Source organism: Anabrus simplex, chromosome 1 (assembly GCF_040414725.1).
Source record: "Anabrus simplex isolate iqAnaSimp1 chromosome 1, ASM4041472v1, whole genome shotgun sequence".
In the NCBI taxonomy this organism is placed as follows: domain Eukaryota; kingdom Metazoa; phylum Arthropoda; class Insecta; order Orthoptera; family Tettigoniidae; genus Anabrus; species Anabrus simplex.
In genome coordinates, this window is record NC_090265.1 from 1,624,494,575 (window position 1) to 1,624,566,663 (window position 72,089).

Sequence of the window (72,089 nt, forward strand, 5' to 3'; positions counted from 1 at the left end):
TTGACCAAGGGAGGTCAGATAAGATAGATCGAAGTGAGAAACCTGGCACAAGTAAGTGGAAGCAATTTCAGGACTCAGGACTCGCCAAATCACGCTTCCAAGTTGAGAGCATCTGGGGCCCCTTTTAGTCGCTTCTTACGACTGGCAGGGGACAATGCGGGTGTATTCTTCATCTGCGTCCCCCATCCACAGGGTTCGTCCATGGTGGACTGAAGACTGTGCCAACACATTAGCTCAAAGACAGGCATCCTGGATGAAATGGAACTCTAAAATGTCCAAGGGCAATTGGGAGAACTTTCTAGAACAAAGGAAACTTACAACCAAGATAATCCGAGGAACCAAACGGACCTTCACACACAACCAACTAATCCAAATCGAAGAGAGGTTCGTTAAGAATAAATCCAGGGACTTCTACAAAACTTTCAAGCAGACTCTTGGAAAATACACTCTGCCAAGTCTTCTCTTCAGAGACTCACGGAGCAACCTGGCTTTTAAAGACAAGGACTACTACCGTCTCTTAGCCCAGTATTTTAAGAACTTACTTAATTGTAATCCACCCAGCGAAGATTTTGATTACAAACAAACCACACCACACTCGGACTCGATACCTCCTTCACAGAAAGAAGTTTGTGAAATCATTCAACTTCTTAAGAATAATAAAGCAGCTGGAGAGGACTCCATTGATTCTGAACTCTGGAAATGTGCTGGAAACAAGGCCGTGGGCAAGCTCACCGGGATCATAGAGAACATCTGGAAAACAGAGAAATTACCACCTGATTGGACTTCAGCTTTGTTGCATCCCCTTCATAAGGAGACTTTACTGAACTCAACAACTACCGTGGGATTTCTATCGTCCCGGTAACAGACAAGATATTTTCCAAGGCGTTTCTAACACGGGCAGAAAGTCAACTGGACAGTAAACTCGGAGAATATCGAGGAGGCTCCAGGAAGAGTCGATCCTCTGCTGAACAGATCCTCAACCTTAAAACTATGCTTCCATACTCCAAAACGAGAAACCGCAAGGTCGTCGTCACTTTTGTTGATTTTCGGAAGGCGTATGACTCCGCTGATAGACAAACATTTAATAAATTCTCCAGGAACTGCCATTAGACGAAGAAACCCGCAGACTCATTCTAGAAACCTTGACTAACACCCATTCTAGGGTTACTTTTAGAGGCGTAGTTTCGGAAAGCTTCGAGATTAAAACAGTGTGATGGACTTCCCCCACTTCTCTTCAACTGCATCGTTGGAAAGGTTGTGGGAGAATGGTGCAAATAAATGACCAACTTGGGTAGCCAGAGAAGGATATACCTGGGCCATAAGAAAGAAGGGCTGGTTGTAGATTGCCTGGCTTTTGCTGACGACATGGCGCTGATCGTCGATTCGCTGGATACAGCAACAACACAGATCAATTGCCTTAGAAGACAGGCAGCCAAAGTGGGTCTTCAAGTGTCTTTGGAGAAAACAGAGCTCGTTATACCAACATCAAAGAAGCTAGCAGAGAGATACAACTAGAACGGGAAAAAATAAAGAGGATTGATAAATTTAAGTATCTCGGCGAATGGATTGAATCCAGCTTATCAAAAAGAGCATCGTTATCCATGAGAGTCAACAAATTGGAACTGGCCTATCGACTGACAAAAAAACACTTATTAAAAAGTACCTATCACGCAATCTGAAACTGAAGCACTACACGTCGGTCATACGACCAGAACTCTGTATGCCTTGGACTGTCTTTCATTGATTCGAAGAGGTCTGATGGAGAAACTGGAAGTCAGAGAGAGGAGAATTCTCAGGAAGATCTCAGGTCCGGTAAAGGAAGATGAAGAATTCCGTAGACGACACAATTCCGAGCTATACGAACACACACAGATAGGCTCTCTGCCTGTGCTAGGAAAATGAAAGTAGTCTTCTATGGCAATATGGCGATATCTTATCTCTCCCTTGATGAGTGGAAAACTAATTCATCTTCCCACAATGCCTCTTTGGTGACATCTCGGCTATCAATGAGAGCTGGTTGTGAATTTATTGGGATACAAACAACCTATGGCCTGAGGACTCACCATACATATTAAGTAGTTAATCAGAACCAAATAAATGCAGTAGCCGACTCCAATATGGTTAGGAGTTGACCTTCTGTTTGCAAGGCATTATTAACACAACCATCATTATCATCATTATGGAGAAAAGCACATCAATTTAGGTTTAAAATTTTATATATTCCTCCGCTACAGGGAAAAGCACACAAACATGGATATGTTTGCGGATAGAAATTAATCATTCAGTAAAGCTTTTGATCACACAGGGAAATTAATTTACACTTTTTGATGATATTAAATCTATAGGATTGGTGAAGGCATCACCATCTTTAATGTAGAACGAAAAACGCTGAATTTGCAGACAAAATGGTTTTCACTTATCGTTATTTTTCAGCAACCAAATATAAGACCTATAATAAAGGTGATTCATTAGCTCGTTCGGTCAGAGCAGCGTTTAGGGCAGACTGTTTTTAAGAACTGCTTTTAAATTACTCAAATCATTCTGGATTACGACCAGATTCATTATACAGCATATGGCGCTTAACATTTATTTTAGAGATGGACGGGAAACGTTTGTAAAAATAATAGCGCCATAATTTTATGAGGTGGGCTGTTAAAAAATAAGCTTTACTCTCTGCAAGGGAACGTGTTGTACGTATAATAAACGACATCGATCATTATTGTAGTCGTAATAATGGCTATAAAGCACAGTACATGTACCTTCGTAATAAACGATAGATTTTACTACCTGTAATTGAAGTCATACCGGAAGTTAATTTATATTTTATGAAGATCATTCGTAAGGTAAGCATAATTGTCCGCCCCTTTGTCCACATGATATCGAAATGTCGCTGACAGCAGTTGTTACCATTCACGTTTAGTCGCCTATATCTTGGACCATCACTCTCATGTACGTACTTTTGTAGCACCTATCAGCCTATTGTCACTGTGTTGTATGTATTTAACTGTTATCGATCCTAGGATTGGATGTGTTCCCCAGAAATGAATGTGTATTAACCAGTGGAAAGTGACACTGAAAAAAGTTGCAAGGTGATGTGATAAAACTAATCAAATGCAACTTCCCAGTTCAAACAACAGATGTGCTTTACTATGGACATCAGTATAAACACGTTTCGAATAAATCTTTCCCTTTCTGGAAGACAAGACATTGCAGAATTTTGATTGCATGCTAGACAAAGCTTGGATCAATCAGCCTCCGGACTGAGGACTGACCACGTACGGAGACGAGTCAAATGAAAACTTTAAATTTGTTATTAAAAATTGAAATATAGCACCACGGTCCTGTCCGTTGGCAGTACTATTATGAAGGCTTCAAGGAGCACTGTATAGGTTGCAGTACCGCCTGCTAAAGCAAGAACCATCAAATTACCAATTTAGATACGGTCCGTTTTCCAGTTTTTGCGTAGTGAAACTGTAAAACGTATTGCTATTTTTTCACGAATGATGATTCAGTAGATAGACGAATGTGTGTTGCAGCAGGATAATCATAGCTCGACCCCATACCGTCCGTTCAACAGTTCTTTCAATACATATCGTGCATTTTGAGTGATACACATCGTGCATTTTGAGTGATATATATCGTGCATTTTGTGTTTCTTCCACATCCACCATATTTACCAGACCTCACCCCGAATACTTACCACCTGTTAGGGGTACTCAAGGAGGCACTGGGAGAAAAATATTCCATTCGGTTGAAGATGAAGGATGAAGACGGTGCAAGAGTGGCTGCACAGAGAATAAAAAATATTTCGTTTAAAGGCCATGCACTATATAAGCGCAGGAGGACTTCCATTGAACATGAAATAAGTCACGTTGAAAATGGACACAGTTGTGGCCCACATTCACTCGATACAATAAGTCGTAAAGAAATATACAATGTTCTCATTCGACTCGTCCTCGAACAGGGATATTATTCTTCTTTTCCTACCGCTTTTCCCACACCTGTGGGATCGCGGGTGCAAACTGCGTCGCACATATGGATTTGGCCCTGTTTTATGGCCCTTCCTGACGCCAACCCTGTATGGAGAGATGTAATCACTATTGCGTTTTCCTGTGGTGGTTGGTACTGTAGTGTGTTGTGCGAATATGAAGAGGAGAGTGTTGGGACGGACACAAACGCCCAGTCTCCGAGCCAGAAGGAATAATCAGAAGCGATTAAAATCCCCGACCCGGCCGGGAATCGAACCAGGGACCCTTCGAACGCTGACCATTCAGCCAACGAGTTGGACCGTCCTCGAACAGGGATACAAGATAGAAATCAATATAGTTTGTACCGTTGCATTAGTCACTCATTGTTATATTATTTCATCTCCTGTGACACAATTCAACACAACTTAGTACAGCACGTTTCAAGATATTCTTGTCTGTGTGACATATTTAAACTTATGGTACGTTATTTCAACAGCGGATCGTGGCACATATGATATCATGTTTTTGATCAACAGCTCGGGAATAGGATATGTTATAAATATAAAATCGCGTGTTCAGTTATTATCAAACCTTCTCAGGTTCACCGTTCGAAGACGTAAGCTTCCAAAATATATGAATAGTTTTCTTCACAGAGCCGGAGAAGTTTCTATGGTAAGGATGATTTCATTTTGTGAAGACATCATTATCGGTTAAACAGGCAAGATGATTAGCCTATGTGCAATAGGAGGAGCCAGTCTCTTAGTCTAGGGGTGGCGAACCTCCTTTTGACTCCGAGGCCCCGACCAGTCCGCGGGATTCTAATTCTAGACTCAGAGCTGGACCACAGGGACTCATATACGTTTGCAAGTCTCTGAAATGAGCTAGGCCCATTTGCGATTTTTATTTTTAAGTAAGCATCTTGCATATTTCATTGTATGACATTAATACATCTGGTCACACAGAATAGCTATGAGCCTGCCTTCACTGTTCAACTTTCTGAGATAATGCTACTGCAGCCTGTGATGACCGATGAGATACGACAAGAATGTTAAGGTAGGGTGCCAAGATATACAAGTTAACCGCACGGCGCATGGTCATAGCATTGCGGAGATTACACGCGGTTTCTCATTTCCGAGGTCAACAGTGTCGAAGGTGAATCTTCAATATCGCAGAGAGAATGTTACCACCCGCGTAAGCCGCCGCACGGAAAAAAACACAGGTGTTTAACGAACGGACATCGCATCGCCTCCGCAGAACCATACTAGGCGCTCGACGGGGTGAGTCAGATCACCGCCCAGTTGAACGTTGGGAGTCAGGAACCCATTTCTACCAGGACTGTAAGGAGGCAACTTGCACCACAGAGGCGTCACCAGCCAACGACCAACTCGCATCCCTTTACTAACACTTCAACACAGAGGTCAACGACGTGCATGGGCCTGCGAACATAGGCAATCGACCGTGGAGCGGTGGCGGCGTGTGATATGGTCCGATGAATCACGGTACAACTTGTATCGAACTGATGGGCGCGTGAGAGTGTGGTGTATGCCCCATCAAGCTATGGATCCTGCGTGTCAAGAAGGTTATGTCCAGGCGGGAGGTGGCTCAGTTCTGGTCTGGGCGGCGTTCTTATGGTCGCAATTAGGCCCCATTGTCCGGCTGCAGGGAGCGCTGACAGGTGCACGTTATGCGGAAATTCTTTCAGATCATCTGCATTCTTTCTGGCCCTAGAGTACCCTGATGAAGATGCCATGTTTCAACAGGACAATGCGCCATGTCACCGCTCTGTGGTGGCACGCAGGTGGTTGGAGGAGCACTCATGTGAAGGTATGACCATGGTTTGGCCCTCTAGATCCCCTGATTTTAATTCAATCGTGCATTTATGGGATGCTGCCGATACTAGTGTAGGCTCCATGAAACCCGATCAAACTACACAAGACCAATTGTTGTAGCAGAGCAAGATGCGTGGGTCCAGATGCATACAGAACGATTCCAGCACTTTTAAGATTCATTGCCTTGCCGTATTGCTGCCGTTTTGAGGGCTCGCGGAGGAGAAACTCGTTGTTAACATCACATTCAGTGTCATCAAATGACGTTATTCCACTCAGTGTATTATCCATTGTAAATACTATGCCTTTGTACAGGGAGAATAATTTAAGTGTTCAGACTTCTGTTCGCATGCCGTGGGAAGTCCCGAGCGAGCCCCGTATGGCTTTTGTCAACTCTCGCGATATAACAAGAGTTCACAGCCACCGCGCAGCTGTTTAGCAAGCTGTCCCTCAGTTCTCTAGAAACTATTGGACTTTTAAGGTGTGCTGTGAGGTTATTATCATGATGATTATATACACTATAGAGCAAAGAATATATTGTTGGTCGAGTGTTATTTGCACAAGAAGAAGAAACCAGTTAAAAGGTAAATTAGAAAATTCCGTAGACAATTTCCCGGTGCGACAGTACCATCAAAACATTACGTGCATCAGCTCGTTTACAAGTCGCGTAGTACTGGTTCCGCCGGGCTGAGTGGCTCAGACGGTTAAGGCGCTGGCCTTCTAACCCCAACTTGGCAGGTTCGATCCTGGCTCAGTCCGGTGGTATTTGAAGGTGTTCAAATACGACAGCCTCGTGTCGGTAGATTTACTGGCAGGTAAAAGAACTCCTGCGGGACTAAATTCCGGCACCTCGGCGTCTCCGAAGACCGTAAAAGTAGTTAGTAGGACGTAAAGCAAATAACATTATTATTATTATTATTATTATTATTATTATTATTATTATTATTATTATTATTATTATTATTATTAGTACCGGTTCCGTAAGCAATAAAAAAAAGAAGCGAATGAGAACAGCTCTCACACGGGAGAGGTTTGAAGATATACAGGCATGACTTCAGGTCAGTCCACATACGTCGCTTTGGAGACTAGATCAGGAAGGTGGTATTTCACTTTCTTCAGCACGTAATGCAACAAAATTGTTACATTTACGACCTTATCGGACTCATTCAGTCCATTACATACTGCCTACAGATTTCAATGCAATTGGCTAATGAATAGTATCCACGACGGTATTGTGGATCCGAACTTTCTTTTTATGAGCGACGAAGCCTGGTTTCATTTGAGTGGATATGTCAATTCACAGAACAATAGAATCTAGGACGCAGACAACCCGCACATTTTACAGCCGAGACCTCTGGGTGTGTGGTGCGCTACAGTGCCCGACAAATTATCGGTCCGATATTTTTTCAGGACACGATTACTTCTGACCCTTATATTCACAACATTCTGGAACCATTTTTTGCTGAAATGACTGAAGAAGAGAAAAGGTACGGCTATTTCCAGCACGATAGTGCAACGGCCCATACGGCGCGTAGCTCTATGCGACGGTTACAGGAAATGTTCGATGATGATCAGATCATCAGTAAAGGCTTATGGCCCCCTCGTTCACCTGATTTAAGCACATGTGATTTGTATCTGTGGGGAAATATCAAAGGGAAAGTTTACAGGAATAATCCTCGAACTGCAGAAGAATTAACAATTGAAATCCGTAGTTTATCATCATACCATTGCTTACTGTCCATCTCACAACATTATCGAGGTAATTTTGCAGTTGCTCACAATCTTGTAACTTATTTATTACTCTGTACAGAATAACATCATCTGCGAAAAGCCTTATCTCTGATTCCACTTCTTTACACATATCATTGGTATATATATATAAGAAAACATAAAGGTCCAATAATACTGCCTTGAGGAATTCCCCTCTTAATTTTTACAGGGACAGATAAAGCTTCACCTACTCTAATTCTCTGAGTTCTATTTTCTAGAAACAGAGCCTGAAAACATGATGGAAACTCGTATTTGCTGATGGTGTTCCAGGATGAAAGGTTCATTCCACCTTTCAACGAATCGTCTCCATACTTTAATGATCCTGATGTAGGGGTGCAAGCTTATGGTGCCCTCATCAGAAGAGCGTACGAATCCCCTGCTCCTAATTACATACGCTATGAGTTGTTGATCACCTTATACGAGCTGCCCTATGGTGTGGTTTAAGAGAAGCTTTTGGCTCAAGCCTCCTTGATATCCATCGTTCACTTTACAACCGCTGTCACACTGTTTGATCCGGTACATTTACTCTGGTGGCCCTCCAAATATCTTGGCGATGTTGTTAAACTGACCAATAAAACAAATGCCTCATATCGAAGAAATATCGCACCTAATCTAGATCTAGCATTATAATGTGTCTCAAACATTGAGCTACAGAGCGCACTGTAGACATGTATGAGTGATCCTTTTTTTGAGCACTGAATTACACCCAGGCTGGGTTAAGTTAGCTATTTATGTTTGATTAACTGGACCTTAACCCTGTTGTTCTTTCTTGGCGGGTGCAGTATTTTTGACATAAATATGTTTTACGGCTGGGGATGATCTGAAAATATGCATAACGGAAGTTACGTGACGGAAGTGTAAACCTAACAACCGTGCAGACTGTGATGTAAGGTATGGATGGTTGGCCAGACACCGTTATCTAGCAACCGTGCAGGCTAAGTCTTATGGCTGGCGGTCATAATGAATTAGCAGCCGTTGATGGCTGGCCATGACCAAGAGACGTATTTATGACCATTTTATTTTCGCAAGGGGAGAAGTCGTTTCTTTTCGTGTGACTCTTAGCACGGAAAAGAACAAAATATAGCCTCCACCGAAGTCTCACTCTCATTTATGGAAGCTGTTGAGGTATGAATGGTATTGAGCATTATGAACGTGACTAGTGTGTGTGTGGATGGTATGCAAGGTACTATTCATAGGGTCTATCGGGCTGCAATAGCTATTTGTGGCCCAGAGAGGAAACTAATCCTGGTAGTGTCATGTACGCCTCATGTTGGCGTCGCTGTTTGAGGATACGAACAGAACCCAGGCTGAGGACTTAACAAGACAGAAATAGACCTTATATTATACTCATATTTTATGTATTCCGAACTTGTTCCGTACCGAGCTTGATAGCTGCAGTCGCTTAACTGCGGCCAGTATCCAGTATTCGGGAGATAGTAGGTTCGTACCCCACTATCGGCAGCCCTGAAGATGGTTTTCCGTGGTTTCCCATTTTCACACCAGGTGAATGCTGGGGCTGTACCTTAATTAAGGCCACGGCCGCTTCCTTCCCACTCCTAGCCCTTTCCTGTCCCATCGTCGCCATAAGGCCTATCTGTGTCGGTGCGACGTAAAGCAACTAGAACTTGTTCCGTATTAACTAAACAGTTTTGGCCTCATATTACCTTTAAACATTCTACCCGAAAAAAATATTTACTAAGCGTATCATACATTATTTCTTTGTTGAGTAAACATTATTCTAGAAATGTTAGCCTTTCTTTCATGAAACTATTATAGACATCTATACAAGAGACATCTTTAAAATTACGTTTTTTAATTAACATGGACTTCAAAGCCTGAAGTAAAAGTTACTTCCTTTCATCAGACCAAGTTCAATTCACAAATTAAAAACACTCTTTCTCATGATGCATTATCCCCAGGTGGTAGAATGATGAACATGTTTATTCATCATTTTCAGCTCTGATGTATCGAATCATGAATATGGTTACGGTGTTACTTGTTGATAATAGTACAAAATTCATCAGTATTTTATGTGATTATTAAAATATTGCTAAAAGGAGAATAACAGAAGATAATTTGAGAAAATGAGAGAAATAATATTTTTAACATAAATTGCATTTTGAAAGAACATTTCAATTTACACTACCCCGTTAATTTCTCTTCTACGCGGAAAGGCAAGACCGGGTGACGCGCCACACCGGCAGACATGCCGCACCCCCTTCAATATGAAAGGTGGGCGCTAGATGTCACTATATGTGCTGAAAGTAGTTGAGTTAGTTCAGTACTAAAGGTTTCTTTTACTTGTGTGAACGCTTTCACGTATATTTTCAATGTGTTACTTGTTTTAAACATATAAGTACAATATTTTCCTCGCAAAAGTTTAAGGGATTCCTTAATTCATTGTTTTGTTATCTTTGCTTTTCCCAATTCTTTTCCATTTAGTAGTTTTAATAGATAGTATTGGTTGTTGTAAAGGGTCTGCATGAGGAGTTCGTCATTACTACATCAATACAGCCTTGAAAGGTGGGTGCGGCATCTGTCCCGTAGGTTTGGGACACGTGACGCAGTGCTCTTAAGGGTGACACGTCACCTCTCGTATTGGGTTTTATAGGGTACGAAATAGTTTTTTCCTTTGCTTTTAATTTATAAATTTGCTAACTGAATGTAAAAAAGGGAAGGAAAAAAAAGCAACGTGGAGATAGAGTACCACTGACCTGCTAAAGGCAGTAAACAAAATTAGGTAAGGGGAAGCCGAGCGTCGTTATGGTATGTCAGAAAGAACTATACGCAGACTTGAATTCCTATTGAAATCTAGCGGATGTAAATATCATTATGCGGCATTTACTGATGTAGATTGATAGTATAAATAACTATATTTTCACTGATATATATATATATATGTTGACATCATCTGGTGAGGATTCCTACAATTCTTTCATAGTATTGAAACCTCTTACGACCCGTAATTACTTCACTTGCTGTCACTTTGAAATACGATACTGCCTGGTGCAGAGGCATCGCACAGGGTGAAGTTTGAATGAAAGATAAGTAATTAAGTAATAATAAATCAGACGATAAAAGCACCAAAACCAGACTGAACTGTGTGAAGTGACAGTGGACGCATAACATTAGGAATGGTGCGCGCGACCAAATAACGGATGACAAAACACACCCTCTTTCTCATGAACTAATCATCTCATTAACCTGGGAGTTGTGCTAAATCAATATTTGAACACTTTTTCCTGGTTCATACGCTCAAAGTTCCAGATTCCAGGATTATTCTACTTTTCGTGGCATTGTGAAAATACCCATGCAATCACAAGAACGTCACTTCCATTCCGTATAAAATATGGAAGAGCTCTTCTCCATTAGTAAGCTTCAAGGTAAATATACATATTAATGAATGCAAAATACTTTATTTTTAGTCTCTACTGTAAAAGTTTGAAAATAATCTGAGACAAATATTGTAACAGTAGATTTTTAAAGAGATCCCTGCGTTTTCCCAGTGCTCACACCTGAATCACCTCCGTCCACTGGGTGATGTTTTTAGCACAATCATTAAGTTTAAAATTAGAATGTAAACTGTTTATTGCATAGTTTTTCCTTTGCTTTTAATTTATAAATTTTCTAACTGAATGTAAAAAAGGGAAGGAAAAAAAGCAACGTGGAGATAGAGTATCACTGACCTGCTAAAGACAGAAAACAAAATTACATCTCATCATTCCCTAATAGTACGTAACATACTTAGGAAATGTTTTGTACATATTCTACACACTAGATGTCATAAAAGTACATATTTCTATAAATAGTCTTTTCATTTCTACCTCAGTGCGTCATCTCTCCCGGGTGTGCGGCATACCACCCGTCCTTGCGGCAACTCTCACGTTACGCACCCTTCTTTTCTTTGGTTCATAATAGGCCTAAATTAGTTTTATACAGCAAACTATGTCTTAAATAATCAAGCACATACATTGTTCTTCCCTTTCTGCAAAAAGTTGTCAATTCAAAACCCTTACTTTAAAAAATACATGCACTTAACAGAAACATGAGGCGCGTCGCCTGGTCTTGTCTTACGTCTTTGAGCTTAGAAGACGAGAGAACGAGTACAGGTCAGTTGGTTCTTACCCTCTTAGTAGCTTCTTACGACATGCAGGGAGTAGAAATAACGCATCCTTTGGCTTCACCCGCAGGCGGGGGATGAAATGTTCCGATAAATCGAAAGACAAATGAGTGTATTCACTAAAGATGGGAAGGCTTATGAATTGTGAGAAAATGAAAGACATTCTAACCCCCGTAAATATATAATAATAATAATAATAATAATAATAATAATAATAATAATAATAATAATAATAATGATAATAATAATAATAATAATAATAATAATAATAATAATAATAATAATAATAATAATAATAATAATAATAATAATAATAATAATATTATAAACATTTTAAATGGATGTTTTTACAATAAATATATCTCTTTTTAATTATAAGTTCAAGCACCGCATGGGGTATATAACCCCCTTATCCCTCTCCACCTCTTACCTACGCCACTGAGAATGAAAGTGTTTGCATTGTTTTCCTCACTGAGCAAGACAGTGCCATTTTAGCGCGACTGTCCCTATCACTAACACTCTTCACAGCATCAAGACTTACTAGTTCAGTTCTATTACCACACCTCATGAGCTTCTGTTCTATCGCAGACATAAATGAGACTGCGAAACTATATTTTGCCCAAACGTATGCTATGAAACCCATTTACTGTAAATTCAGACAATTTCTTTGCTACTGACTGCATGAATTACGACGTCAGGACCACACAAATTCCCGGAGATAACTAACTGTAAGTGAAATCAATGATTCACTTTGATATACCTGGCCTAAGCAATTAAGAAATAAAGTCTTAAAACTACCACAGATTTTTATCTAGTAAAGATTTACTTACAAAATCTTTACATATTACATCATTCTGTAAATTATTATTATTATTATTATTATTATTATTATTATTATTATTATTATTATTATTATTATTATTATTATTATTAATATTATTATTATTATTATTATTAATTTGTGTAACCCAGTCATACTCGTATTATACAGTACGTATACACAGTGAATACAAGAGAAGAATGTTCTATTCATTCATTCTGGTTATTCATTCTATAAACAATTTCAAGATAAAATTTTGACATAGGAAGCTGTTATGTTCGCTTCTGGATAGCGTGTTACAAATACAAATCAACAACATGTGGTGGAATCTGGTCATTCTCCTCTACTGGACAGCTCCCTGCTAGAGAACATCTTGTTACTGGGTGTCAAGATATCCCCCTTTGTTTATTAGACACCCACCTTGTTACCCGAGATGATACAGCTCAAATTCTCAGTAAGCTCAGTCTAATTTGCTCAATATCAGGGGTACGCTGGGCAGATGTTGCGAGAGAAAGCTATAGAAGGGATTAACAGGTTATTGTTACACGCCAAGAGGCAAGGAAAATGTAATAAGAAAGTCTAGAATTTGAATGACTATTAGTGGACTTATTGTAGGATTTCAAAAATGCTTATTTGCAGGGTTCTTCCGGGACAGTGTAATCTGATGAAAGAACGCATGTGGATAGAGAATATTAAGAAAAATTTATGAAGAAGTTAAAAATCATAGGATGTGGAAGAAAAGGTACTTAATTAACCAGACACTACTTCAGCCATTAAAGTCTCAAGAAGCAGTCTGAGTAACGTAGCCGTGAGCCTGCATTCGGGATATAGTAGGTTCGAACCTCTCTGTCGACGGTCCTGAAAATGGTTTACCGTAGTTTCTCATTTTCACACCTGGCAAATTCTGAGACTGTACATTAAGGGCACGATCACTTGTTTTTCATTCCTAATCCTATCTTATAAGTCCAAAACAAAAGTAATGGAGTGCAGTCGCACGAAGGCAGGTGATGCAGGAAATATTAAATTAGGAAATGAAGTCCTAAAGGAAGAAGATGAATATTGTTACTTGGGTAGTAAAGTAACTAACGATGGCAGAAGTAAGGAGGACATAAAATGCAGATTAGCACAAGCAAGGAAGAGCTTTCTTAAGAAAATAAATTTGTTCACTTCAAACATTGATATAGGAATTAGAAAGATGTTTTTGAAGACTTTCGTGTGGAGCGGGCATTGTATGAAAGTGAAACATAGACGATAACTAGCTCAGAGAAGAAAGAGAATAGAAGCTTTTGAAATGCGGTGTTACAGAAGAATGCTGAAGGTGAGATGGATAGATCGAATCACGAATGAGGAGAAACTGAATCGAATTGGCGAGAGGATATCGATTTGGCTAAATTAGACGAGAAGAAGAGATAGAATGATAGGACAAATCTTAAGACACCCAGGACTTATTCATTTGGTTTTTGAAGGAAGTGTAGGTGGTAAGAACGGTAGGGATAGACCAAGGTATGAATAAGACAAGCAGATTAGAGCAGATGTAGGATGCAATAGTTACGTAGAAATGAAAAGGTTAGCACAGGATAGGGTGGCATGGAGGCTGCATCAAACCAGTCTACACACAATCATATCTTATCATATCATATAGTTGCCATAAAATCTGTCTCTGTCGGTGTGACCCACAGTAATACCAATAGTAATGCAATATCAGAAGGCTGGAATGGTTTGGGCATATAAATGACAATAGATTTGCCAAAAATATCTACAATACCATTCTAGAAGGTACTAAGACCAGCTGAAATGGGAGTAGAACAGTCTGTCCAGCCTTTTCCCAGGTTACTGCTTTGTATCGGATCGCGTTTCGTGAAGTCGTACACGCTCAACGATGTGGCTCAACCACGGGATGATTGTAAGCAAAACAGCAACCATGTTCGAGATCTTTTTCGAAATAAATGACAGACTCGGATTGGTTGAAAGTCTGTGCTTCTACTTATTACCACTAGGCAGTGCCGATGTGTCAATGGATAAGTAAAGATGTTCGGAATATTCTTAGTAAAACTGCATACGAACTTCCCAGAAACATTAATATAGGAGTTTGGAAATCTAGTCTCGGGAACTAACGTCGGGACTGTGTGATCTCGTGTGTGTGCGTGCTTGTCGACTGCGGCAAGACAGTAGACCGCACACCACCTCCCCATCCCAAGGGCTGGGCCTTTAATGAATGCCACAACCACAGCAAATAAAAGCAGTTCCCGTGCCGACCCGAGCGGGCTTTGTGTGAGCTTTGCGCTAAACGAGGAACCCTCCTATTCATTTAACTGGCTAGCAATAGATAACTCATCCCAGCACCATTATAAGGCTTAACACAAACTATGCAAAAACTCAAGTAATTACATGTTGACTCCGAAATGTGACAAAGGAAAACAATTGTATTTTGTGCAAGGACATTAATTATAACACATTATATAAGTTCTCTCTATCTATTGTAAAACTTACCCTTCATTAATATCTATGCGATAATGCCGTATTATACACTTGGCATGATATTTTCACCCTCAGTTGCAAGATGATATATGACCTTAACGTTCATAGCATTAACTGTCTTGAAGTCACAAAGCTACGTTTGTACAAGGGGTGTCTAGCACACATATTACAATTTTGTTATACACTGATGTTCCTTTCAACATTCAATATGAAATCCTCTGTGAGTTTTCTATTCATATGATACTCCTTACTCATCGAACTGGAGCGATGATAAATGATTGTATCACAATCGAAACCAACTTTCAACCTATTAGGTCGTGTTACGTATATTTAGTATGTGTTGAAGAGATGTTGAGTACAGAACAAAAATGGACAACCGGACAACATTGGGATCCCAACCCACAACCTGCCCATTTCGCGTCAGTTGCTCTACCAATTGAGCTATGGTGGCCTAGGCCATCTTTTTTCTGTCAGAAAGGATCTAAGCTACAGGTCTGACACTACTGCCATCACACTGTAGAGTGCGTTTAAATGGCCTAGGCCACTATAGCTCAAATGGTAGAGCAACCGACGCGAAATCGAGAGGTTGTGGAGGTTCGGATCCCACTGGTGTCCGGTTGGCCATTTTTGCTCTGTTGTGCATTACTATTGGAATGAAAAAAATGTATCTGATAGCAATAATAAATTGCGCATTTAAGGGTTAAACGAACGCCTATATTTTCTAATTTTCTACTTTTAGGATTCTGACTCTTGTAAGAGATACATTTCATTTTCAATATGCAGTCAGTTTGATTCTACTGTAGCACCTCTTCAGTATACTCAGTGCTAATATTATCGGTAACATTCTTTTCTGCGGAGAATAGGGTAGTATGCCTAGAGGATCCACTATACTTATCACTCCCTAAGGAGTCTCCCTGTTCGCCTGGATTTGAATTTTGAACCTCTTCTTGAGAGAAACCCAATATGCTTTAAATTCAGTCCCAACACACGACGCTCGTCGAAGCGTGAGCTCAATCAGCTGCTAACGTGATCATGCAGCAGTGCCACATGTGCGCGGCGAGTTCCCCAGGGAGCCAGACTGGGACCGGTTCATCTCGGGACTGATTGAAAGCCAGTGTTATTAACCCCTCCATTGTCCTCTTATCAGCTTCGCGTCTATTAGATGTACCATCTGCGGCAATTCATTCCTACACATTACCTGCTAAGTGATAGGGGTGTATTGTATCTTATCATATTAATCGGACGTTAATGATTACGAATGCTCTGAAAAAGAGAAGAAATGTTAGATTAAGTTTGACGTGCAGAGAATTCTAAATTATAATAAGCAATAAACTTTTGAATTAAAATTTAATTTTTGAATTTGGATTCATTATCAATGATTATACTTTCAGCAATTCAACACATCAAAATGAGGACACACCTGCCTACGAAATTAAATCTTTAGAGGGAGAATGGAGTTCTTAAAGCGAATAATATTTTTACTTAATGTCGCTTAACCTAATGTTCACTGGGTAGACAGAGTTCATACGTTCGTTTTTTGGAGCTTCCAAGGGCCCTGAACATCTTCTAAGTGACATGATAATTAGGCCAGACGCTAGTGTTGGCTTTGTGAGGTAAAGTTAGCGGTTCAAACTCGACTCAGTCCAATGGTATTTGAAGGTACTCAAATACGCCAACTCCGTGTCAGTAGATTCCCTGCTTCGAAAAAAAAATATGCGAGGTAAATTTCTTGCTTGTTGTTTAAAGGGGCCTAACATCGAGGTCATCGGCCCGACGCAAATTTCTGGCATTTCCGCGTCTCCAAAAGCTGTAAGAGTGGTCGGTGCTACGTAAAATAATTAGTATTATTATGATATTTATTTATTTATTTATTTATTTATTTATTTATTTATTTATTTATTTATTTATTTATTTATTTATTTATTTATTTATTCATCTTCATGATGTCACTCCTCGGGAACCTCAACTGAAGGGACCATGAATCGAACCCGAGTAATACGCGTAGGGAGTACACTGGTGTGCCCGGCAAAGGATCATGATTCTTGTCGTATATTATTGGATCTTTTATACTGCAAATATGGGTTTGAAGTTTGAAGAATTATTTGAAGAATCATTTCAAAATTGTTAATTACCGAACAATGTGAGAAAATAATTTGATATACAGAAATAAAAATAAAATATTTATTATATAAAAACGGAGGCAATGCAACCCTTATCGTAATCTGCTTTCTATCATCATTTATTTTTCATTAATGTATTTATTTACTTTATTGATTTCCCTTGTTTTGCTTGGCGTAATCAAGGCCACGAACCTACCTTTATACAAAATCAAGGTTTAAAATTGTATGAAACTAATCCAATTTATATTTAATAGGAAATATACACTGACTGACAGAGCAAATGCAACACCAAGAAGGAGTGGTCAGAACTTTATGCCAATTGCAGGGTAGACTGACGTCACTGAGGTATGCTCATGATGTGAAATGCGCCGCTGTGCTGCGCACGTAGCGAACGATAAATGGGACACGGCGTTGGCGAATGGCCCACTTCGTACCGTGATTTCTCAGCCGACAGTCATTGTAGAACGTGTTGTCGTGTGTCACAGGACACGTATATAGCTAAGAATGCCAGGCCGCCGTCAACGGAGGCATTTCCAGCAGACACACGACTTTACGAGGGGTATGGTGATCGGGCTGAGAAGGGCAGGTTGGTCGCTTCGTCAAATCGCAGCCGATACTCAAAGGGATGTGTCCACGGTGCAGCGCCTCTGGCGAAGATGGTTGGCGCAGGGACATGTGGCACGTGCGAGGGGTCAAGGCGCAGCCCGAGTGACGTCAGCACGCGAGGATCGGCGCATCCGCCGCCAAGCGGTGGCAGCCCCGCACGCCACGTCAACCACCATTCTTCAGCATGTGCAAGACACCCTGGCTGTTCCAATATCGACCAGAACAATTTCCCGTCGATTGGTTGAAGGAGGCCTGCACTCCCGGCGTCCGCTCAGAAGACTACCATTGACTCCACAGCATAGACGTGCACGCCTGGCATGGTGCCGGGCTAGAGCGACTTGGATGAGGGAATGGCGGAACGTCGTGTTCTCCGATGAGTCACGCTTCTGTTCTGTCAGTGATAGTCACCGCAGACGAGTGTGGCGTCGGCGTGGAGAAAGGTCAACTCCGGCAGTAACTGTGGAGCGCCCTACCGCTAGACCACGCGGCATCATGGTTTGGGGCGCTATTGCGTATGATTCCACGTCACCTCTAGTGCGTATTCAAGGCACGTTAAATGCCCACCGCTACGTGCAGCATGTGCTGCGGCCGGTGGCACTCCCGTACCTTCAGGGGCTGCCCAATGCTCTGTTTCAGCAGGATAATGCCCGCCCACACACTGCTCGCATCTCCCAACAGGCTCTACGAGGTGCACAGATGCTTCCGTGGCCAGCGTACTCTCCGGATCTCTCACCAATCGAACACGTGTGAGATCTCATTGGACGCCGTTTGCAAACTCTGCCCCAGCCTCGTACGGACGACCAACTGTGGCAAATGGTTGACAGAGAATGGAGAACCATCCCTCAGGACATCATCCGCACTCTTATTGACTCTGTACCTCGACGTGTTTCTGCGTGCATCGCCGCTCGCGGTGGTCCTACATCCTACCGAGTCGATGCCGTGCGCATTGTGTAACCTGCATACCGGTTTGAAATAAACATCAATTATTCGTCCGTGCCGTCTCTGTTTTTTCCCCAACTTTCATCCCTTTCGAACCACTCCTTCTTGGTGTTGCATTTGCTCTGTCAGTCAGTGTATTTTTATAAATAATCCAGAGAACAATACCCGCAACGCTTAATATGTTGTGTGGTATGGCAAGCTGATCACATTTCAAGAAGGGAATTATGTTAGGAAATGCATGTTTTGGGTGATGTGGGACGTAAAAATTTCACAACACATCTGATATGATGGTGGGCGTGCATTCCATATTTTGTGGAAAAACCTCTATCAAACCAATAAGAGCATCACGTCGGGCATAAAATTACAAAAAGTGTAATGATTAATTCATTTCACTGGAAGAAGGTGTTTTCAATAATATGATGGTCATTTTCGTAGTGTTACTGGAACCTCTATCCGGTGCCAATTTAAGCCTTCTGAACGTTGTAGTGGTGAAAGGCGAAAAAATTAACGGTTGGGCGTAGTTCGAATTCATGGACGGAACTGTGAGCGTCAACGTGGCAATTATGGTTCTCTCAGTTCCACGAATGAACCGCATTATTATATTGAAATATAACAGTTATGATCCTCAGAGGTTTGTTGTATTTTTCATGTAAAGAGGAGATTACGGTGTATATCTGGTGCCAAATTTCAGCTGTTGATGCGTTGTCGCTTTCTGATCACGTGAAAGGTGGACAGTCCTGACGTGTGCAATGGTACTACTTCCACCAACAAGCATGAGATGGAAGTCTTACCACTGAGACTGTGAAGTGATATCTGACCAGTTTTCATAGTGAATGCTTCGCTGTAGTTACTGTATTTCTAGTTTAGGGGCATGATTCGGGTGAGGCGAACAGTTTGAATGTTTGGTTCTTTTTCTCTAAAATGACTCTTGTTCAGTGACATGTCCTTGCTCGTGGCAACATTAACATCATCTACAGACATACGGATTGCATTGTGCTTCCACAGTGGAAGCGAATGGACACGCGTGACCGCCATATTGCTTGAAGTAGAACATTCTGTTCAAATGTCTCATTTGTAACATGGAAAGCGTAACAGGTCCATTGAAAATTTCCAGTTACTTCTTAAATAATTACGACTGTCGACTATGTGTTTTATTCATAAGATACATACACTCATATATTTAAAATTTCCAGTTACATTTCGCGCGTTCATTTCGACTGCCGAAGACAGGCTTACGTATTAGTCCTGACACGTTTAACTTCGCACTAACACATCGAAATTATTCGGTGACGTAAGTATGGGACAGGGCTAGGACTGGGAAGTTGGTGGCCGTGGCTTTAATTAAGTACAGATCCAGCAGTTTCCTGGTGTGAAAATAGGGACCAGGGAAAACCAACTTAAGGGATACTGATGGTGAGATTCGAACACACCATATCCCGAATGCAAGCTCACAGCTAAGGGACCCCAACCGCACGGCCAACTCACTCGGTTAACAAACCAATCGGATAGACTAACAGAAGTCGTAATCAAAATGTTAACAGTAATAAATCATCACAACTAAACAGAATGTGAATATTTTTAATACTGGGTTTTGAATCACGCGTCCGATGTCTGGTTCCATAACTCATCTGGTAAGCAGTTCCAGACCTTCACTGCACTTACTGTGAAGGAGTGGGTGTATTAATTTTTGGTAAGTGCACGGGTGGTCAGGGTGCTCCTGTTGTGCAAGTGGGTGCAAATTTTATAAATCTCTTGAACCAGACTATAATTTTACAATCTGTATGGAATAAATATCTAAGGAATAGACAGTGAAGTGTGCTACAGAATATTTGCTATGACTCGGAATCGGACTAACCTTCTGTGACATCTTGTCTCGGGCATGAGTTCAGTCAATAATGTGGAACTTGCGAAGGAAGTAAGCCGGGTCAACAAGTGTCAAGGTTTGTTTCCTTGCAACACAAGACTGGTCACGATGCGACTTGGGCGACAAGGGAAATGCTGGGCCATTTATCCTGCTCTAGCACAGCACAGTGCTCTGTTCCTCGGGGACGAAACTTCCATCACAAACGCCACCGGCTTGTGCCACAGTTTTACCAGATACAGTTGCGGTCAGGAAGTAGAACCATTCGGTTTTCAACGACAAACGCTTTGTTAGATACAAGCACCAGTTGAATACGCATACCAGACGAGGTTAATAATAATAATAATAATAATAATAATAATAATAATAATAATATGTCTCGAAACAGAGAGCGGACGAATCAAAAGGCTCAAAAAGTTCAGGTACCATGGAGAGACAGTACAAAAGAATGGACTAGAAATAGCCGCAGTGGAAAATCGGATCTTGGAATGCCAAAATAAAACACTACAACATCATCGTTAAAACAGAATGCCCGTATGTTGGTGAATGCCTGTCCAAGTTAAAGAAGCTACGGGTCATAGAAGGAAGAATTCTCAGAAAAGTTATGGGCGCTGTACAAACGGAAGACCGATGGAAACTACGGAACAACAAGGAAATTTACCAGAAGGTGGAGAGAATCTCGGAGACCATGAAGAGGTTGTGGCATTTCTAGGACATTTGTACAGAATAAATGGATATAGACCTACCAAGCAGATATTTGATTACTTCTGGAAACAGGAGACCACTACGCCATGAATTAAGAAAAAGCCAAGTGATCTGGAAAGGCTAAACATCTCGGAGTTCCAAATGTTAGAGAGAAATAAATGTAGGAACCCAGTGGAAACATCTGGAAATGTTTCAAGGCGAAGGAAAAACTAAGAAGACCGTAAGAGCCTGGACAAACGGACAACAACGGAAGCAGATTTAGCGAACGCATAAAGACGTATTAGACACAGAGGAAACTCCATACAAAGAGAAATAAATGATATTGTAGCGTGATCCTAAGTGGTCAATTCGCTATTAAAATTAATAATAAAATAACAGGTCACAAAAGTTATGATCGCAGCTAACGTGTTGCACAAAGTTTGCATTGATGCAAGTTGAACTGATTGTGTGTTCTTTTTCGATAATCCGTTTTCTTCTTCTTCTTCTGCTTCTCAGCCGAGCTGAGTGGCTCAGACTGTTGAGGCGCTAGCCTTCTGGCCCCAACTTGGCATGTTCGACCCTGGCTCATTCCGGTGGTATTTGAAGGTGCTCAAATACGTCAGCCTCGTGTCGGTGGATTTACTGGCACGTAAAAGAACTCCTACGGGACTAAATTCCGGCACCGAAAACCGTGAAAGTAGTTAGTGGGACGTAAACCAAATAACATTAATCCGTTTTCACTACTCGATGATAGAGAAGCGATCTATGGCCGAGTATTAGCAAATTATGGTGGTTAATTACCAGCTGTATAATCAGAGATCCTTTACATGCCCACCCCGTAACGACACGGAGTGTAAAATTAATTTTTTTAAACCCGATATTTGGATCCTGAGGACGACACTACGACTGGTCCACAGGAGGATGTAGGTTACAAATCATTCTTGTTCGAATAGTCATTCTGAACCAAAACTCATCATAAACCATTCCTCAGCAGGTGCACGACAGTAGATACAAGGCAAGAAAATGCTATTAAAACGTTTCCCCATTTTATACGTAAATAGTTTTGAGCTGTTCTAAATTGTCATGACTTTTGTTTCAAATATAGCTGTTCACACGATATTTCGATCCTGAGGACGACACTACGACTGATCCACAGAATAATCTAGGTTACAAATCATCCTTATTCGAGAAGTCATTTTGAGCTTAAACTCATGAAAAACCATTCTTCAGCAAGTGCACGATAGTAGACACAAGGCAAGAAAATGGTTTCAAAGCAAATAAGATAAAATGTTTCCTCACATTGCATGTAAATATTTGTGAGTTGTTCTAAATTGCCATGACTTTTGTTTGGAATATAGCCAGCGGAAATTTATGTCCAAACACTAACGGAAGGAAATTAAATTAAGAGCTATTTCCAGGCGCACCACCCTTGTCAAAGACCAGTGTATCAAAGGAACAGCTTTGGGCACTTCAAGCTTTCTCTCAGACTGTTCACCTGTCGTTCGTAATAATTTCAAGTGCTAAAAGATCCGTGATCCTGAATTGTTCTAGCAATGTTATTCTCTCAGGTTCATCTGGATATTTTTAATATACTAATAATAATCCGCAGATTATTTCTATTATAATTAAAGGCCTTGTCAAAGGCAAAGTTGTGTACGTGAAAAGAAATTGAGATATATGGACTTCTGTGAAAATACGTATTCTGATAACTATTGTACATGTCCTTGAAGCATTTTCCTCGAAAGGTTGTTTTCAGGGCAAAGAAAATTTGAAGGAAGAAGGGAGAAAAAGCATACACCATTCTCTCTTAAACAAATCATTGTTTTAAAAAGGACTTGCGCTAAAACCTACGGCGAAACAGTGGTGTAAGACAGAGTTACGTCAAGATTATAAATTAGGTAACTTTCACTTCAAATAGCTTAATATTTTATGTCATCAGGTAATATAGTTTAAAAATGATGTAAATATAAATATGAACAGTTTTACTTAAAGAGTACAAAAGCACATAAGTGACATAAACTATTACTGTTTACTCAGGTAAACATCCGGCTCTACGATATATCTTAGATTATTAGTAATAATATTTTATCTGAGTTTAATGAAGATCTGCAGAAAATGACGAATGGCATGAACTAAATGATGAAGAAGGAGTAAGGAGAAAATAAAACTATTGAAGCGCAGTGGAACGAAGTCAGTTGATGCAGGAAACATTAGGTTAGGAAATGAAGTCATAAAGAAGTAGATGAATATTGTTACTTGGGAAGTAATATCATTAACGATGTCAAAATTAAGGCGGACATAAAATACAGACTAATACAACCAAGAAAATATTTTCGTAAGAAAATAAATACTACTACATTGATATAGGAATTAGAAAAATGCTTTTGCAGACTTTCGTCTGGAGCGTAGCATTGTACGGGATCGAAAAGTGGACGATAACTAACTCAGAAAGAAAGGGAAAATAATCTTTTTAAATGTAGTGTTACAGAAGAATGCTGGAGGTGAGATGGGTAGATCAGTTTACGAATGAAGATATACTGAATTGAATTGGTGAGATGAAATCGATGTGGCTAAATTTGACTAGAAAAAGAGAATGATAGGAAACATCTTAAGTCACCCAGGATTTGTTCAGTTGGTTTTCGAGGGAAGTGTGGGCGGTAAGAACTATAATGGTACACTAAGGTATGAATATGATAAACAAATTAGAGCGGATGTAGGATGTAGTAGTTACGTAGAAATGGAAAGATTAGCAGAGGATAGGCTAACATGGAGGGCTGCATCGAACCAGTCTATGGACTAATGACCCAAACAAGAACATGTGTTACTAGTACTACTATTACTACTACTGGTACTACACTACTTCTACTGGAAAAACATCAAATTTAGGATAAATGTTAGTTATTGCATTAGTAAGGTATCAGAAACATTTTTCTTTACAGCATTTAAGCTTTATTTTAATTCACTTTAGTTCGAAATTTCAGATCAGCGATACACGTTCTTATGAAAATGTTATCTAAAACCCGGTATAGTACACCCAATGGATGAACCTCTTCTGCAGTTATTTCTACGTCCACTCTCTGGTTAACACTCTTGCTCATATAACACAGGCAGAAAACAAACTAGAGACTGATCCCACTTCCTACATGAAAATCTACTAAGAAAAAAAAAGAATACATTTGGGGACAGGTAATATACTGTCCCTCTCTGTGTTTATGACTGTTGCACGACCCACGTCTGACATTAAGAACTAACTTGTTTGAATAGCTGTCTTGTAACGCGGGTGGTTAGTTATGTAGACTGAGCATGCGCAAAGAGTACCACTCCGTATCATTCCGTACTAATCGGTGCGTGTGGTCAGAAACTTATAACTTGCAAAAATTTAAGTCTGCGTAGAGTTATGATGCATAGTTTAGTTCTATTCGAATTCCTCTTTCAAATGATTCCAAATACAGTAATGGTTATAAACATATGGTAACATTCGACATTTCGCACACCATGCTATTTCTGCCCTAATTGTTCCAAGTTTACCAGAATGGTACCGTTATATCAGGATTAAGATCCTCTACTCAATTATGCATACATCATTGGTCAAAATTTACATTATGAAGCCGATACAAAGCAAATTAAGAAATTCTCATATTTTCCATCCCTACATAACCTTGTACAGGTAAGATACTGTAAGATAAGACCTCCGGATCCAATATAGCGGTTTCAAACCCGGCAGAGGTAGTTGGATTTTTGAAGGGCGGAAAAAAGTCAATTCGCCACTCCACGTCATATGATGTCGGCATGTAAGAGATCTCTGGTGTCATATTTTGTGTTAAGTCGATAAAATTAAAACTCAGCCATAGATGCCCCAGAGAGTTTCGGTTTAGTTTTTTATTTAGTAGGCGTGGAGTAAAGCGTAATGTCGAAATTGACGAGAAAACAGCCAGATGGAATGAAATTAAAATGCCTCAGACGGAAGCTGAGACCATACGGTTATTTTATTATTATTATTATTATTATTATTATTATTATTATTATTTTCATCATCGTCATCATCATCATCATCATCATCATCATCACCACCAAAGGTTTTCGGCGACGTAAGGATAGGAAAGGGTTAGGACTGGGTATGAGGTGGCCGTAACCTTAATTAAGCTACATCCCTAGATTTGCCTGGTTTGAAAATGAGGCTGCCGACAGTGGGATTCCAACTCATCATCTACCGAATGCAAGTTCACAGCTACGCTACCCTAGCCGCAAGGCCAACTCTCTCGGTCTTAGAGAAAGAATTCAGATAGTATCCTACATTATGGGTCGGAATTTGACATTAAAAAAAAAAGACAAAGTCACCTCCGTACAGGCCATGAAGGCCCTTGGAGGAGTGGAATGTAAAGGCTTCCACCATTGTTAACCGCAGCACGTGATGGGGTAGAGTGGTTAGCTCTACGCCCGGCCGCCTTTGCTACCAGGAATTAACCTGGTACTCATTTTTGGTGTAGGCTGAGTGAACTTCAGGGCCATATGCACCTCAATTTGACATTTTTTCAAATATATTTCCTACTTTATTTTTTGGTATTTGTTTTACTTCTCACCGACACAGGCAGGTTTCATGGTGACGATGGGATAGGGGGAAAGAAGCGACTGTGGCCTTAATTATGGGCGAAAATGGGAAACCACTGACAATAATCTTCAGGACTGCCGTCAGTGAGTTTCCAACCCCCTATCTCCCGAGTGCAAGCTAGCAGGTTCGTAATCCATACCGCATAGCCAACTCGCCCGGTATATTTCCTGCTTCAAATTTAAGGCCTATCCCTTGCTGTGCTATTCTTTTGGGATTCTGGCCATTTAAAAAAACATGCAAATGTAAGACGACAAATTCTGATATTTGGACATCTTAAACACCTTTTAATTTAGAAGTGATTTATTTCAGATCAAATCGCATACCTCAAAATCGTCTTCCTTTAAATCTCCTTCCTCCAACCATGTATTTATCTAAGGTCCACCAAATGTCATACGCTACTGTATTCCCCCTCATGTTCCACATTTCAAGTCAACAGATACGTCAACCATTTGGGCGGAATTATTAATTTAGGAGCTACCTCCGAATGTTAGCACGTGATTTCCGTACACTACGGTTCGATTGGTCCAGCCCCGCGGTGTAGGGGGCCTCGGGTTCGATTCCCGGTTGGGTCAGGGGTTTTTGATTGTAAATAATTAATATCCCTGGCCTTGGGACTGTGTGTTTGTGTCCTTTCCTCACATTCAACACTCTACACTCCCTCCATTCCAATTACACGCAGGTTCATATCACATGGTGCAAGTACGGGCAAAAGATCTCTATAGGTCGAAGCCCCGAACAAATAGCATAAAAAACCCGGTTCGATTGTATGTAGCCTAGTTTCATACATGCTGTCGTGTCAGTATGCATGTTTAACACTTGAATATTGAATGTATGTTTAACCCTGAAGAGTTTTCTGGAGTTAATACTTCTCGTATGCAGTATGTCTACTATAGAGGTGATTTCTAACAATTTGGACGGAGCCGTTAATGGCCAACACGGCCAAATCACAGTATAGAGAATGCCCACACGTTTGAAAAAACTCAACTAAGAATTTTGATATAGTTCCACTTGTTCCGCTGAAAAGTCTTACGGCCCTTATGGGGAGATGTTGGAGGATTCTTTGAATAGCTGATGGTTGGTTCATAGATGGCTCGCTTCTCCGCGTCTACCTCTGCTGTCTAACTGGAGTTGACCTCACATCTAATGGTGGGGTCCAGAATATACGCGAAGTCCTGTTCTCGATCAATTGCGATTATATCAGTTCTATTCTCCTCTTGCTTCCACCGTCAGCAACATACACCTCTTCATGTACCTCGCAACCTTTCTGGGAGTATGCTGCTGCAATTGTTCTAGATGTTATTCTGTTATGCCTAACATTCTTAAGCAAGGCTCCTCTGTGGACATGAATCAAGAAGATGAGCTAGGGTTTCAGACTCACTGCAGTGTCTTCAGTGGACTCTATCCCGGCTACGTCCAGGGAGGGCCCGTGCAGAAACTGCGTTGTATTGCATTTTCAGCGCGTCTTTCCACTCTGATCCGGACAGTCCATTTAGGGTGTCGATCTATCGGTTAGCCGGTGTGCATTCCTGATGGAGGATGGCTCCTTTAACGTGATTTGTTAATGCACACCATTAGCTATACTCTTCTTCCTTTTGGTATGGTGTTAAGTGTCGGGAGTGTATGAGGACATATTCGGCCCGCCTGGTGCAGCTCATAGGCTCATAGGCGACCCACGCGTCTGGATGTGGGATGTCGATAACAATGAGGCAGGGAGAGGGTTAAACTAGGTGTTGGCACATAGACTACTCCTATGGAGTAACATCGAGTGGTTTGTCAAGGTTTAACGACTTCATACGACAGGCGAATCATCATCGACGGCTTAAATATGCCCTCATTTCACACGAACACTTCGGAGAGGTTTGGAATTTATTGAATCTGGGATTCTGGCACGCAATCTAGTGATTAGAAATTGTATACTAACACATCTCCACCAACAGGACACACACCGGCTAACTACGGTATTAGACCATTAGACTTGATGCCTTAACAATCATGACTACCAGGCGGGCTATGCAGCAATAACTTTCAATAGTAGATCAACTTAATTTTGATCTGTGATGACGTCTATGATTAGGCATAGATAGTAACTACTTTCAACTGTGATATCCCACTCTTGAATCCCATTAATGTCCGACTCGTTGGCTGAACGGTCAGCGTACTGGCCTTCGGTTCATTGGGTCCCGGGTTCGATACCCGGCTGGGTCGGGGATTTTAACCTTAATTGGTTAATTCCAATGACACGGGGCTGGGTGTATGTGTTGTCTTCATCATCATTTCATCCTCATCACGACGCACAGGTCGCCTACAGACGTCAAATAGAAAGACCTGCACCTGGCGAGCCGAACCCGTCCTGGGATATCCCGGCACTAAAAGCCATACAACATTTAATTTCATCCCATTAATAACGGGAGGGAATTTTCATGAAAGTATCACGTGTACGACTGGCAGTCAGGAAAAATCAAGGGAGACATTATTATTAGTTCGATGCGCTTAAATGTTTCGATGAGATATCACATAGTCGTGTGGTGCAGGAGTCGCTGTTCGGCTTTAGTGACGGCTACGCTTTAATTGGCACAGAACGGTCGAGTGCTGTTAGCAGCAACTTTGAGCAACATCTTGAAACTTACTGACTCTACATCTCCTCAATGGTCGAGGTGGTTTACTCTGCACGAGTTGGCTAAGCAAGAGTAGACTAGCAATCAACCTCCCATGTAATAGGATTACTTGCTAAGTAAACGGAACAAAATACTGAATCTTCATTACCATTACCTTCAAAATAGTTGCGGCAGACTTAAACGTAATTCTTAAAAAAATGGGGATTTAACATGGAAATTGAGACTGGGCTAAATATTGCTATCGGTGATGTTCCAATTAATCATTAGCATATCACTTACTGTTCAATACAATTGTTTTTTTTATAACTCTGTGCAATGTTGCATTTAATACGTATAAGGCATCATGAAGTCAACACGGTGGGCAAATCTAAATATTGGATAGCATGAGAAAATAGAGAAAAAATGAAATGATGCATGACTTTTAGTGACGGGAGTGTCCGAGGACATGTTCGGCTCGCTAGAAACAGGTCTTTTGATTTGACACCCGTAGGCGACCTGAGCGTCGTGATGAGGATGAAATAGAGGTTAAGGCGGAACAGGTTAACTCAGCGCCTTGTGGCACGGCTAGGTATGGCCCTTGACCCTGTACTCAGGAGACAGATGGGTTCGAATTCCTTAGCGGCCAACCTTCAAATGGTTTTCTGTAGAGTATTAATATTATTTATTTACCATAATTCTGAACAGAAATGTAGGTGTAGAGGAAACAGGGCGAGCCCAATGTACATAGAAAATATTCCCTAGTCCTGTCTTAAAACGAAATGGGTAATATTTACATGGTTTACCTCAAGGACACGGCCGCTTACTTTACATTCCTATCCCGTGTAATTACACACATACACACCCAAAGACAACACCCTCGCATATCGATACATGTTATGTTATTCACCTCCGTGGGGTGTGCCGAGAAAAGCAGCAACAAACAGAATGTGTCTTCGGACGCTAAAACAAATAAAAAAAGAGGTTAAGGAACATCGCCTCCCATAAGTTCAACCCCTCGTCCACGTCGTGGGAGGTGGGCAATGGCATGGAGTAGGGGATTGCCTGTAGGGGTGATGTACAGCGGGGACTGCGTGTGCCCCAGGACGGTAGCGGAACCCTGAAAAGTGAAGGCTAATGGGGCTCTGGTGAAGTCCTCAATGGCAGATGAGGCGAAGAAGGAGACCTTTGGAACGGCAAATCTGGCAGACGAGGCAACCCTTTCCTTCGGGGTTGAAATGGGGGAAACTACTGCCTTGTGGTGAAGAGGGATATTCAAAGGCTAAGGCTCAGGTGGCAGCTCCACCACCAAGCTCGGGTACTGTGGGCTAATAACTCGCACAACTTAAATCCACTTATTAAAGAAACTGAAGTGAAACGAAACCGGCGGGATACCTCGATGACGAACTTTGGCCCAAAACGGAAAATGAGAATTGGTTGTTGGAATGTTAGAACTTTGACAAAAGAAGGTAAACTGAAGCAGGTTGAGAAAGAAGAGGACTGTAGAGGAGGAGGCTCTTGAAGCAGGGAAGACCTGCAAGGTAGTTAAAGCATTGGCAAATCGACGACCACAATGGAGACGTTTCACGGACACCCTTTGTTCTAGTGGGAACGAGAGGAATTAAGGTAAGGTTTAAGGTTGAGGAACATCGGTCGTAGTCATTGCTTATGCAGTAAGGTTGAGTAGTTAGAACAGCAGAACGCTGTCTTCTGAGTCCAAGTCCACGGGTTTGATCCAAGCTCAGTCCGATGGTATTTGGAGGTACTCAAGTACGCCAGCTTCGTGTCAGTAGATTTACCAACACCTAATAGAACTCCTACGGGACCAAATTCCGGCACTCACACCTCTCCAAAATCTGTAATAGTAGTGATTGATGTAAAATCGATATTATCAAATAGCCGGGGTGAATGGCTCAGACGGTTGAGGAGCTGGCCTTCTGACCCTAACTTCGCATGTTCGATCCTGGCTCAGACCAGTGGTATTTGAAGGTGGTCACGTCAACCTAGTATCGGTATATTCACTGGCACGTAAAAGAACTCCTGCGGGACTAAATTCAGGCACCTCGGCGTCTCCGAAAACCGTAAAAGAAGTTAGTGGGACGTAGAGCAAATGACATTATTAATACTTGTGTAGGTGACATTATGTTGTCGTCGGTAGAGCAGCAGAAGTGCACCAATCACTCAATTGTAAACAAACTCTGGCTCAGGATGATCATCTGTCAATTATAAATTGACCTGGTTGCCAATAAGCTTCAATAGCACATCACGTTTCAGTTCTGTAGTGTTGCAAGCTGTGTTGTTGAGGTTTTTGTATCTCTTTGAAACTAATTTAGGCTAGAACTGGGTAGTAAGCAACTACAGTACTGGATCCATGGATCGCCAGTGACAGGGTTCGAACTAAATTTTCTACAGTGCCCTTGAATAAAGAAATCTTTAGTTTTAGGTTTTATTCCCAGGGGTAGACCTGCCATGAGAGATTTCATCGAATAAGAAAACTGTATAACATCTTGAGTTTGAATACATGGGAAAAACACTTTCTTCATCATCGATACATTAGTGTAATTTTATTCACACTTACTAAGCATCAAACGATTGTAATTATATAGGAATGTAAAAACAGGATTACGTTTCACGGTATGAAAAAATGGACAACAAATTCTTACCTTTGGAACCAGTAAAACTTTAATGTAAATTATTTCGACGAAATTGTATGAACTCTTAAAGAAAATTAGTATTAATGGTACGGTACTGTTGGAAATATTCCCATAATACGAGACTGTCGCCTCTCTTGTGTTATGGTTAGTGTGATTAACTGCCACCCCCGGAGGCCGGGGTTCGATTTCCGGCTCCACCACGAAATTTGAAAAGTGGTACGAGGGCTGGAATGGGGTACACTCAGCCTCGGAAGGTCAACTGAGTAGGAAGGGGCTGGGGCGATTCCCACCTCAGCCATCCTTGAAGTGGTTTTCTGTGTTTTCCCACTTCTTCTCCAGGCAAATGTCGGGATGGTACCTAATTTAAGGCCACGGTCGGTTCCTTCCCTCTTCCTTGTCTATCCCATCCGATCTTCCCATCCCCCCGTAAGGCCACTTTTCAGCAGAACAGGCGAAGTCGCTCGGACGAGCTCCAGGAGGCTGTAGGAGTTGGATCTCTCACTGAGTCCGAGGGAAAAAACCAACCCCTGGACGATAAACGGATTAAGAAAGGATAAGAAAATACGAGACTGACTTGCGCTGGAAATTTTTAATCCATACAGCTAATACCGAAATGCTGGCAGGTTTCTCGATAATACTGTTATCTTGGAAACCACTAAATCTTACAACCACTACCTTCTGGGAACGAATTTAAATTATGCTGCATGCAGGGATTGTTTGAATTAAATTCTTATAACTAACTAAAATTTGTATATTTAAAAATATACTATCACACACTTTGGCAAATATTCGAATGGTGACAAAAATTGTGTAACGGGTTATTTTTTGCGTGCGATTTAAAGAATTCACCTCGCATTAAAGTTTACACTAGTATAAATGCTTCTTGTAGAAAAAAACATATTTAAAAGGGAATCATGCAGAATGACAAGAAATGTCTTATTTTTCAATGTAACGTTTTGTTTGCAATAATTTTTTGTTGCATTTTTCATTGAAAAATGTATTTTATTCATTTTGATTTTTAGTACAGTCACTGAAAAAATTGATTGTAACTGTTCAATACATTATTACCTTGCCCTGAACAATCTTCTAATCGCAAATAATTGTGCGACCTCGTTTAGTTCCACACTTCTTATCATTAAAGGCCGAGTATTAGCATTGGAATCCCTCTTTTTCTCTTACAATCCATGGCCCAGTCCATTGTCCTCCAAGGTTCACCTTACATGACTCCACCACGGAAGCTGGTTTATACGTGCAGTGAGTTTATTATTTAAGTCATCTCCTTATTCTGAGTGCATTCCATTTTTATTTTAAATATTTTTTTATTTCCCTATATTGGAGATTACCCCGATTGAGAAAGCAAAATAAATATCAAGTGGTAAATTAAAGGCACGTGAATTTATCGTTTACAGTTAAAAGTTCACCTTTTGTTAATTTAGATTTTACCAAAAAGACATTAAAATTGTGGTAGACTAAGATGATCATGGATTAAATATAAGTGGTTCATAAGGACATTATTCAGCGAACTTTCCACAGCGTATAGACAGAATTTATTGATCAACGTGATTCTCAGATTGAACTTAAAACACAAATTGACATACCTCATGGGTATTGTCCAATCATTAAGCCTAACATTTTACTATTGATCGAAACGAAAATATTCTAAAAATTACTCACCGGGAGAAATGACATTCTTCATTATGCTTCGGTCATATACCATCACGATATACATTTCAGTTTAATATGGCTTACCTGAAAAATCATAAAGAGAGTAATTAGAACATGTTTAAATATATTAGTCTTAATTTAGACTTAGTATACAGTGTAGTATTAACAATTCCCAACTGAAAAAACTTTTGTTTAAGAAAAGAAATATAAGCTTTCTCTGAATCTTGTTACGTAAGTAATCACTGGACAGGATGCATATTCCAGTTTACTTTCCCATTTCTCGGAAAAATCTATCACAGTACAAAGGGAAAGAAGTTCTGTGGAATGTTCGAATCATTAATAAATGTCATTTAAGTTATTCATGCAGAATCATGACAAAATGTCTTGTAATTGGAATTTATTTAATTGTCATGTACATTGCTTTCATTGTAAAATGTCTTTTATTCATTTTGATTTTTTAGCACAGTCACTGAAAGTTTGTTATTATTACTGTTCAGTGTCGAAAATATTTCATAGAATGTACATTAATTTTAATAGCGACAAATATATCCAGGCTTTTAATATGGGGCTTCTTAAATTATGTCTAACAATTTTGTAAATAAATTTGAAAATTGTTATTTTTTCATAACCCATGTGTATAACATTTATTGAATATTAGTAACTAAAACAATGGTAATATTTCGACCTAAATGTATGAAAAACTTCCATATTGGTTAATTAGTGTCAATACACATACATTAAATGCAATCACAACACAGCAATGTTATAAGCAGTACTGCAATAAGACTTGGGTAATGTGTGTTAATTAAGTTACAATTGCTGCGACTTTCTCGCTTAATGTTTGTTAGTTTTAATGTGTACAAGCCCTACCACAGTGGCGCCTATTAAACACACCCAATAACCGTTTTTGCGAGACTAGATCTTTGAACAAGCCCGTAATGATGCTCAGCTGGATAATAAGAAGAGGGTTTACTGCCCATTTGCGCACGGAATGCAGCCATTCGTTCCGAGAGACGGGCTATCTGAAGATTTTGTAGCGAAGTAATAGGTAGAGTACGAGCCGTAAGCAGGTGGACAGAGCATCTCTTCTTTCCCAGGAAGAGAATGTATACTGCTAGGCAATAATTTAGAGAGGAACTCATGTTGTATACCGTTTTGAGAAACAGAATTGTGCTTCAATGTAATTTATATTATTATTGCATTTCTTGGTCTAAAACGTACCTTGTTCATTAAATTTATCCCATTCTTTGAATTCTTTTATGTAAGATAAGATGAATTTAAGGTATTTATATGTGGGTTCTGATCAAGCACATTGAATATACTTCAAAGAGAGGAAAGTCTAAAGTTGTAGACTTTTCAGGGAAACAATTATCGAATTCAAAATAGACTTGAACGAAAATGTCTCTATTCTGATCCATATTTGAATGTATACAATAAATCTAGGTTTATGCAGGTTAATTACTGTTATTCAAATTTATTTATTTCTAGATTAACCACGTTTTAAACATTGCATGTTAATCAATACGCAACTTACATAGGAATGGCATTTATACGCATGTTTCACAACACTAACATTATTCTAAAATTTGAGTTTCATTCTATTTTAATTAAATTCTCGAACACGATAGCCTTGACTTATTTCCCTATCTAAATTTATCATTCTTCTTCTCGGCATCAGCCTCTCAACCATCTCTGGTCCTGAATTCTGTCTTATGCAAGATATCTTACTAAATTCCAGTCTTTTGCTCGGTACTTCGCAATGTCAATGGATATATCTGTTCCTACCCCGTCCATGCACGTTTCTCTATTTTACTTCCATGTCATCTAGACTCAAAAATTCATTTCTTTATCTGAGCATGTACTCTTATTCTTAACGCCCATTACGTAATGATAATAACAGTTATAAGGTATTACTCAACATCACTACTCTCTTATAAAAATAAATAAATTACCCCGATGGAGCCTCTTCAACTGGTTTCTGAATGGTCGTCCAAAGTATTTTAAAAATATTTTCGTTATATTAGGATTTTCTTTATATCGCCGACATAGTTATCATGGTGACGATAGGATAGGAAAGTGCTAGGAGTCTGTAGGAAGCGGCCGTGGTCTTAATTCAGGCTTGCCTGGAGTGAAAATCACGGAAAACCATCTTCACGGCGGCGAACAATGGAGTTCGAATCCACTATCACCCGAATGCAAGCCGATAGTTGATAATAATTACATAGAAACGGCATAATCAGTTTGAATGCTGCAATCGATGAATTAAGGTTTCCTTCTGGAAATAATCAGAAGAAGAAGAAGAAGAAGAAGAAGGAGAAGAAGAAGGAAAAGGAGGGGGAGGTAGAGCAGCTTCGCATCACATACGTTTAGATAACCGTCTGGTATGCTCATGGGTGTAAATGTTGGCATTTAGGAATATGTAAATGGAAGATAGTAGAGTTAGTAGATTAACTGGTGCGACAATCAATCAATCAATCAATCAATCAATCAATCAATCAATCAATCAATCAATCAATCAATCAATCAATCAATCAATCAATCAATCAATCAATCAATCAATCAATCAATCAATCAATCAATCAATCAATCTTTATCTGCATTTAAGACTCTCACTCAGGTGGCTTATTCCTTATCTATTGTTTATTTAGTCCTTTCTTATTTCAAAAACTTGGAAATCTATCGAACATTTCCCTTGATAAATTATTCCGTTCTGTAATTCTTCTTCCCAAAATGAAAATTTGCCCTAATTTCTTAACAAGAATTCCAACTTTATATTATATTTCCTACCTTCATAAGCTCCACTCACTATCATTCGTCTACTAATATCACTCCACGTCCGGCCCCGCAGTGTAGGGAGCAGCGCGTTCACCTGTCTCTCGGCGGCGCCGGGTTCGATTCCCTGCCGGGTCAGGGTTTTTAATTGTAAATGATTAATATCCCTGGCCTTAACGTTCTTTTCCTCAAATTAAACACTCTACACTTCCGCAACTCCACTTACACGCAGGTTCATTTTATATGGTGAATGTAGTGGCAAAATATTTACAGAGGTTGACGCCACGAACAATCATCATTTTTAAAAAAATCACTCCACGCCATCTCTCTACCGCCAACTATGAATATATCCCTTAGTTGAACAGCTCGTCTAAGTATTACCAGCCACGGTTTGCAATGGTTTTTTTTTTTTTTAGCTAGGGGCTTTACGTCGCACCGACACAGATAGGTCTTATGGTGACGATGGGATAGGAAAGGCCTAGGAGTTGGAAGGAAGCGGCCGTGGCCTTAATTGAGGTACAACCCCAGCATTTGCCTGGTGTGAAAATGGGAAACCACGGAAAACCATCTTCAGGGCTGCCGATAGTGGGATTCGAACCTACTATCTCCCGGATGCAAGCTCACAGCCGCGCAAGCTCACAATGTTTTTCTAACACTACTCTTTTGTCGGAAATCACCCCAAAAACTCGAGCTCCTTTTGTTTGGATTTTTTCCAGTTCTCTTATCAAGTAATCCTGGTGAGGACCCATACACTGCAACCACTGGAGTCTTACCAAACACTTATACGCCGTCTCTTTACATCCTTACTACAACCACTAAATACTCTCATAACCATATGAAGAGATCTGTAACCTGCCCCAATGAAGATCTTTCCATAATTATATTATCACCTAGTAATTATAATGATTCCCGTGAGTAGCAGTAGTAGTAGTAGTAGTAGTAGTAGTAGTAGTAGTAGTAGTAGTACTCTCGGGAGATAGTGCGTTCGAACCCCACTGTCGGCAGGCCTGAACAAGGTTTTCCGTGGTTTCCCATTTTCCATACCTCTATTAAGGCCATGGTCGCTTCCTTCCCAGTCTTAGCTCTTTCTTGTTCCACCGTCGGCATAAGACCTATCTGTGTCGGTGCGACTTGAAACAAATTGTAATTGTTCCATTATGAATGTGTCCATGATTCTTTCTCAGTCTTTTATATCCAATATGTATCTAAAATAAAAAAGAGAAACAAAATATTATTATGAAACGAAACAAATTAGCAAATGGAACTGTCTGTGGACTACTTCTTTTTCAAAGAGTTTCAGTTGGTATCAAGCAGGGCTGAGGAGATGTTAAAATTCTGCAGATGCTTAGTGCCTTCATTACCACTTGAAAATTGTTTAACCACAATTAAATTTCTTCCTTTATATCTCTCTGTAGATATTACTTCCACTTTAATGTTTGTTGTAAGTGTGGACACGAGATACTTCAGCCAACACATGTTGTGGTGAGAGCAGTAAACGACTTGTAGCAGGTCGTGGAAATAAAACTCAACATTTAAAGCGCTACACACCAACGTTAGAGAGAAAAGATGTTTTTGAGATTTAAAATCTAATGGAGGTTTACTACGTCGTCAGAAAAATACGCTGGACCAAATGTACCATAAGCATTCTTAATGCCTACATATGCTGTCGTGTGTATGAAGAGGAATGCTCGGTCGGAAGCTAACGGGGTTATATGGGCAAAAGACTCCAGTTTACAGTAAGCTCTGATGATAACTGTCCCAAAAGGAGCATTTACTAACAACCCATATTGAACCTTATATCTTGTATAAAGTGAGTTTCGAACATAGCTTTTTCAATTATGACACAAATCTGATGAGAAATTGAGTTAGGGTAAGCCTTCGCCTGAAATTGTTGGAATGATCATTTAATGACTTGAGTTTATGATTATTCAAAGTTGGCTGAACTTAGTGACCTATCAATGTCTCATGATTCACCGGCAGGTAATTCCAGAGAGAATAAGATAAAAATGAAGCCAATTGGGTCCTGTAGAACGGACGGACGGATTTTTCAAAACTGTTTGTAGTAAACTTTTTTTAAGATACAGACTAGTCGACCCGTGCTATTCCGCAGCATATCTTATAAATAGGTCAGATAGCTCATTTTTATATGCATGTCACAGTCATATTGTTTGCCTGCCCATTTTAATAGTTGTATGCAATTTTAATACCTGTAATGTAGGTTACAACACTTCTTCCCATACAATATTCTCTGTGCTTCAACCATTCGGCCGTATCTGGATCTTAACACTATTTTCAAAGGAATTAGCCCGAGAAAGTGCAACATAGTACAATAATTGGCCTTGGCTGAATACTAGTTCAGATAAGTAGACACCCAGTTTGTCAAGATTTGACCCTGCGCTTCATTAATGGTCATACAGAAGGCTAGTCGACTTGATACCTTCCCATCTGTACGTACGTAGACTGTTTTCCCTTAGCAGCATGTACGTTATTAAGAACATCCTGCCATCTGTTGAGTATATTCAGAAGCTGGGAAAGGTCATAGAATCAAAGAGAATCTATCATGGGAAGTGTATACTCTCTGGCTTGGCAGGCAGTAATCAAACATGGCTGCATTACTATGGATGAAAATCACATATATCAGAATATGAATGAAAGTGTTAGTCGCTTAGCAACCTGTTGAGTACAGAATGTGTTGCGGGTTAGGGTAAGCCTTCGCCTGCAATTTATTATTGGAGTGATAATTTAATGATTTGATTTAATGATTACTCAAAGTTGGCTGAACTTGGAGACCGATCAATGTCTCATGATTCGCCGGCAGGTAATGCTAGAGTGAATAAGACAGAAATGAAGCAAATCGGTCCAGTAGAAAGGACGGACGGGTTTGCCAAATCTGTTCTTAGTAAACTCTTTAAATATATAGATGATTATGATCTTGGCCGTGAAACCCATTTTTATTGTTACACTTTCATATTCTATGAATACAAACTTCAATTCATTTAATTGCCATTATATTCACAACGCTGTGCACAGATAAGGGCGCGATTGAACTTAGCAAATGAATTTGCTATCTTCTCACCCAGAATCACTTCATCCTCTCGCTATGATATTTCTTCCGTTCTTCCGTCCATTCAGTGTTGGTTCTCATCTTGGGTTCTTCAGCAACATTATGTTTGTTCACCATGTTCTAAAACTAGGCCATTCCCATAAAATTTTGTCTGTTATGTTGATTTCTTGAAGATGTTTTTCAATTTCGATTATCCACATTTTCTTGACTTTTACCGAGGAAGCGCGATTAAACAGCCTTAGTAAGGCATTCATTGTTCATTCTTTGATTATGGCCATAACAATTAAAACTTATTTTTTCCCGCATTGTCTGATATATTCCCAGAATGATCACATAACTCAGGAGAACTTCATTTCATTCACACTCCTTTCTATGCATACTGGGCCAAAATTTGCTAAGGATTTTCCTTTCTTGTTTTCCTAAATGTTTACTTAGTGATCTGCCACCGATGATTAAGAATGCGTATAATGCTTCAGGCTTAATAACCTTCTTATAGTGTTTTAATTACCGTTCCGAGATATTGATTTTTGTTGTACATGTTCCATGTGGTTCTGCAGGCTTTTTTATAATTTAGAAATTCTTTCCTTGTTTCCTTGATGATTTATTCCGGATGGTTGTGTGATTTCCCCTAAGTGTGTGAAATTATTTACCTGAGGGATTTTGCCAACTTAGTTACCAGAGGTTGTTTGTCTAAGTATCGAAGAGATCCTTTCATGTATCGAGTTTTCACATGTGAGATTTGGAGTCCATTTTAAGATGCAATTGCATTAAGTTTTTGCAGTGACTGAATTGCTTCTTGCCTATTGCCGGATAGAATTACCAGATCATCTGCGAAGGTCATACATTTGATATTAATTTTATCAAATAGCTTGCCGATATTAAACACTTTGTCCCTTTTCCCAGTTCGAACTCCTTTCTCTAGGACAATGCTGAACAATAACGTAGAAAAGCCATCTCATTGCCTGACCCTTATCTTAATATCAAAAGGTTCAGAAATTCCACCTAAGAACTTTCGAGATAGTGTTCGTCAGTGAATCCCTGACCAAATTTCTTCTCTCCTTATCTCCTCCAAATTCTTCCAGTATAGCAAAAGGTGTTTGTCAAGTCTACCCTACACATATTTCTTCGGATTGATGCAAACCGTAGTTTGTAATCTAAAGTGAAAATACCTCCCGTCTCATCCGATAGTAAGTTTTGTACGTGGCTTGAAATACGCGTATTCGTTTCTGACAATCCAGTAAGGTGGAGGTAATAATGAATTAGCGCATGAAGCATAAAATAAACCCTCGGTGTTGATCAGAAACTGCGTTGACACTGAAATGTCACTGTACAAGAACAACTGCAACCGACTACTGCGTGGCCGAGTGAATTAACAGGCCAATACTGATCGTGTGTTTGGAATTTCAAACTTGTTACTAGTAGAATATCTTATACATTTATTTCAATTCCATATGCCCCGTAATAATTAAGACCAATAGTAATTATGATCACGTGTCATATTCGAAATGCACAGTGTAATGCGATGTAACAAGCTAATGTTCAGATTATGTGCGGATTGCTCTCAGTTACATTATGCACAGCTTCTCCGTTATCATAAGACACTACTGGAACGTCACGAATAAGTCCCTTTCAAAGGACACTGTTTTACGCAGACGCCCTTAAACCCTTCGAAATATATCCGAAGGGGGTAGTCTACGTCCAAGAAACCATTCTTGGTATAACTAGGGAATTCGATCCCGGCCCTTATTTCTAATCCCGGGATTTCGGGATTACACTTGGTCAGTCCCGGGATCCCGGGATTATCCCGGGATTGAAAGTTACAAATAAAAAACAAGATATTCTCACAGAAATCAGCTGTTTTTATCAGAAAATCAAATTTTAGACAAAATAAACATATTTTACAGTTTACACCTAGCTAATCTAATCACTCTAACTAATCAGACTTAGAGTCAGACTAACAAGATTTAAAATCACTCAGTCTCTATGTTAAAATTATTCTTCTTCAAGAATCAGTGAGATCTCTTTAAACTTACATAAAGTTAAAAAAATCCCTTATGTAACAAACTATGCAAATAAACTTTAGAAATTAACAACAATCTCTCTGAACATAGACTAAATAAGCGAATTTCATGTAACAACATAATAAGTAGGTAGAAATTTTCTTAGCAAAAAGTATTTTAAAATAACATTAACCAGTCACATTTCACATTTCTCGTAAATATAAAGAAAACTAATTTTATAGCAACATTCTAGTTTGAATTGCGAAAATATGATCTGAGAAATAACAACGCGTCCAGTGTCTCATCACCAAACCTGCTTCTCAATTTGTTGCACATATATGCAGCTGCTGAGAAAGCGCGTTCAGGTTCGATGGAAGTTGGAGGAATCGTTAGTAAATACTTATAAGCCTGCTCTAGGTTATAGCTCCGAGTAGAATTTGAAGAGATAGGTTCATTTCTTTATTAATTCTGGAAAATTCATTTTCATTTACTGCTTCAGGAGACATAATTTTCATGCTGTTTTCTATTTCCAGCTGAAGTATTTCTTTGAGCGTCAAATCACTTTTTTCTGTATTTGTAGGCTCGACTTGCATATTTTGTTCTTCCTCTTCGTCTTTTTTTTAACCATTTAATATCTCAATTAAAGAAACAATGTGTTTTTTATCAGGACTTTGCTCAGACTTGAAAATGTACGCTTTATTTCATCATCGAACGCCAACGCCACATTGTCACTATGAGGATTTTGTAGGTAGCATAATAAGCCACTCAACTCATTTCTTCGGCGATCTTTCATGCGCTTTTGTAAATGTATCTTGAATTTAGAAGCCAACTCGGAGCTATTGTCGTTTAACTGCTTAAAAAGAAACTTTAGGGCAGCACCAGTTGTGCATAAATACGCATCAGAGCGTCAGAGTGTTTCTACCGTTAATTTGACTGGAGCCAAGACTTTAATGATTTCATCGATGAGCTCGAAATCGGACTCTTCCAACTGCACTGGATTATTCAAAACTATAAGCGCCTTTTTGACGCTAAATTTCAAGAAGGCACTCACTCATTTCACTCACACGGGAGAGGTAATGTACCAATGCCCGCAATTGTGGTCAGACTTTCACGCACATAGCGGGTGAACTCATGCGCTAAACGAGAACAGGCATTTACACACCGAAAAGACGCATAAATAACGCACTGAGAGTTTCGCTTCACGCAGTCTATTTTGCAAATTTTTAAAAATGATGTCAATCCCGAAAATCCCGGGATCCCGAAATCTACGGGATTAAAAAGTGGTCGGGATCCCGGGATCCCGAAAACCGGGATACCGGGATCGAATCCTCTAGGTATAACCAAAGTTCATCTCATGCATTACGTCCTGCTTCTCTGTACACATTTATCACATCCACGTACTCAATCACGCAACACACTGTGGGTGTCTGTACAAGAAATGTGACTCGAATGTAGAGACCCATCCTACCGTCTCCGAAAACCTTCCTGTGCAAGTCCGCGGTTAAACCACTAAAAAGTAAAATGTATAGACATATTTGCCTTGCTAAAACGACCATGGCGTGTTAAAACATGTCCCTGTAAAGCCCTGATAGTAGTAACCATTGTTAATCAGTGAATTGTGTATAATTTCTCAAACAATGTATCAATGCACGGTATTGAATATTCCTCGCATTTAATCAGATTTAATTTTAATTCTTATAAAAATATGCTTGACTTCTCGTATAGATAAGAAACGCTTTGGATACTCCCAACAAAACATTATATCCATAGTTTCATTTGTTTATGAGGAAAACGTACCTGAGAGGAAATTTCAAAATTGATCGTATCAGAAGCACTGTTATATACATATAAACTGTAGAACCAAAAGACATATATGTAACAACATAACATCATAATATAAAAGAAAAAGTACTAACGTGATGGATCTGGACTATGTAGGTGACTTCCTGTCAAGTACGTGCTTGGAAAGAGTAGATGCTGTTTTGGTTCCTTAATGTGAAGATTGTATTTAGAAATGACGAACCACAATGGAAGGGTCTAAGAAGACCACAGAATATGGTAGAAGAGCAAATTTATATTGTTTATGACCGATAGTTAGCCACTTTCAGAGACTCAGGTGTTGCTTGCATGAAATCTTCCATAGTACATGTAGTTGAACAAAGTCTGCATTGGATAAGATGAGGAGTTGTCTGTGGAAAATCACAATCACAGACTGTAACGGTGAGTCTACGCGAAGACCCCACTTCAACAGGTTAGATTTGGATCTTGTAACACCTGGGCACAATCTATTGAGAGATTTCCACGTTAGCCAACCTTCTGTATGACAAGGAGGGAGTTCTTTGATTGGAGTCAACCATTCTTTCATAATACCACGCGGTCATTTCTTTCTTGAGAAACTGTACCTTGTACTGTATTGAATGTATATAATGCCGACAGTGGTATAAAAATGCGTTTGTCCGTAGTGTTTGTTCAGATTTTGATAGTTATTACATCTACTTTATTTACTGTAACTTCGTTATAAGGATACCTGACGTTTCAGGAATAACACATCTCCATGAATGATGCCTACCCGAAGACAAAATGAAAGAATAAACATGAATAAATGAAGGTTCAAAATCTCACTGCTCTGAGATGACAGATATATCTACCGTACCGCTATCAAAAGCGTGCGGATTACGTATTATAAATCTGTATTTTACTAGGAGGGTGAAAATTCACAAATTTGTTTATGTGTCCCACACTGTGACTTTGAAGCCTTTATTGAACACTCTAACAGGAGTAATTACATGGCGTAGTCTATCGCGTCTCCTGCATACCATTTTCATTCCGTAGTTTGTACCATAATTTTTGAAAAGCAAATTTTTTTCTATCAATTACGACGAAACGAGGCTGTAACTATCCAATATTACAGTGAAGAGATATGTCTGAAATTGATCGCAGCATGTTACGTCTTCTGTGATACCAATCCGTAATTTTCTTTCTGGACAGAAACGGCTGCTTGGGGCAATCACATACCCAATTCTCCAGAGACAGGCATATGTGTAAATACAGTTTACACAGCATAGTAATATTTCATAAATATAATTTTACAGGTGGACTTCGCTCCCCCTAAAAAGGGTACATCGTTTTTTTAAGAAAGGCTTCTTATATGATTTTTACATTGTATAGGGAAACCTGAATCAGGATACATGTACACAAAATTGCTATTAAGATGTCGTGCAAGTTAGACATTTAATTCGTAGCAGGTTACATATGTTCGCATTGCCATCGGCAATATTTCTTATACAACAAAGAATTTTGAAAAACTTTAATAGCGTGGCTCATGAAATTAATAGATACGACTAATTAAAAATTGTATGGAAGCATAAGCTTCAATACAAATTTTCAGTTTTTAAATGGAAACCAATTATTATCGTTAGCATAATTGAAAGCAGAAAATAGAGATTAATAATGCCGGATTTTAAAACGTAATAAGTTGATTCAATCCAGAATAATTGTAAAATGATGCTGACAAGCTTGGGGTATACTCTTCAACAGTTACAACTCCAGAGGACATGAAACATCGCATAGATGCAGCCTGCGTATGATTTCATCAGACAAGCTGCGCCATGTTATTTGTTCATTACGCATCCTATTACAATTGTGTGCGGGAAAATGGGCAACACCTAGAACATTTAATTGTATAATTCAACGTGTACAAACCTCTGACAAAGGTATTCCATAGAGTACAGTATTCTTACAAGAACAAAGTTAATAAAATTTCTTAACAAACTATTCATACAACTAAGTTACATTATCACTGTTCTTACTTCATCGCATTTTCTCCGGTAGGCACATTATTGAACTACTGAGGAGTGCATCTCAAAAAACTTCACTTTACAAATACTTGCAACTGAATTAATGTATAAAAATGCCATTATAAATTACTTTTCCTGCTTTCATTTACGATAAAGGTAATAGGGAGTTTCCATTTAAAAAATGTAAGTTTGTGTTGAAAATTATCCTTCCATATTTTTTATTTAATTGTATCCACTAATTTCTTTATCCCCTCTTCTATCATTTGGTCCATGAAAGTTGTTTTTGAATTCCTTGTTTTTTAAGAAATTCACAAATTGATAAAAAATCCAAAATTGGTTCAGTTACGGTAGAAATGGAGGGCAAGACACGATCATGATATCTACGGTCACGCTTCCTTAAATAATAAAATAAGTATTCTATTTCTTACCTTAACTTTCCTCCAGTTCTTCCTAGTAACATGTTGGCTACCTTTCCATTAGAAGGATTCTACACATTTTGGTCCAACCTTAACCATCATCATCATCGTCATCATTATAATCGATTTCAAATAAAATGAGGCTCAGACGGGAATAAAATTATCCACATTCACTAAAGTTAATGTGAAAACGGTATAATATTGAGCCTTCGTTCAATATTCATAGACATCAAATTTAACAGAGGTCTTTGTGAGGAGAATTTTGCAATATTGTTCGCATGCGTTTAATCATGACCACGTCGTTACTGGAGCACTAAACTGGTGATGTTAATTGAGGCTACAAATACACAAGTGATACTCATTGTTTGCGAACAAATTACTGGTACGTATTCTACCGCGTTTATTTATACCGTAGTCATTTCGATTTACACTTTTCGCTTACGATATTGGACATAGTTGAAACCATCACAATGACCCACAAACTGAACAAAATATCAGTGATTACAGTAATCCTCTTTCTTTTAAGCTCTGAAATTATAACAAAATTTATTTCGAAAACATATGTGATCTAGGCCAACACTGCTTGGTCGGTTGAGCATCCGAAGCGAAATCGGATGGTTGTGGGCTCAGTTCCTATGTCCTGTCAGCCACTTTTATTCAATGATTATCATCCCTTCAGCATGCACTACAGCATCTGTACTCAACATGATCTAATAAGCGGTTTATTTCGATAAATATGATATCGTAAAGTAAACTATTCTTATGAAAAATGAAATTTGTGGCACATACAGACCATAATAGCCATGGCCTGCCAAGAGGACTCCTGTCCATCCAGATGGATTGAAAATACTGGAGTTCTAATTGGTGTGACTATAACCCTCAGCTGCACTGTTAAGTTTTGGTCTAGTCTGCAGCCTCTCATATCATATATCTCCTTATTTGATGTCACGAGGCGGAGTGAACACCGATCGAACCCCAGAATGCAATCGTTGGAAGCCAGAAATCGAACACGCGGTTTGCTATTCTAGATACTCCAACAAACCCATCACATAATTGTAAGTAGAAATATTCTCATTCTTATCCTGAAAATAGGTTTAAAATAAAATTCTACGAAAACCTTCAATATTTTCTCATAGGTGAGGTCTTTCACTTCTCGGGTTTGCTTGTAAACTCACGAAATGTAAGCGTACTAGGTAGTATTATAAATAAAAAAATTATTTGAAACTAATACTATGTTTTTAGGTCAATCATCAATAATCTCTGATATGCATTTAGGGTATTCGCCCAGGTGGCAGATTCCCCATAAGTTTTTCACCTATTTTCTTAAATAATTTCAAAGAATTTGAAAATTAATTGAACATCTCCCTTGTTAAATTATTCCAATCCCTAACTCCTCTTCCTATAAACGAATATTTGCCTCAATTTTTCCTCTTGAATTCAAACTTGATCATCATATTGTGATCTTCCGACTCTCGAAAACACAATATTCAAAGTTATTTTCCACTAATGTCATTCTACGCCATCTCTCCACTGACAGCTCAGAAAATACCGCTTGGTCAAGCAGCTCGTTTTCTTACTCCAAGATCTTCCCAGCCTAAAGTTTGCAACATTTTCGACACTTTCCTATTTTGCTGGAAATAACTTAAGAATCGAACTGCAATTATTTAGATTTTTTACAGTTCTCGAGACATGTAATTCTGGTGAAAGTCCCTATACTGAAAACCATATTCTTAATTGTGTTATTACCAGAGACTTACACTCCTTCTCCTTTAAATCCTTACTATCCTCTACATACCCTCATAACCATATAAAGAGATCTATAACCTTTATTTACAATCCGTGTGTCACACGTTTCATGATATGGAGAAGGTGGAAGGAGGTGATTGCTTATTTATTGGAAAATAAACTAATAATCCCCTCTGAACACAAACAAGAAGGAAACAGAAACAAGATGATGTCGTCAGAGAAATGAGCATGACCAAAGAAAGGTGTGAAATTGATGGCCTTCCTGGGCCTAGTTAACCTAATGGAATCAGGCTAAGAATAAAATTAAAATTGACGAATTGAGGTCAGATGGGAATAAAATGGTGATGAGGAAGCTGGGACAATTAAGCGGAACTCATCTAGGGTTCCCGAAGTTGCACTCCCACGTTTTCAGTTTGAAAGATCCTGGAGATCCCTCATTTAATCAACTCTCATGACAGCTAGTGGATCTCGTAGATTTGTTCTTTGTCCTCACCCACAGAGGATGTGACTAGGTCGATACCGGGAGACTCTGCAGAACTCCCCCAGAGAAAATATAATTGAATCTTAATCTCTCGATGCCTTTTCACCTGGAGGCAGGCTTAGGAAGGCGATAAAAGGCGCATTCTATTTTTTCAATTAGGGAATTGTCCGTGATCCCCTCGACCCTCATTACTATCATGTTTCAGCGAATACCGACCCTGAAGTGTACGCGCTGTAGCTTCTCTCTTCCACCCTCCATGACACAAAGCTGATTTAGGTCCCTTTCCTGCTCACTCCACCATCGTCACCTTAGTCTACCACGGGGACTAGTATTTTTCCTGTATTACCTCCATCATAGAGTGATTCAACATACTGCAACAGAACCAACTGGCTCTGTCTGCTTCTCAATGTGATGGTGATCCAACGGCACACTCTTTATCTCCCTCTCCTCTTCCTGCACTCTCCTCCACCTTGATAGGCCCGAGAACTCTTCTCATCACCTTTCTTTCGAAGATATGGAGATCATTTCTGACGGCCTTCCCAGCTGTCAATGTTTTCTAACCATGCAGAACAATTGGGCGAATGATGGTGTCGTAGATTCTGATTCATTTTCTACAAAAAAGGGACCGGCTAATAATAAATATTTCTTCTGTTTCAGTGTTGTAATTGCATAGAATGTAACATTGTTATTTTATATTCACTTTCTCAGTCAGCGTAAACTTTATCTCAAGACCTGTGTAGATTTGTTACCTGTACCGGGCCGGATGCCTCAGATGCAGAGTACAAGTTGGTGAGTTCGAAACCGGCTCAGTCCTCAGTGTTTGAAGGTGTTAAAACTCGGGCATATAACCTAGATATTAGGCCCCTTTCAACAACAAGCAACAGGTGTTATAAATTTTAGCCCCGGTAGCCAAATGTGATATCAGTGCTCTTCTACTGGTGTGAGACGTGGAAGATGACTGGAGAGATAACACGGAAGGGCCAGACTTTCATTAACAGGTGTTTAAGAACCATCCTAGGAGTGCGATGGCCAGATATTATATCATATCAGGAATTGTGGGAGTGTACCCAGCAACACAAGGCTGAAATACAGATAAAAGAACGTAAATGGAAATGGTTAGGCCACACACTGCGTAAAGGTCCTGACAGTATTCCAGAACGGGCTCTTGATTGGAATCCATAAGGGGCTAGAAGAAGAGGGACACCAAGGATAACAAGGCGTCGAACAGTGGAAGCGGAGGCGACGTCAGTTGGGAAGTCCTGGAAGAATATCAAAACGGTGGCAGAAAATCGAGTCACATGGAGAGCTTTCGTATCTGCCCTATGCTCCACCCAGGAGTAATAGTGAGTGAGTGAGTGAGTGAGTGAGTGAGTAATAACCAAAACAACTCCTGCAGGACAAAATTCTGCCACTTACGTGCCTCTGAAAGCTGTAAAAATAGTGAATTTGGAATAAATAGCCGCAGAGTCACTTTGCTATAAAGTATTATTATTATTATTATTATTATTATTATTATTATTATTATTATTATTATTATTATTATTATTATTATTATTATTATTATTATTATTATTTGCCTGTAATTTGGCGTGTCTTGACAATTAATTCAAACTAGACTTGCCCACCTTGGAAATACAGTGACATAAACTGGTGGTACAGAGGAAGATGTCAAGGCTTGAATCAGGAAATCGAATGAGGCAAAACAAACGATATTGAAATATTATTTAACTGCATTCGTACAGTTAGTGTCTTTGCAGAAGGGTAAGTGAATCCCCCGCGATCGCGATGTCGTTGTAGTTTCATCTTGCTGCATCTATTCTCTTTGTTGGGGTAAGTTTCTGGCGCGGCATAAAATGGTACAAATCCCGCAAAAATGGGATAATGATGAAGTCTCTGCTGTAGATTAACTGGCCCATTGTTTTTGGACTCTGTGAAGCATCCTCAACGAAATAAGGGCCCAGTATTCCATGACCAGATATGGCGCACCAAACCGTAACCTGCTCACTGTGTAGTGGTTTCCGTATAACGACATCAGGCCGTTCAAACCCTAAAATACGAGATGCTTGCCGTTTGATGTAGACATTAAAGTAGATATGGAATTCATCTGAAAACTATACGTTGCAGAATAAATCTGGATCCTTATACGTCATGGGCAACATTCATGCCTTTCTGTTAGACGCTGACTAACTTGAACGCAGTATGTAAATTCACTCAGCTCTTTAAAAATCTACCGACCAAACTTTTCGCCCAAACCATGTATCAGCGATTTTCGTCAAATACTATGCTTCGGGTACCGTAACTACCTGATTATATCACTCCTCGTACTGCTCTTTAACGTGAAGTAAACTCGGCCAATTCTGACACCCCATTCCGTATAAACGGAAAACAATATTTCACGATAAACACTTTCTCTGTTGTTAACACAGTAATTGCAGAAATCAGCACAACAAGGAACCCACAATATGTAAAATAATTATATATCAGGGGCAGTCAAATGGAAAGAGAACACCCGCCATAACTCACGTTCCGCGCGAAAGGTGGCAACGCTGTTGTTAAGTATTGATACTGCCATCGCTGTGGTAGGAGAACTGCGTAGTGACAACGCACAGGCGTGCGAGGATATTGGGTTATGTCTTTGTAGGGGTGCGGACTGGCATAGTTTGTTCGTCCAGCTGTAGAAATGGAGGCAAGCAAAGATCAGAGAAGTGAGTTTTGTTTGCTGGTAGCGCAGCGTTATGAAGACACTTTGCAGAAATTGCGACGCACATAAATTCAAAACGCCCTGGAATGCTGTCGGACGGAGTCATCCTGTTGCATGATAATGTTCGCCCCCATACTTCCAATCTGCGATTTGGTTGGAAAACAATTCACATCCTTTAACCTGAAGAAAGACTTTTGTGGACGTCCGTTTCATTCGGACCAGAAAGTGCAAGAGTGGGTGCGATTGTGCATCCATCACCGACCTATTTCTTTATACAAAACTGGAATTGATCATCTTGTCTTCCAGTGGGATAGATGTATTAACGCTTGTGGTGATTATTGCGCGTGGAATGGTTAGTTTTAATTTGATTGCCTCCTATACATAAATGAACACTTCCTTGCTTGGCAAACGTGGACAGCAGATGAGCAATAATTTCAAATGTCGTTTTATTAACTGCATGCTCTACTATACCCACTATTTGCTACCTGAGGCGTATGGCTTGAGGGGTTTATAAATATAAATTTGTATAAGGAGTCCAAACAGAAACAACATTGATGTGATAATCAGGAAAGGAAAGCGGAGAAAAGGAAAAAGGACGAAACAGTTGCAACTTCGATCATACCGGGCGAGTTGACCATGTGGTTAGGGACGCGCAGCTGGGAGCTAGCATCTGGGAGATAGTAGGTTCGAACCCCACTGCCAGCAGCCCTAAAGATGGTTTTCCATGGTTTCCCATTTTCACAGCAGGCAAATGCTCGGGCTGTACCTTAATTAAGGCCACGACCGCTTCCTTCCCATTCCTAGCCCTTTCCTCTCTTATCGTCGCCGTAAGACCTACCTGTGTTGGTGCGACGTAAAGCAAATTGGAAAAAAAGATCTTAGAGGAAAGAGGAAGCGTGGAAGACCGAGAAACACTTGAAGACGAACAGTAAAAGAGGAACTGACTGGAATTGGTAAAACGTTGGGTGAGGTAAAAAAACCTGGCTGCAGAACATACCGAATTGAAAAGTACCCTGGAAGTATTTGTTCTGCAAGGAGGTAAAGGAATTGAATTAGGCTTTGAAAGTGTATTGTGTTATTCGATTGTTCTTCTGGACTTGAAGTAGAGAGCTCAAAGCACTGCAGTTCTGGAATGGTCTTCTTCTTCTTCTTCTTTTTAATGTGCCATCTTCTAGCGAAGGTTGACGGTCAACATGACGATCTTAAATTTGTATGCAGCGACACGGAACAGAGACATCGTATCCAACCCATACCAGTCTACGAGGTTCTTCATCCATAGAGTTCGTCGTCTACCAGGACTCCTACGTCCTTCTATTCTTCCTTGTATAACAAGTTGTAGGATTCTGCACTTATAATTCCGCATTATATGGCCGAAGTATTCCAGCTTCCGCCTTTTAATGATCAGCATGACTTCAGTCTTCTTTCCAAGTCGATCCAACACCTCGTAATTCCGGATTCTGTCTGCGAAGCATCCGCCTGTACACCTACATTTCGAATGCTTCCAGTCTTTTACAGAGGGCTTGAGTAAGTGTCCAGCCTTCCATTCCATAAAGTAACGTGGGAAAGATGTAGGCACGGACCAGACGGAGACTTAGGTTTAGGTGTAGGTTGCGGTTGTTGAGCAGTTTCTTCATCTGCATGAAGATGCTTCTCGCATGTTCTATGCGGACCCGTATTTCTTGGCTGCAGTCCCATTTCTGGTTGAGGTAACATCCTAGATATTGGTATTGGTGAATTCTAGCGATGGGTTCATTGTCGAGAGTGAGCTGCACGTGGACGTCCTGCCGTTTACTGACAAGCATGAACTGGGTTTTCTTAATGTTTATCTTCAGTCCTCTGTTGTTGCAAGCAACATTCACTTTATCTAATAATACTTGAAGGTCTTCTGCGTTGTCTGCTAGCAATACCGTGTCGTCAGCATAAAGGAGATTGTTTAGACGTTCCTCGTTGATAATGATGCCTATGGTAGTCGGTTATTCCAGAGCTTTTGCAAGGATAGCCTCTGAGTAAATGTTGAAGAGTAGAGGCGATAATACGCAGCCTTGTTGAACGCCACGACGGATGTCTATTTCTTCCGACATATTTTTCTCAATCTTGACTGCTGCTTTCTGACCCCAGTACAAGTTGGCAATAATCCGAATATCTCGGTCGTCAAGTCCGATGCTCTGCAGAATTTCCATCAACTTCCCGTGCTAGACTTTGTCAAATGCCTTTTCGTAGTCTATAAAATATGCATGGACATCCTTGTTCATTTCCAAGCAACGCTGGACAAGTACTTGCATACAGAAAAGTACATCTCTAGTCCCAAGACCATTCTTGAATCCGAACTGTGTTTCACTTATCACTTCTTCACACTTAGCACGAATTCTGCAATGAACGGTCTTTAAGAATATCTTTAGGATATGGCTCATCAGACTGATGGTTCTGTGCTCTTCGTATCGTCTGGCATTTGCCTATTTGGGGAGAGTGATAAAAGTGGACCTAAGCCAGTCTTTTGGAATTATTCTAGTTGAGTAGATTTTGTTGAATAGCTCTGTCAGAATACTGATACCATTGTCGTCCAGGAGTCTGAGGAGTTCTGCATGCACTTCATCAGGTCCAGGGGCCTTTCCATTCGTCGTTTGGCAGATGACACGCCTCACCTCGTCCTTCAAAATGGCAGGACCTGTGTTCGCCTCGTTCACACCATGTTCGTTGGGTCTATTATCGTTGAACAGTTATTTTATATATGGATTCCAGGCCCTGAGTTTGTCAGTGATGTCAGTCACAATGCGGTTGTTCTTATCCACCAGAACAGGATGCCCTCTATTACGATATAACCCTAGGTACTCCTTTATTTTTTGTGTAGATTGAAAGCGTCATTCTTTTGCTGCAGGATTTCTACCTCTTGATGGTCTCATATTTGAATTGTCTACTTCTGTAGGTAAAAAACGTTAGACATGGTCATTAACGTGATACTTGACAACTTTCTACACCTTAGTGATGGAGATATCGTCGCTGAGGAACCAAAACCGTGAATGTGACAATGCTCTTCCCACCCATTATTTCCCTTAAGGATGATCACGTCTCCCAGCCACATATTGTGAAGGAAAATGAATCTTATATACATCAAACTCCGTAAATACGTTATGCAAATATACATTCCTATGGTTTGGTACGGTATTTCATTTTCCTTTGTAGATGTGCATAGGAAAATGAACTCAACGAAAATTGTTCTGATGGACTGGATATCAGTATGTGTCTGCGAGGCCTGACCAGTCTTAAGGGAAATAATGGATAGGAAGAACATTGTCACATTCGCTGTTTCTGGACCTCAGCGGTGATATGACAAAGTAGTCACACACTATCACCGCTAGTAGACTCCTACTGAGAGTTCCTAGTCATTGGCTTAGTTATGTGCACACATCAAATCTACGAACTCATCTACTGAACTCATACAGTTTCTGTGGAATAACACCAAATTTGAAATGTGTTCCAAATGTTCTAAATAATATTCTCAATTAAAGTTAACCTCTGCCTTCCAATAGAGTAGTAAGTATGAAAATATAAGTAGTTTTTAGATAAGCAACCAAAAGGACTGAAATAATAACGTTGCAGTATGCACTAGAGTTTTGTACGTATGTTCTATGCACATAATGGAAATGTGATATTTCCGAAACATAAACAATGTACATGTAATTAAAAGAGGTAGCAATTTTAAACTCAACCAATAAAACATTATATTGCTAACGAAACCGGGTCGAATTACAGTGTAGTATATCATAGTCATAGTCACCACTCTATCATGAGCAGGTGTGTTTACAAGAAACATAACCAAGAAACTTGCTCCGATAGATAATTGAAATCGTTTCATCTGATAAATCAGACACGACCGATATTAAGGCCAGCAAGTATGCATTCAAAAGGCACTCGAAGAATTAATATTTCCCTTCGATACTCATAGTTAGTTTCTACTTTGTGATCATCGTAGGAAATTAACATCGACTTCCTGAAACTCTAGGATGAATTTGGAGATAGTGAAATGTCCATTGGTCAACTACAAAATAAATAAATAAATAAATAAATAAATAAATAAATAAATAAATAAATAAATAAATAAATAAATAAATAATCATTTATCAGTTAGGGAGTGCTTCTGACCTGTGAGATTGACACCAGCCGCACATGTACCAGGATGCTTTTTGAACCACAAGGAACAATTTTAGGAGTCAAATCGTGGAATTCCATTCACTAATTTCCAACGTTCACGCACAGGAACTTGCGAAAGGAGGGACTAGTTAATAAGATTATGATTATTAAGTAACATCAGTAAATCCAACCTTGTTTGACTAACTCAGGCTTTAACCCTTCAACATTTGAATAAGTTTAGCTGGTTACGTAAATTAATCGTGACCGGGCGAGTTGGCCGTGCGTGTAGAGGCGCGCGGCTGTGAGCTTGCATCCGGGAGATAGTAGGTTCGAATCCCACTATCGGCAGCCCTGAAGATGGTTTTCCGTGGTTTCCCATTTTCACACCAGGCAAATGCTGGGGCTGTACCTTAATTAAGGCCACGGCCGCTTCCTTCCAACTCCTAGGCCTTTCCTATCCCATCGTCGCCATAAGACCTATCTGTGTCGGTGCGACGTAAAACCCCTAACAAAAAAAAATCGTGCTGTTCTTTTGACGGAGAAGTGAGATATTTTTATCTATTACTAAAGCTAGAACCTTATTATACTGACATCATACTGAAATAAAATTATTAATATAATTACGTGAGTACTAGAAATGTACAAATTGTAAGTATGTTTTTTATTTTTACACCCTGGTTAACAAATTGAAAAAACACGATGATTGTGTGATTAATTGAAACTGTTTTGGAGAAGATGTGTATTTCTCTACGTCTTTCGATTTTCTATCCCTAACTACAGCATATTAAAATTTCACGGGGTATATATCACGCTACCTCAAACATGTTTACATTGCACGCTACAAGTCAATGCCTGGGACACACAGCGACGCTAAACCCAGATCAGGTTCGAAATTTGTCGGACATATGCATTTCTGCTACTGATCGTATTCGAACTGCGACTACGCTTCAAGAGCGACTATACAGGGTGAAGCGTAATTCGCGCACTCGGGCGTCGCAGCGCGACTCCTCACATGCCAGCAATAAAAAAATGTCTCTTACAAATTTTCGTCTTGCGAGTATATCCGGTAGAAAACGAACGTTGAAGAGAAGCAATCTGGCAACACTGTAAACATATGTAAGGTAACTACCGCTGTCAGCACGTCCCCGTCGTGCTGTACAGTTGGTGCAGTGGGTGGAGTTTTTGGTTGGCATGCAGGAGGTCGATGGTTCGATCCTGGGTTGAGGTGCGTATTTTATTTGCTAATTTCCATCTGACATTACCTACCGTAATACAGTAAGACACCGTTTCTGAGGTCACATGTATCCTACATTTACAACATTTTGTAACGCTGAAACAACAAATACCTGGTTAGACTAATAAGAAATAGACAGCTGAAACAAACAGGTTTCACATCTAGTAGATGAAGTGGTGCGAATAAATTCACGCCCACGACGTGGAAAGGGCGCCTTTCAAAGCTGACCAATGAAAACGATTGTTCGTCCATTTCTAGGATCGTAGTATGTAAGTGCAAATGGTTTCTAGAGGACCCACTGCAATCGCTGTTGGCGATTAAGATGTCAGATACCATACCACCTGGACTACACTGACGAAATAAAAAACATACGCCTCAACCCAGGATCGACCACTCGACCTCCTGCATGCTAACCCAAAACTCTATCCACTGCACCAACTGTACAGTACATCTAATGTCTGCTGACAGAGGTAGTTAACCTACATGTGGTTACAGTGTTGCCAGATTGCTACTCTTCAACGTCGTTTTTCTGCCGGATATACTCGCAAGACGAAATTTTGTAAGAGATATTTTTTTATTGCTGGCATGTGAGGAGTCGCGCTGCAACGCCCGAGTGCACGAATTACGCTTCACCCTGTATATCCATCCATGTTAAGAAAACAGCATTGCTCTTATGACAACAAGGCTGCCATATCGAACGTCTCTGCTCAACAGCAGCACAGAGATACGGTGGCACACATATATATATATGTGAAACTCAGTATTATAGTTCGAAATAAAAGGCGGGGGGGAAATTAGCTACAAATTAAGCATAGTTTGCATTTGTTTCTTCCTAAACCTCAACAATGAAGTAAATAAATCACTGTATTAATGTTAAAGAAAGAAATCTACTATGTAGGTTAATGAATCACACTGCACTCACTCAACGCAAGACAAGTAGGCACTGATATAAAGACTAAAAGCATACGCAACACAAAAATAGATTAATTCTCTACAACAGTAATAAGCTGCCAGGATTAATAGACTAACTGTTTACGCGTCACGTGTACCGGAGTGACACAGAAGGAAAATGAAGGGGGACAACAAAGCGATGGCTGTTCCTGCCATTGTGCTTCCTCCCTGTGAATACATTTATAAAATAGGAAAGTTTCAGTAGTTATTTTAATAACGCACGGTCCAAAAATGCCGCATCCTATTCTTTCTTTATTTCTTAATACAATATAAAGAACACTATACTATTTCTCAATCATGAGGAATTATGTGTGTCTAAGAGAGGGTGAGTTCACTTCATCTAGTTTCAATACTGTTTTCTTAACATGGAATTATCTATAGTGGATGTCACCGCTCGTGTTGGAATGTGCCAGACAGATGCCTTCAGATTTTTGGAGAAGACAATACCGGTTGCTCATCGACAACGGACAGGCCGCCCAATAAAAACAACGTGTAGGAAGAACAGGTATTTTTTGCTTTCAGTACATCGTCGGCTCACTGCTACTTCCATCTCATTCCGCTAGGAATTTTCGGAGGACCACTGCAATGAATGTGTAAGATCGGACAATGCGAAATCGGCTACAAAAATAGAAGTGATGTCAAGGAGGCCTGTGCCGAAATCGCAGCTAAAACCATACTATAGTGCAGTTCGTGTGAGGTGGGCAACAACTCATACTGCATAGCATCAGGAACATCTGATGTGTACGCTCTTTTATGATGAGGTCTTCATAAGCTTGCACCCATAAAACAGGAACATTAGTCTGGAGACGACCAGGAGAGAGATGGAACGAGCCCTTCATCTTGGAACGCCGTCAGCAGCAAGGAGATTCTGGAATGTTACAGGGTTATGTTAGGTCTGTTTGTGATTGACCAGAGCGCCGCTGCATTGGCGCTGCGCCACTTCCTGGGGCTGTCGGAAGTGTTCGGGCACCTTCGCGTGCAATCGGGTGAGCGAGGAGTGACTAGAGAAGGCAACATGGCTGTCGTACTATGTTAAAATGTGCTATGCGGACAAGTTCTGTAAATATCTAAACCATCGCGTGAGCGATAGGTTAAACAAATGTATCACGATGTGTATATAGTGTAATAAACCTAGTATATGTATATGTATGTACAGTTCATCTTTCGATGTGTATGAACCAGCATGTGGTTCCTAGCACCACGTGTTCTCAGGGACCTGTCCGTATGAGGTCGGAACAGGTCTACGTACGCCTTTAATTCCTATCCGGGGTAGCAGAGTCTACAGAGATAACATCCTCTAACCTGTAGTTATAGAACTTTGAGCCACTACACTTACACTAGTATATGATGATGCCGTGTTCGTTGAACCAGAGTGGCCAGACAGTTCTTTGAGATGCATGGTATACAGCGAATGGTACGGCCCGTGTGTTCTGTGGACATGAACTGTGTTGAACAAGCATGGCGTGAAAGGAAAAGCGCAATTGCTCACCGTTCTAATTCTCCAACGAACATTTAGAAACTCCTATCCAATAATATGCTACATACAAAGTCCTATTCTTAGGTGCTCAGTATGTCTCGTCGTGTCCAAGCATGCTACAGTGCTCGAGGTGGATACACACAGCAATAATCTGCCACACAATGAGTTCAAAATTCCACATTACTAACTTTGTGCTTTTTGTTGCCTTTCTGTTGATTTGAATGTTGTAGACACGATAATAAGCTTTTGGGCTTTTTCTGTACTAGAGAACAACGTGAAATTCTTTACGTTTCGCAGAGAGCTTTGCTGCGAGTCTTTACAAGAAAATCTCGTCTATTCTCGAGTAAGACTTCTCAAATAATATAATTATTGGAGAATATGTAAACATAATATATAACTTATATAATTATACAAGATTATAATAAATCTACATCTAAATATGAAAATGTTGTTTTTCTTTGTATAAACTCCTCGTAATGTATAATGCAAGTATAGTCGCTCAAAAATAAATAGTGCATAGTAATGTACAATTTCCTCATAGATACACATTTGTCAGAAACTAATGAACCTGTATATTTAACGTTTGTTTTGGCTATCCACAGGGTTCGTATTTACAACAGAGGTGAATTACATTTGATAATAATTACAATTTAATCTAATGAAATATTAAAGGGAGGAACAGACAATTCCATTAGCACATTTTTCTTTAGAGTGACTACCCGTCGCTAGCGGGTGGTTAAATATTTCCATGTCAGCAAAACTTGCCGTTGATATACATTAAAATAATAATAATAATAATAATAATAATAATAATAATAATAATAATAATAATAATAATAATAATAATAATAATAATAATAATAATAATAATAATAATAATAATAGACGTTCCATAATACATTCGTTGTCATAACTCATATGGTATGAAGGTACGGATATTAAATATGGAAGTTATATTTTCTAAATCTTTTGTTGTGTTCAAGTATTAGATAGATAATGGACATTTGTGAATTATGTAAAAAACCGTTATTATCTGTCATGTAAACGCAATAAACATCGGAAATTATATTCTGCATAACATTTTTATACACAGTGTATGAATATAGTTAATATTAAAGGAGAAATTTGACTTTTCCTGTTTTCGGAATCTTAATATTGCTACGCCACTGTATAGTAAAACGATCCGCCTGCCTCTACCCCTGATCGGGAGATGGGGAGGAAGATTGCGCGTTCGACTCTCAATCGGGTCAGGGATTCTTACCTGCATCTGCTTCGAGGTTCACTCATCTTATGTGAGAACAATTGAGAAATTATTGAACGTTGAGATAGTGACCCCGGTCTATAGCCAAGAGAGTATTCATCGTTTTGACCCCGCTTCCCCTCGCAATCTGCAGGTCTTCGGGCTGAGCAGCAGTCGCTTTGTAAACCAAGGCCTATCAGGGCTGCAGCACCATGGAATTTGTTAATTTTATAGCGTAGTGCACAATACAGTTATCCCTGCACTTCAATACTGTTTTCCAAGAAATTCTGTTAAGCCATTTTTCCGTGATGTAACAACCGACTGACCACTGAACTAGAAGTACTTTCGAATTTTGTACACCTGTTCTGAGATAAGACTAAAATACCTACCCCTTAGCCCCATTTCGTGGTCGGGGACCAGGTGAAATAAATGTACAGTACATGGGCTGGCTGCTCTTCATAACGCATAACTCAGCTGAGGAGCTAATGGAGATTAAATTAATGATGAGGAATGAAACTGGGTAAAGAGGTGGAAGGAATCAGCTGCATCCCATGAATAGGAACTGCCCAGATATTAACCTGTAGTGAAAATAGGAAACCACAGTAAACTATTCTCAGGACAGTTCACGGTGGGGTTCGAACCCACGCGTCTGTCGAAGGCAGAGCTTGGACTCACGCGTGGCCACTCAGCTTGGTAGCTGGTCTCTTTAATTTAAGTCTCAATATATTGTATGTAGAGTACATTATATATTGTTGCAGTGAAAATATTTTTATCCACAGTATGTCATGTTTAATTGTAGTAAGCCGGGCTCAATGGCTAAACTGTTCAGGCGCTTGCCTTCCGACCCCAACTTGAGTGGTTCGATCCTCGCTCAGTCCGGTGCTCAAATACGTCAGCCCCGTGTTCGTAGATTTACTGGCACGTAAAAGAACTCCTGCGTGACTAAATTCCGGCACATCGGTGTCTCTGAAAACCGTCAAAAGTAGTTAGTGGGAATTAAAACAAATAACATTCTTCTTCTTCTTCTTATTATTATCATTAATAATAATAATTGTGACAGCATCATTAGAATGACATTGCAGTGTAGTTTGAAAGAAATTATCTGTGATAAATTGCATAGAAACCACCAAGTGAGAGATATATGAGCCTAAGTATGAACAACGTAGTTACCATGTATTTTGTAATTCCTTGGCTAATCTCTATAATTATAAAAGGAAGTGTTTGTCTGTGTGTCTGTGCGCGATGCCCAGCAAAATCTACAGCACGTAGAGATCTGAAATTTTGAACAGAGGTAGATGGAAGAGGGTCCGAATGCACCTCGAAGCCGGAGTTTTCATTTTCGCTTTCGTTGGTGAGTTATGAACGAAAAACCATCGGGAAACGTGCATTGAGATATGACAATCCAACGTGCTGTCACCAAGATTAAATGCATAAAGTCGTTGGCGCTAGGCAACGTACATAAGATAGGTAGAGAACACAACATTCAATGAGCCATTTTACGTCCAGGACGTAGGAAGCTGTTTTTGGTCTTATATGGTGTGAGGGCATATGACGGTGTTGATGATGATTCGTTCGTCGCTTCGGGTCGATAAGTCGTGAGCTATTCTAGAGCAGTGGGCTATGTGCCGGCGGCGGGTTTCATCCTCTTCATTCTTGCTATCATATATCATGTCATTCATTTCTTTCAACAAGCAACTTTTACAAGAATTACCCGATGTTCTACACAGTTACAAGTCTATCGACTACACGGCAGAGCTTCGAAAGACTTGGAGTCGCCTGGAGTACCCTCAAACATCTTAGAGCGGACGATAGTGGCACCAATTATCCTTCTTAAGAATAAGAATCCTGCCCTCTGCAAAGAACAGGACTCTGAAACTGATGACTAATATTATTGAAGCCATTCTCATGATTGGGCATTACGCGAGCGAAGTAATATTCATTCCTCGGATTCGAATCATTTCTTCGGATATACAGTTTAAGTTTAGATGTCTGCAGTGTTCAAAATAAAATTTCTCCATGTAATAATAAAGCAAGCATAATCTTCTTCTTCTTCTTCTTACTATATATAAAAATGGATGTTGTATGCATGTATGAGTGTGTGTAAATGACACATCTCTTCCTAAACCACTGGAGCAATTTCATCCAAACTTGGTACACTTATGACTTACTATCTCGAGACGAGCACTGTGTGGGTAAGCCATCCGTAGCTCCCTTAGGGGTGGGGAGCCAGGGGGGGGGGGGCAAGGTATAAAAATAATCGAAAAATAGAAGTGCCGAATCCACAGTTTTCGGGGTCGCTGAGATGAACAGTGACACTCCCCATTTTTCAAAAGTCAAAATCCAGCTCCCTTTCGCATGGGGGGCGAGGGGGGAGTAATATATAAAATTAAACGAAAATAGTGTCGAATACATAGTTTTCGGGGTCGCCGAGGTGAACTGTACACTCTGGATTTTTAGTGTCAGGAGAAAAACCACGTGGGGGTAAGACAGCCCAGGAAACCTTACGGGCAGGAGGGGGGCGAGGGGGCTGAGATATAAAAATAATCGAAAATAGCGTCGAATCCATACTTTTCGGGGTCGCTGAGATGAACAGTGACACTCCGGAATTTTTTAAAGTCCAAGTTCAGCCCCCCTCGTGGGGGGGGGGGCAAGGGGACTGAGATATACAAATCATCGAAAGTAGTGTCTAATCCATAATTTTCGGGGTCGCTGAGATGAATAGTAACATTCCGATTTTTTAAAACTCAAAGTTTAGCCCCCTTTAGGGTGGGGGAGGGGGGAGTGAGATATAATAGTAATAATAGAATATACTGCCGATTCCATTGTTTTCCAGGTCGCTGAGATGAATAGTAACATTCCGGATTTTTAAAGTCTAACTTCAGCCCCCTTTGGCATAGGGAGTGAGAAAGGGTGAAAAAATAAATTGCCAGAAATGACCGAGATAATGGACGTGTGTATGTTCCAGTATGACTTTCAAGTATAACTTACTATCTGGAAAACGTACTGTGCGAGTAAGACGCCCCTAGAACCACCAGGGAAGCGGGTGAAATATAATCCACACTAATGAAGGGAAGTCTGTTTGGCGCAATCTATATATACTGTACTATATATATATATACTGTATATATAAATTAAGGCATAAAAATGAAAACAGACGTGAATTAGTGAGACCATTCTACGCATCTTAGAAATTTGAAACTTGGTACCATACAAGCTGACGACTTCAGGATCCCTAGAAAAATCTCAAATTCTCATAATTCTCTGAGGGGTACATGCTGGGAGTTTCAAACATGCATAAGAACACAGTCGGTGATATTTGTCCAGGACCTACAGGTTTTATGGGCTTAAACGTTTCCTGAAAGTCCTGATTTTTAACCCACTCTCCCATATAAAGATCGCAGCATAATCTCCCAGACGAGTTAGAAAATTGAAATTTTGCAAAATTATAGCTTTTAGCATGTAGCCGACGGAAAATTAACGAGATGTTTAACATTTTTATTTTTTACCCCCGAAGAATATCGAAATAGGGAGGCAATTTTAATGACGGTGCAGTCCTTCCTGTCGATGTGTTTCGTGGCTAAACGGTAAGTCGTATCACAAAATGGATGGCACAATCTCCGTTCAATTTGGAGTGATCTACAACTTCGGTCCTATGACCTTTTGTCGTATCTCTATCCCTTACACATTAAATTTTTATCTATTTCTGGATTTACCTAAATTTTGCACTTTGTTCACGTACAATTGATGGTTTGATTCACTTATAGGAAAGATGGGATCATCAAATTCCACACGAATTTTGGCCCACCCAGTAGCCATATGTGAGCCAAATTCTATATCTGAAGCTGTCGCGTAAGTATCTGAAAAGTAATGCACTGTGTGAAAATCATACACAAATTTCACCCTATTCAACGTTTCTAAAACATAATGAATTGTGGTAGACAAGTGCACCTGTCGTTATCATCACAACTCCACAACTCGCACTTTACATTGGAAACATCGTCTGCGGACCTCCCTATGCTTTTTCTCGGATAACGCCAATTTACATGCAATTTAAAAATTATTATTAACTTCATGTACGGTAATTTACTTCGATATCCGTATACAATCTGGAATACCGTAGCGAAGCACGGGAACAATTGCTACTGAGTAGATAAAAACAAGTCACCTTAAAATAAAATTTGTTTTGTGAAGAGAAATTGTAGAGTAATGTAGAAGGTGAAAGGCTGAGTAAACGTAAAGAGTGTATAGAAAATTCTGGTCTGAAATATTCAGAAAAGAATACAGTGGACCTAAAACGAAATATCGAAAAACTGGGGGAAGATGATTATGCCTTTAAACGTTCAGTGCAGAGAGCAATTTGATAATCTATATATATAAAATAAAAGTTTTGTCTGTACATTGTTCAGAATTTGAAAAGAATGGTATTTCTGTATCGGTCATGTTCACAGTAACAAGGAAAAGCACTTTTTACTTTTCCGTAATGAATGAATGAATGAATGAATGAATGTCTGTCTGTCTGTCTGTCTGTCTGTCTGTCTGTCTGTCTGTCTGTCTGTCTGTCTGTCTGTCTGTCTGTCTGTCTGTCTGTCTGTCTGTCTGTCTGTCTACGCATCACGAGAAAACGGCTGCAGATAATTTAATGAAAATCGGTATGTGAAGTCGGGGTATAAATCATTTTATTCACGCTGAGTAAATTGGTAATTTAGGGGAAGGCCTACAATTTTATTCTCAAATTTTTATATTATTAGCAGTCCTATCGATAAATATTTCATAACTAAAGTTATATAGAATTAAATGTCCGATCTTTGGTTTTACATTGTTACCGTACCGGCTATGATAACACAGATATTCATGAATTTGTATTTTTGTTACTAAGTCCATATCAACGCCGAGCCACGAGAAAAAAATGGATTAACAGAATGAAATGAAAATCTGTATATAGTGTCAGGGAACAATGAACTACAGTCTAAGTTATAAACAATTTTATTCACCCTGGATGAAATATTGCAGTTTAGGGGAAGGCGCGTAAAATTTATTTTTAAATGGCTATGTTATTGGTCCTATCGAAACGTATTACATAGCAAAAGTTATAGACTATACAATTTCCGATCATTTATGTTATATTTACTTTTACCGTACCGACTATGATAAGAGTAGTATTTCAGAGTCGGAAGAAAGCTAAATGTGAAGGCCTACAATATCGAAAGCGCGTAACATTGATCAACAATAACATTACATTGACCATTGTTTGTTGTGATGTTCTTTGTCTCTTATGCTGCCGTTCAACTCCGATAGATGGGATTACTGCTGCGTACCGAGTATGACAGCCTGACTGAATACTGGCGCGAAATAGCTGGGGAGTTAGAAAACTTTCTTCTTTAGCATGCCATTCCTCTGGTTCATACATTTTCTGATACTGCTTGTACGTAACACACTGGTTCATCATAGTATTCCAGCTATTCGATCCCTATTCTGACGCGCTGTTTTGAAGTGTGCACACTTAAGGCAGAGGCTCACTTAGTAGTAGTAGTAGTATGACCTGCTCTAGAATTACAATTTAGGCCTATTCCAAATTATAACGCCACAATTCGCTAAATAACTCAAAATTCAACGCTGAAAAGAACCGTTTCTTAAGAAGAGCTTATTCTTTTTCACTTTTGTTAATTTATGCATTCTTTTTATTCCAAATTAGCAGTGAAGAGGTGGTTTCTCCTCTGGCGAGGAGGAAAATTTGCCTCTAAGTCATAGATTTTTCTGCCGCCAATGTAGTGAATTAAGATTTTCCGACTCATCGGGTACTCCTACGAAACAGATTAGTAAAAGGGCATAGGTTTTGCCTGGAACTGTCCACTGTTCGACCCGATAACCCCCCTCCCCCTGCCGAAAAAAGACGAAGAGTTTTCACGGATCACGACTGTTATTCCAGCTCTGGAACTTTGGACTGTTAAATCGGCAGCGTAGTTCTGTTCGTTAAAAGTGAGAAAATGTGTGGTTATTCTTTTGATCGAGTATTTCATATGAAAGTATTGCTTTTACTCGCGCCATTCCTACTGACGTCATTGAAATGGCCTATGTTGATTTAAGTTGGGAAAACCACTAAGGCAGTCTTTCTGAGGATGTAAACAGGCAGGTGGAGAGTGAGTGTCTGCTATTATAATGAAAACTCCCCAAACTGATTGTGACTGATGGTGGGCAAGCGAGCCTACCATTACAATGAAAATTTCCCTAACCCAGTCTTCATATGAGAAAAGACGTTTGGTGATTTCCCCGTCGCGTTTCTAGGGTAGCGTTAAGAGCTATGCAATTTAATACATTCCTGCTCACAACGTGTACAGTACCTAACCTAGAATTCTATATACAACACAGAATTCCGTAGCGAAGCACGGGTACATCAACTAGTATCATAATAAGAAAGTAAAAGTTTGAAAATAATTTGTCAACTCTCTTGCGGCTGGAAAAATAAAATCATAGAGCTTTATGAATAAATTGAAATCATGAAATGCTATTTGAGAGGGTACTCGACAACCTCCAGAAATGGACAGATCATAACTGGCTTAGCATTAACCATACCAAAACAAAGCAAATGACATTCAAGAGGGGAGGGAAACTTAGGACAACAGATGTGTTCACCTGTAACGGCACACAATTGGAAATCGTAACATCGTTTAAATACTTGGGAATCACGCTCCAAACTGCAAGCTCAAAGCTTCACACTGCACATAAAAGATTAAACTTCAGCAGCAACCAAAGCCAGGTATGAAATACCAAAGCTCAGGCGTATATCAATAGATACCGTAATGACTCTATTCAAACTTTAAAGTGCACGATTAGTAACGTACGGTATCAAGTCAGTATGGCGAAAATTGACTGCTCCAAACTTCAGAAGATTGGAAAATATAAAAGCCAGATTTCTGGAACGAATTCTTCATGTTCCAAAATATGCAGAAAACCGATTCACATATGCAATGGCTAATGAATCATTTTCCTTGGAGGACATTAAGACTCCGGGCTACTGTTGCATCGATCGAGTTTTGCTAACGACTGGTGAAAGAATTGCGAATGATGTTCATGTTCCGCTATATATCTATGGAATGTTTGTGTAGATTTCACATTACAGTAGGTATATTATATACGTACATTGTGCTTAATACATTTTTTCAAAAAAATATGGAAATATTACAATTCCCGTAAACAATATGGAACATTTATATTGAATCATAAACAAATTACACTGCACGGAACAAGGAGGGATTTGATGCAGTCAATCGTTTACGAACAACAGATGTCCGCTTTGATATATCATAATAGTGAATACAATTTACGGATGGAGGAAACATAAAAATATGAAATGTATGAAAACAAAGAAAAACTGATGTATTTGGATAAATTCAAAACTGAAAAATTATATCCAGAGAAGGCTTACTTTTAAAGTAGTTTATACACATAGCATCATAGATTTGTTTTACATGGGTGAGAAATAATGCATTTATAAATGAAATCGAAGACCAGCACCATAATATCTACATTGTATGCATTAAAAATTTCATATTATATATATAATACTAAAATATGAGGCTTGAATTCGAAATTTACCAAACTATTGAAATTTTATTTATATAGATATGGTCTAACAGTTATTAAATTGGTGCTATTAACGCGCAATATTATTAGAATAAACATGTGTCGTTCCGGCGGACGATTAGAACAACAGATCGTATTATCGGAACATGTCCTACTTAGGAATGCAAGTGGTCGAGCCTCAATCACCGTTCTCGCACTACCATATCTTTCCCTTCGTAAGCATGTTACCTTCTCTTTGTTTCATCATGAAGGTAATAATGTTCCTCTTGGCGCAAGTAATGACTTCCCTGTTTCTCTATACTAATGGTTGTTAACACTCCAAACTTTTAATGAAGCAGCCTTTGTGAAAGCTCTTCACCTATGTTTTTGAAGTTAACTTCTACACAGGGGACATGAAAATGTTCCGCGGTGTGTTTTATCGAAATGCCCTACCAGGTCATTCATGCTGCGACCAGGACACAAAGAGTAATTTAAAGCGTTTGATTATCGGTGTGATTACTCCGTTTGAATGCCTATTTGCTTTACATGTATCTTTTTGTCGTAGTCGCACTACCACTGTAATTAAATAAAATTGGAATTTGAGAATTAATTTGGAATCTCGTAACTTCTGCTAGGAACAGCAATATCAGATGGCAATTAATTTCTTGTTTGAACCTCTATTTGACACACGAAACTCAGAAGTATGATGCTACATCAACAATTCTGTTACATCCTCAAGAATAACGAGTGATATTAAGCTGTGAATATCAGGCGAAAACGGAAAATCAGACTGGAGGTAAGTTACATATCAAGTTATAAATTTCTCTATTCTCCTATACAGCAATTAAAAATCACGATTATTATTATTACTATTATTATTATTAATAGTATTATTATTATTATTAGTAGTAGTAGTAGCATCAGTAGTAGTAGTGTTGTGTTTGGTTCCATGGCTGAGTGGTTGGTCTTGGCCTTAGGTGGTCGGGGTCCTGTGTTTGATGCCAGGTTTGCTTGAGAGATCTTAACCATAAACGGTTTATTGTCTTTCCTGAAGGACTAGGTGCTTTTACTGTCCGCAGCATTCCTGCAACTCACACACCCATGTCCTTCACCATATGAACACTCATTTTCCGAACACGGCACACGCAGTCCACAATTGTCGAAGAGTATTTTTTTACAAGTGCTCCACTTGACTACCAGTAGTATACGGAATTATTATTATTATTATTATTATTATTATTATTATTATTATTATTATTATTATTATTATTATTATTATCATCATCATCAGATATCTAAAGCTGTAGTTAATTAAGACCCGAATGTAGAAGGAAATTACAACAAAAACATGAATTACAAATAAGCTTTAGTGGGAATTCTAACTACTTTAATAATAATAAAAATGAAAGTAAAATTTCAGTGCTTCTACAACGACTGTTAGTTTTCAAAAGATGGCGGTGAGATGGAACATTGTCATTTCACCGTGGAAGAGAGTATTCTGTGATGCTTATGATCTGCTAAAAAGTGTCTCTAACAAAGCAAACTTAAATATAAATTCTCAACCGAACGGAGTGGCCGAGCGTGTTAACATAATGTTACTATGGGGCCAAGCTCTGCATTCGGGAGACGCGTCGGTTCGAACTCTACCGTTGATTGGCTTGAGAATTCTTTTGTGGTTTCCTATTCACTTCCACGCAAATGTCGAGGAAGTTCCTGATCATAGTCCACACTCGATTACTTCCACCTCCTTACCCGATTTCGGTCACCATCATCCATCTTCATTAGTTCCTCAACTGAATTTGGCATGAGGAAGGGCATCCGGCCGTTAAAATGTGCCATATAAATTCATTTCACTGAATTGGATGGATAAAGGTGTGAAGTCATTTTGATTGCGAAGTCAAAGCCGGGCAGGTTTGGTAACAAACAATATTATTCTATTTGTTTTAATAATAATAATAATAATAATAATAATAATAATAAAGCAAAGAAAAGTCATCTCCGTACAGGCCATGAAGGCCCTTGGAGGGGTGGAAGGTAAAGGCTTCCACTTTCCGTAACCTCGGCACTTGATGGGGTAGAGTGGTCAGCTCTACGCCCGGCCGCCTTTCCCCCCAGGAATTAACCTGGTACTCATTTTTGGTGTAGGCTGAGTGAACCTCAGGGCCGCATGCACCTCCGGAAGTGGAAATCTCATTTCTTATACTTTACGACTTCCTGACGGGGATTCGAACCCACGTCCTTCCGTGCGAACCGCCTTTACCGCCTCGGCCAGGCAGCTAATAATAACAATCATTTTTAAATTTATTTCATGGGGCTATTTCTAGCCTAGTGTAGCCCTTGTAAGGCAGACCCTCTGACGAGAGTGGGCGGCATCGGCCGTGTATGGGATATGTGTTATTGTAGTGGAGGATAGTGTTGTGTGTAGTGTGTGAGTTGCAGTGATGTGATCGAACGTAGGACCCCGAGAACATAAAGCCAAGACCGACCATTCTGCCATGTAACAGAACATAACACTACTACTACTACTACTACTACTACTACTACTACTACTAACTGTAATAATAATAATAATAATAATAATAATAATAATAATAATAATAATAATAATTGTTAACTGCTGTATGGAAGCATAGTGACCGGGCGAGTTGGCCGAGCGGTTGGGGATGTACAGCTGTCAGCTGGCATTCGGGAGGTAGTGGGCTCGAACCTCACTGCCGGCAGCCCTAAAGAAGGTTTTCCGTTGTTTCCCATTTTCACACCAGGTAATTGCTGGGGCTGTGACTTAATTAAAGTCACGGCCGCTTCCTTCCACTCCTAGCCCTTTCCTAATCCATCGTCGCCATAAGACCTATCTGTGTCGATGCGACGGAAAGCAACTTGTTAAAAAAAACTAAAATAACTTATGTCCTAGTCCCGATATGGCGCAGTTCTTTCGAGGCACACCGCCAATGGAGGTGAGCTGCATGTACCATAATTAAGGCCACGGCCGCTTCCCTCCCACTCCTAGACCTTCCCTACCCCATCGTCGCCATACGACCTATCAGTAAAAAAAAATAAATAAAAAAAAAATACTTAGCCCTCCTATCATTCTTAAATCTCTGGCAGTATCTGGAATCTAAGTCCGGCCCACGAGGACTACAGCTAACCGTTACGCTACGGAGGGGGTAATAATAATAATAATAATAATAATAATAATAATAATAATAATAATAATAATAATAATAATAATAATTGGGTCGAGCGCACTAGCTCCTAGCGGGACAGTGCAGACCTTTGATGGACAGGCCCTCCACATCACTAAGAAAATGTTGCGGTGGTCCCTTAGACGGACCCGCTATGACCATGCGACGAATGACAGCGTACGTCAGAGTTTTGGTGTAATGTAGCCTCAAATGTAGAGAGAAAGAGAGAGACCCGATTTCGGTGGTATGATCATGTCATGAGAAGAGCAGACAGCACTCAACTCGAACATGGAGAGGGAGTCGACTCCGTAATAGAGCAGTGAAGACGGTGGGTGGATATCATCAGAAATGACATGCGGGATGAAGATGCTAATACCGAAGGCGTCTGCGACAGATACCTGTGGAAGGAGCAGAATAGCGGACCGCATGCAACAGGACAAACGTTAAGAAACGTTTTACGAACTCACCAGATACGTGTATGGTCTCGGAGATTCTGAGATGCCATAATTTTTCTTTCTAGGATTTCTTTAATGTTTCAGTAAATGCATCAGCACTAGGCTCGAGTATTTCAGCACCTTGAAATACCACCAAACTGCGTCGGAGTCGAAACCATCAACCTGGGCTCAGAAAGCTAGCTCATTCTACCATGTGAGCCACATTGCCCGGCTTCATTAAATTTCTTTGCTAAACTGTAGGCGAGCCTCCGTGGCGTGACTGGTGATGTTTTGGAAATAATATTTTACAGTTAATTACATAGAGTAATTGAAGTGAATCATGTAACCAGATTACGTCACATCGTGGTAGCGCACCGGAATGAACGAACAGGATTGGAAAATCTGTCGGTTAATTTTTTTGCCATATTTACGGTGAAGTTTGTTGATTTAATGACGGAACCCTACACCAGCTAATAACGAATGCACTCTTGGCAAGCGAAATGGTCTCTAATGGGTAATGCAGGTGACCGCCCAACTAAATGAGTTTTTTAAACACGAGCTGTGGTCGATCAGGGACATTAGCATTTCAATCCAGGAGGGCAGGGGTTTCCCTAATGAGAAGGCTCTCAGGGCTACGTTATCTAATGTTAGCTGCATACCTGATGGCGTGCGCCTGATAGATACGGCATTACATTTCATAAATTGACGAGTGCACGAACATTTGTGTGCAAAACGATTCAGCTGACACTCTCATAGAATCAAAACTTATCGATGCAATAGGTGAATTAATCGATTATTCGTCCGTGTAATGATTTCGTGGTCCCCTTCTCTGCCAGTAATTAGCCGTTCTCTCATCTGCTCTCCCACACACGGCTTTCTGGACTCATCAGGTCATCACCACAACATTCCACGGCCAGCTGCTACTTACGGTTCGATGCGAATCAGAGTTCATCGGACTCGCAAACATGGCCTCCAAAATTGGGTTTTCTAAATAGAAAAGAAGAGAACAGAACCAGTAGCGTAGCCAGGACCCAGGGGCTGGGAGGGAGGGACTATAGTTACAAAATGATAATAGAACAGAAGAACACCATTAATGTGTTTGTGTGGTGCATGACTTGTTATTATCAGGATTATTATAAGGACACTGATAAAAGTGAATTATGTTAAAATTCAGATTGCGGTGCTCTACAAAAACTTGCATTAAAATACAGAACAAGAACAAAAAGATCAAGGACAACAGTTTTACAGTGAATGGTATGTTCAGTTTACCAGTATAACATCCAAATTTCTTGGCTTCATAGAAAATAGATTAAACAGATCTCTTGGTTCTACAATATGTCTATTTAGTTTATTGTTTACTAGCTGTAGAACCCGCTGTTGAAGGGACAAACAAATACAATAGAATGTACAAAGTTAACTAAATCCCCAGCTACTTTCAGCCAATATTCAGGCATGTTGTTTTACTCCGCCAATATTCAGGCATGTTGTTTTACTCCGCCAATATTCAGGCATGCTGTTTTACTCCGAAAGCAGCAGTAATCCCATCTATCGGAGATGAGTGGCAGCAGAAGAGACAAATCTCATCAGAAGAGGCACTCAGTTACAATTCAAAGACACAGTTAAAAACTTAGGGATGATAATGAATAAAAACCTTAGTTGGAACGATCATGTAATAGGTATATGTGAGCGAGTGTTTTATTTCTTACATTCCCTTAAGAAACTCAGAGATTTACTCCCTCAAAATGTAAGAAAACTACTTATCCAAGGTATGGTAATGCCAATATTCGACTACTGTGGCGTATTATACTAACCTGAACTCTTCACTTTCCTATCAAATTCCAAAAGGCACTTAACGCATGTGTTCGATTTATTTAAGATATACCAAGGTTTAACTCTATTTCTCCCGTATATGATAGACTCTCATGGCTACGCTTAAGAGAGCGACGAAATGCACACACTGTTTCCCTGTTACATCGTATACTGAACCTTAACACTCCTGAATACCTTGCCACACAATTCCATTACCTAGCATCACCTTGTAGTATTCCGACCAGATCATCATCCACCTCAGTACTAAACATTCCCATTCACGGTGGAACTGGCTACAGTAGATCATTTGTAGTCGCCACCAGCCGATTTGGAATTCCCTACTGCTGAAATTAGGAGCGTGTCAAACCCCGTGCGCTTTAGGAAAC